We start from the raw sequence: 70720 nt of genomic DNA, 5'->3' as shown, positions 1-70720 counted from the left end.
TTTTTAGTTCTCGGTGGACACAACATCTTTGTTGGTATGTGGTGCTGAGGATCGAACCCGGGCCGCACGCATGCCAGGTGAGCGCGCTACCGCTTGAGCCACATCCCCAGCCCTCTTCCATAGCCTTCTGACATGTTCCAGTCTGGTCTGTTGCAAAGCTCACTGCTTTGGTCACAGCTCTCAAGTCTCTTTTCTAACCCTGTCCCTTTAACCACAAGCACATTATCTGGATAACCTGGAAAAAAGAGAAGACAAGTTGTTCTCTGATGGTGTCTCAGTTATCTTTTGCTCTTGTAACAAATCATTACAAACTTTTTTTTTTTCTTTTGGTGGTGCTGGGGATCGAACCCAGGGCCTCATGCATGATAGGCAAACATTCTACCACTAAGGCACTCATCATAAACTTAGTAGTTTAAAACAACACACATTTTTTCACCTAGAAGCTCCATAGGTTAGAAGTCTGACACAAGTCTCACTGGGCTAAAATTGAGGTGTCGACCTGGCTGTATTCCTCTCTCCTTGAGAGAGTCGAAGCAATGCTGCATGGGAGGCTGTGTCAGTGAATAAGATATTCAACAAGTCCTTGGATGGTGATGCTCCCAGGGAAGCAAATCCACATCCAGAATGTCTCATATGGGGAGAACAAATTACCATATCCCCCATGTTAAAAGGCATCCAATGTAACTAACCTGCCTCAAGTGGCTAATTCCCTTGCCAAGGATTGGCTCCAGGTCAGGATCTCAAAGTTGGCTTGTCAGACTGAAAATCACCAGTGACAATACCTTGAATAACTTTGATAAGGAGAAGTACATATCCATGAACCCATATAATAACCTCTGTTCTTGCCACCCTGGCCACTGTGTTCATGAACCCATGGGGTAAAGCAGAGGTGGCTGAGAAAAGGAGCTCACCAAATCAACAGAACAGCCCATATGATCTACTGATTATTCAGAGTCTTATCTTGGGTTGGGGATATAGCTCAGTTGGTAGAGTGTTTGCCTTACCTACACAAGGCCTTGGGGTCAATCCCCAGCACCACATACACACATGCATGCAAAAAAAAAAAAAAAATGTGGAGAAAAGAGTCTTATCTTTAGTGGAGGCCCTTTGGTGAACATTTGTGTTACAAGCAAATAGTCATATCTTGGCCCAATCTGAGAGGTTAATCTGTATCCCCCCATAGTGAACTCCTTGTCACTAACCCTGAAGTTTTTTCCTTCTAAGTCCTTTACTATCTGGTCAAAATATTAGCCACTGCCCATGAATCAGTATGGATCTTATCTCTGGACATAATAAACAAATAGATGTATCTTTTGAAGTTCTGCCCACTGGAGGGATTTTTTTTCTTTCCATGTTGTTTTTCAGGGCCACTGTGAGTTGAGCAATAATGCTGCAGTCATTATCTCCTGAATGGTGCCAATATGTGTTACAGTACACCATGCTTGGAATGAATTTTTTTCACGATCAGCTATTCACAGGGAACTTCCAAAGAGCACAAAAGGTGGGAGTATGGGAGGAAGCAATGCAGGAGTAGGTTCCAGTAAGTCTGGGCTTCCTGGCTGTGCCAGGTTATACCTTCAGGAAAGGTTTGAAATGGATCTAAATGCACTCCACACACCCAACACGAAGGCTTTAGATAAGGCTAGTTTATTTTGGGTGATTCAAATCACTTAAGTGATATCCTTAGTCAGATGTTCAGTTTTTACCAGGCTACAGGAGGGAACCAGGAGCTATTTATTGAGAGGAATGAGGCCATGTGGCAGAGCTACTTGCACTCCAGATCAGATTAGCTGCAGACCTTTGCATTGGAGTTTATAGTCTCATTGGTTATTTGGCAAATGGGCAGAGCAGTTGTTTACCTTGTCTTGTGCTTATTTCTTAGTGGTAGGGATTATAAGGTGAGCAAGCAACATATTTTTCACTCTGAAGAGGCTGTTGTTCCAACAGTCCCCAGAATGTTGTCTTCCAAAGTCTACTTGTCCTTAGGCCAATCATTTCAGGTAGCCTCAAGTCATAAATTAAGTTACTTGTTTTTTTTTTTTTTTTGTATGAGGGATTGAATTCAGGGGCACTTGACCACTGAGCCACATCCCCAACCATGTTGGGGATAAAATAACTATTTTATTCAGAGACAGAGTCTCACTGAGTTGTTTGGGGCCTCACTTTTACTGAGGCTGCCTTTGAACTCGGGATCCTCCTGCCTCAGCCTCCCAAAATGCTGGGATTACAGGCCAGTTTTTAGGAGGTAACTTGGACCTTGTTGCTTTCAAACTCAGTCAATTAGGATAACCACTGTCAGATCCCTTCCTTGAAGGTCTCATACATAATACTAGTTGTATTTTATTTTTATACAAGTGACACTATATGATATATGCTGTTTTATACCTTCTAGCATCACTTATAAATTCACCATCTGGGCAGGGGATGGATGAAATGGTACAGATTCAAAATGGGACAGGTGACTCTACATCATAACCTTGGGATAGCTAATTTTTTCTTTTGCACCCACTTAGTGCTTGGGGTGCAAAATGAACTGCCCTCAGATGGTCACCTTTACCTGCTGGAGATTTGACCCAGTGGCTTGGGGCTTTGTTTAAAATAGGTTCTGTCTTGACCTGGGTCAGGAAGGAATGCCTTGGTGCTGCCCCTAGGCACAGGTCAAGTCTGGTTCTTGATGTTGGTTGCCTATTGGAATTGCCTAGGGAGCTTTTCAAACATTTCCCCTGAGTCCTCACTTTGGGGAGCCTCACTCCAGAATAACTGAATCAGATTCTCTGGGGAGGAGGCCCCCAGTCCTCAGTATTGTTTGTTCAGCTCCCCAGGTGATTCTAAAGGGCAGCCAGTAAGTTATAGCACACTGAGGAAGGAACTTGGAACTGGGAACCTGCAGATGTGGTTTCCTGCTTTAAGCTTCCAATTCTGTGACCTCAGCCAGGTCACATGATCTCTGTGGCCCTCACTGTCCAACTCTCTGAGCCAGAGCCAATGATATCCACTGCCTTGCATACCTCACAGGATTGTAATGAAAACTAAATGCATAAGTGCCCTGAGAACTGTAAGACATTGTCTAATGGGAAGGATAATCATATCAGGTGCACAGTCTTGGGTTTCTCTGATCAGCTTGACTCAACTGTGAGTACTGCTCAGGCGCTGCCAGGGACTTTCTGTCTTACCTTCAGGCAGGTCCACGTCCTGTAGCTTTGCTGGGGTCAGTCTGTCTTGTGTCTGTCGGCTTCCCATCCCAACTCCTGGCAGCTGGGCCATGTGTCTCTCTCTCCTTTCTAGAAACCCAGGAAAGCTGGGATTCCGTTATAGGAATTAGATTGCCAGCCAGGGTGGCACAAACCTTTAAGGAGGTTCCTGGAACCTCAGAGGCACCTGTGTGGTCTTGAGAAAGTCCTTTTAATGCTATACTTATGTTTTTGGAAGATGGTGGAGAGGGAGGGGGCAAGAAAACCACTTAGAGTGTTTCCCTATCACAAATCTCAGAAAAGTAAAACTCAACTATCTTTCCGCAAATGTTTGTCTCTTGCAGACCCCTTCAAAGATGGGGGAGGTGACTGGGCATGGTCACACACCTATAATCCCAGCAATTTGGGAGGCTGAGGCAGGAGTTCAAAGCCAGCCTCAGCAACTAAGTGAAGCACTTAGCAACTAACTCAGTGAGACCCTGTCTCTAGATTGAAAAAAGAAAACATGGGGGAGCTGGAGACAAAGTGGGGGTTGGGGAGAGAAGGAGAAATAAATGAAGCAAATAATTGCTATATATTTTTTTTTCTTCAGGGAAGGTACATTTAAAAAGGGTGAGAAACATCTCACCAGAGCCCCTTGCTCTGGGATAGGATGTTTTCTTGCATTTTAAGGGTCCTAGCTGGGTACAGTGGTGCATGCCTATAATCCAGTGGCTCAGGAGGCTAGGCAGGAGGTTGGCAAGTTCAAAGCCAGCTTCAGCAACAGCAAGGTGCTAAGCAACTCAGTGAAACCCTGTCTCTAAATAAAATACAAAATAGGGCTGGGGATGGGGCTCAGTGGTTGAGTGCTCCTGAGTTCAATCCCCAGTACCCTTCCATAAATAAATAGATAGATAGATAGTTGAGCCCAGAGGGTAGGGGACCTGACCCGCACAGTTAATCTCTCTTGGAACCTGGCTTAAACCTTGGTCAGGAAGGATGATCCATGTTCCCTTCACTTCCCATCCTCTCCTGACCCTTCTCTCAGGGTTCTGCATGGATGATTTCTATCCTGTCCCTCTGGAGTTGCCCGTTCTGGTGTCCTCTAGGTCTTAGGAGAACAGGCCTCGATGGTGCTGCCTTTAGTTTTCTCCACTAAACACACCCCTATTCTTACTTTGTAAACACACTGCATTTCTTAGGTAAAAACATCTTCTGCTGTAGTTGAAGATTCATAAGGTCATCACACATTGTCTTCCCTCATCAACCAACCTGTTGCCTCCTTCATCCCAGCCTGTAACACTTATCACCTTCTAATATGGTATATAATTTGCCTAGTTATTATCTTTATTGTTTTTTACCTATTTCCCATCACCAAAATATAAGTGCCACCAAGAACGGGGATTTTGTCTGTTATCGGGGATTTTGTCTGTTATCGGCCTCTAGCACTATAAAAACTACATTCCCATCAAATGTAGGAGCAGAGACTAGGGACCACAGGTTTGGGGACAAGAGTGAAGGTTGGGACTGGAGAATTCTGCGTGGGAAGCCCTGGGTGGTGGGCCAAGGATGCAGAGTGGCAGAGTAGGGGAAGGTCAGTTTGGTGCTCTGGCCCTGCCTCCTCCTCGCTCCTGGACCCTCTGTCTTTGGCCCCACTTCCTCCCCTGGCTCAGATTTCTGCTACTGAACAGCTGCCAGTCAGAGGTCCTGTATCATCCTTAGGCCGCTTCAAGGGAAAGATTTCACAAGTGTGTGGTGTTTTCCCCACTACTGAGGGCCATCTGCTCACATCTGCTACTCCCTCTAGGTATTTTCAAGAACCCAGACCCTCTTCTGCCTACTTTTTCATACTCATATAAAACTCCTGGGGTCAGAGGTGGGACTGTAGGATCAAGGCATTTGCCCTGCAAGAAAAAGCCAAGGAAGACTCAAAGTGATGTCTAATGATCTTGGAACTTTTATTGGTCCCTTGCTCCTTGAGGGTCCCCTGCTCCTGCTGCTTCAGCGTCTCAGCACTTTGGTGTCATTGGTCTCAGACACTATTTTGCCATCCACGATCCTGCGGGTGGTGGTCTTTTGGATGGTTTGCATGGAGTTGCTGCTGTCCAGGGCATCATTGAGACTGTAACAGAAGACCAAACCCTGGTCATAAACAGCCCCTAGAGAAGATGGACAAGAAATGGCAGAGAAAAAAGTCTCCTGACCCTTAAATTTATGTCCCAATTTCCCTCAGTCACTGCCTCCAGAAAAGGCAAGGCCAAAAAACCCAAGACCAAACTTCACTTTTACCCAAGGATAGCTAGGGATAATACTTAGCCACCATTCTCTTGTCATGGGAGGAACCTTCTGTAACCACCATTCCCTTGAAGACTCAGGAACACCCCCAGACCAGCCCGTGCTCAGTGGAAACCAATGAACAACTCTTTAGGGTTTCTAAAAACTCTAGATTTGGGGAGAATACCCCTGCTTCTGTAGTGGGGAGACCCCCACTCACTTGAAGTCTTCTCCGTCTTCTAACAGGCGGCGGTAAGTGGCGATCTCAGCCTCCAGCTTGACCTTGATGTTCAGTAGGGCCTCATAGTCCTGGGCCTGGCGCTGCCCCTCTGCTCGTGTCTGGGCCAGTTCTGATTCCAGGTGCAGCAGGACCCCATTGAGCTGTTCCATCTGCATGGAGTAGCGGGCCTCCACTTCCCTCAGACTGTTCTCTAAGCTGGCCTTCTGCAGAGCACAGAAAGGAGGGGTGGGATGCGTTGAGTTCCAGGCTCCTCAGTCTTTACTCTCTGAAACTTTTTTTTCTTTTCCAGTACTAGAGATTGAGCCCAGTGGTGCTACCTACCATTGAGCTACATTCCCAGCCCCTTTTTAAAAAGCATTTTTTTTTTTTTTGAGACAGGGTCTTGCTGGGTTGATGAGGCTGGCTTCCAACTTGTGATTCTCCTGCCTCTGCCTCCTGAATAGTTGGGATGACAGGTGCATGCCACTGCTCCGGGCCCTGAAACTTTTTTTTTTTTTTTTTATATTTATTTTTTAGTTCTCGGTGGACACAACATCTTTGTTGGTATGTAGTGCTGAGGCTCGAACCCGGGCCGCACGCATGCCAGGCGAGTGCGCTACCGCTTGAGCCACATCCCCAGCCCCCCTGAAACTTTTTTGAGGACTTACTGTTTGCTAAGTGCTAGGGTCGAGGGAAGTGGTGGGAAATGCAAAGAAAGATGATGTTGTAAGGAAACTCATGATGGGAAGGTTTGGGATGAGGCAGAGTTGTGCCCAAGGCCAGAGGAGCTGGAACAGGTGATGAGAGGGTGCTCACCAGATTTCTCATGGAGTCCAGGTCAATTTCCAAGGACTGGACTGTGCGTCTCAGCTCAGTGAGTGTTATCTCAGCAGCTCCAATCTCAGCTGTCTGCGAGGTGACCACTGTGGTGCTTTCCTCAATCTGCAGGGGGGTTAGAGTCATCAGGCCCCTCCTTCCCTGGGTGCCTCCCTCTACACCCTAGCAGCCAGCCCTTCCCACTGCATACCTGCTGGGACCAGTACTTGTCCAGCTCCTCTCGGTTCTTCTGAGCCAGCTCATCATACTGAGCCCGGATGTCTGCCATGATCTTGCTGAGGTCCTGAGATTTGGGGGCATCCACCTCCACAGTCAATCCAGAGTTGGCAATCTGGGCTTGAAGGCCTTTGACTTCCTAAATGAGACAGGGCTCAAGATCAGAGTTCTAACCAGGCCCTTCATCTGTGGTGGGCTCTTCTGGACTTCTGCTCCAAAAGGAACACCACCCACTCCCTGCCTGAGCCTGGCACTCACAGGTAGTTTGCTCTGTCTTCACTTCACCAGGTCCTTCCATCTCCCTTCTTCCACAAACCTGCTACTTATACCTCTTCTAGAAAACCCTGTTGGTTCTGCCATCAGCCCTAGATCTCAGTGCTGGGGGCTTCTCTCTGTGTCCTCATCTCCTCTTGCTCACACCAGCTTGGCTTCATTACATTGTAATTCTGGTGAGCCACAGAGCACATGTGTTCTACTGGAACAGGCTAATTATAGCTCAGGATGGTAGGATTTTGCCTGGAGCATTACAGGCAAGTGTTCTGCCACTGAGCTACATCCCCAGCCTGGAAGGCTGGTAGTTCTAAACTTCCCTAAAAGGTTCAAGTCATCAGTGCCGGCAGCTTGCTGTTGGCCTGCCCCATCTATTTCCCCCTCTCCACTGCCTAAGTCCCCCAGGTCCCTGGCCAGAACAGTGGCCCTGCTTGCCTCCTCATGGTTCTTCTTCATGAAGAGCAGCTCTTCCTTGAGAGTCTCAATTTCCGTCTCCAGCTGCAGCCGAGTGATATTGGTGTCATCAATGACCTTGCGGAGCCCATGGATATCACTCTCCACAGACTGGCGCATGGCCAGCTCTGTCTCGTACCTGCAGGTGTAGAGGTATTCAGAAGGGTCCCCGATCTCTGACCCAGAACTCACCTCCTGTGCCCATTGCGAACCAGCAATCAGAGTCAGAAATCAGATGGTAATCCCCTGGCACATGGTGGGGGACAGTATTCAACAGGGTTATATAGGTGAATAGTTAAATGAGTAAACAGACTCTAACTCTCCATTCACACCTGAATAAGATTCCATGGAAAGCTTCAACCTAACTCAGCCCTGGAAACAGATCATTCTTAGCTCCATACCCCACCCCCCACCAAACCCCCAGACTTACTTGACTCTAAAGTCATCAGCAGCAAGACGAGCATTGTCAATCTGCAGAACGATGCGGGCATTGTCCACAGAATTTGCAAAGATCTAAGGGGATTGTGGACAGAGATTGCTCCATGTGGGGAAAGTCAATGATGGGTGGGCTGAGTGTGTGGAATGTTATGTGTTTCAGTGAAACCTTTCCAGTCCCAGGATTAGCTAGAGGCTTGCCCCACTTCCCTCCCTTTCCTGAACTCCCAAATCCCAGTACTCTGCCCCTCCTGCTGGACTGGCTGGCCTGCTAGAGGAAGTTCTCTCCCAGGCTCTCTCCTGGCATTTTTTCTCAGCGCACCTGCTCACCCCCTGCTCTGGGCCCCCCACCCCAGTATCGGCCCCTCCCACAGGTAGGCCTTCTGTTTGCTCCTGGATGACTCAGCCTTAGCCACATCCGCTTAACCCTCCAACTGTCCCCACTTTGCCAGAAGCCAGTGTCTAGGTCCACTTTATAGCCCTTCTCTCATCTTCCCCCACACTGTTCACTCTTGCAAAGCTCATGGCTGTCCCCTTCCCATTATCTCCTGGGGAGGAGGTCTTCATGTCTCCCCACTATCCTTGGGGTTTTAGAGGCTAGTGAGATGGATATTAAAAGGGTGGAAGGAGTCAATGCACCCTACTCCAGTAAAGTCCCTATATCTGGGGAGGGGGGAGTTAAGAAATAATGGATGGCCCGACATGGCCGGGAGTTGGGTCCCCTCCGTCCCTCCACGTCCTTTACCTGAGCGCGCAGCTCCTCGATGGTCTTGAAGTAATGCCCCCAGTCTCTGACCTGGGGTCCCTTCTTTTCCAGATGTTCTCGGATTTTGCTTTCCAGCCTCCGATTATCTGTCTCCAGGCTCCTCACTCTGTCCAGGTAGGAGGCCAGGCGATCGTTCAGGTCTTGCATGGTCTCTTTCTCGTTCTGGATGCCGCCCATTCCCGACAGACCCCCGGCCATCCCCGTCGCCGAGCTCCCGGACCCCCAGCCGCCCCGGAAACTGGAGGAGCGGGACACAGAGATCCGGGAGCCTGAGCCCCCAGCGCCTGCATAGACGCTGGCCGCGCTGCTGGCGGGCCGGACCCGGTGGCTGGGCGACCGGACGGACCCCAGGGACCGGTAGTTGGTGGAGAAGGTGGTGGAGTGGGTGGTGAAGCTCATGCTATCCGGTAAGAAGGCGAGAGACCAGGAGTCAAGGTTCAGGCCGCAGACGGTGGGCAGTCTGCGACCCAAGTTATATCACCGAGGCAGGGGGTGGGGACCTCCCCCAACAGGCCACGCCTCTGCCACCCGAGCCGCCGGTGCAGCCTGAGCCACAGGTGGACCGCGGCAGAGCTGTGCGCCCTAGGTTCCGGCCCTCCAGGGCCACCTCCACCCCCACCCCCTCACCCTTAGCACAGCACTGCGAAGGCCACACTTGCTGGCCAGAAAGGGGTGACTAATCAGGGTCCCAAAGGGCAGCAGGTGTTTTTGGCCTTGAGGCTGTGGTTTCAGTCAGGAAATGACGTTTCTAGTACTCCCCTTCCCCAGATAGAGTAGGGTGCTGATAGATTGAAAATTTGGGGGGTTCTGATGGTATGAGGTGGAGTGGAATGTGGGTCTCACTGTGGATCCTAAAACTGCCTCCCAAGTTCCCTTCCTGCAGCGGGATGTTTGCAGGATCCTGGAATCGTAGGAATTCTGGGGAAGAAAAGCTTGGAGCTGGAGAAGCAGAAGAGAAACAGTCCCGAGCCTCAGATGTCCTGTTTTGCATTCACTGCAGCCTGTGCTTATCCACTTGCCCATAGTCCGCCCGACCACACAAATGTGTATGACCACACAAATGTGTATTCGTAAATACAAGGGACACGTTCCCTCACCCAATAGGTTCAGACTCCTAAACAAACTCTTGTCTCTTAACCCCCTCTTGCATTTTCCCCTCCCCCAATTTACTCCTGGGACCCCTGGCCAGAGTGGAACACTTTGTGATTTAGACAGGGGGCAGGTGACCACTTCCACACCCCAATACCAACATTCTTGAGTAAACATGCTTCAGAAGCACTTACAATTTGGATATTTATTAGGCACCTACTGTGCACCAGGCCCTGTTCTAGGAGCCTCTTATATTCAATGTAAGCATTGAATATAAGAGACCAAAATCCCTCCTGGGAATTGTAATAGGTCCCAAATGGTTTGGGGCCTGAGAGGACAGACAACACCTAGAAACATTCTAGCTGAGACTCTAGCCTGGTCACCAGTCCCCCTCCTTATTAGGACTTTTTTTTTTTTTCTTTTCCTGCCCCTTTTCATAATGCTTTCGGAATTTCAAGCTTGTCCCCACCCCCTGCTAAATGAACTGGGAGAATCTCCAAGGTTCAAGTCATCAGTGCCGGCAGCTCGTTTTTCTGGCAGGACCTGGTTCTACACACTTGGTCTTGATCTTTGCTCTGGAGTGGACCTATTGATTCATATCGAGCTGCCAGATGAACAGAGGCAGTGGGACAGACAGGAGGGTAGGCCTGAGAAGGGAAGGGACCCTGGGAGGAGCCTGGCCAGTGGACCAGGCAAGTGGAGGTACAGGATATGGCTCTGGATTGTTCCAGGCCTGCAGCCTTCTGATGGGGAAAACCCCACAGTACTCCAGGGGAACTGGCCAGGGGAGGGTCAGGGCCTGGAAGACTGGGAGGCAAATGGGATACAAAATAACATACAAACAATGCCCACTGGTTTTGCATGAAGACTTGTGGGATGTTACTGCTTTCACCTGGTTCTAGCCTGCTTTCACCTTTCACTCCCAGAGGGTTCTAGAATTGTCATTTTGTACAAGAATTATGCAATAAAGTGTTTAGATTAAATGTGCCACGGACAGCCTTTTGCTGCTTTTAAAGTCAGCAACTTGGGCACTGTGCTGGCTGTATGACCTTAGAAAAGTCACTTTAACACTGAACTTCAGTTTCTTCACTGAATATAATAAAGTCTGTCCAGTCTGTCTCTTTGTATGGCAATGGATATGAATGTTAATTATCATGCACTCACTCCTCGAACAAATACGAATTACCTACTGCAAAGCAAGTCTCCTATACTCTGAAGAGGCAGAGGTAGAGTGTTGATTTTTTTTTTTTTTTGTACTGGGTATTTATTACCAGGGATTGAACCAGGGACATTTAACCACTGAGCCACATCCCAGGCCTTTTTATATTTTATTTTGAGACAGAGTCTCACTCAGTTGCGTAGAGCCCTCACTAAATTGCTGAGGCTGGCTTTGAATTTGTGATTCTCCTACCTCAACCTCCTGAGCCTCTGGGTTACAGGCATGAGCCACGGCACTATTTTAAAGATGGCTCAAGGGATATGAGTTCTCTAAATCATGTAAGACTCCTGAGGGACTTTGAAGTCTATTAACAATGAAACAGATCCCAGAATTCTTATCCAGGCCCTTTTGCAGATCTCCTTCTAATCCTTGCCCCACCTCAGCTGCTTGGGGCCTTCTGGGGCCTATGGAGGCTCAGGCTGGGGCCTGGGGGTGGAGAGCTGCCAGTTGCACTTTATCTTCCATAGCTAACGTTGATGACCACATTCCTGACCTCTTGCAGCATAGGGGGCAAATACCGACGACCACAGACATCCAGTGCCAGCCTGCCCTTTTCCACCACTTCCAGATTCCTCTGTGGTTCCAGCCCTTCACTTGGTCTGATAGCTTCTGGGGGAGAAGGAGAGAGGGGCATGAGGGGGGAGTTCACTGCTGGGATTCCCAGCACTGGGCTCTGCAGTGGGGGTAGAGGCAAGGTGTAGAGGGGAATAGGGTGGTTGTGAAACCAGCCCTGGGAGAGCAGAGGAGGAGGGCCCCTGGTGAGAAGCTTTCCTAACAAAGATGTGTAAAGAGCCTCAGCAGAGGAGGGTCCTGAAGAAAGGGAAATAGTTCTCCTCCCCCATCTGCCCTGCATTCCTGTGTACTGCCGAGGGGGAGGGGAACCTGCAAGGCCGGTTTAACTCAGAGTAAACTCAGAGATGACTCTGATATGTTGGGTCCCTCCTGCCACCCCCTCCCTGTGTTCTCCCACCATGGGCTGCAGCTGACTCATTGGGAAAATTAGATGGTGGGGGATTAGAGGATTAGGGAACATTATGAGGGTCTGATGTCCTTTAGCTCTGCTTTATCATCCAGGCTGGAAGTTTCTTGTCCAGAGCTGAGGAGGGAGGCGTTTAGAATAGCAACTGAGGCAGGAGGGCGGGGATCTCTAGATGAAATAAGGAGGGACTGATTCCCATCCTCTTCAAGGACTGAGTGACACCAGTGTGTTGGAGAGAGGGGTCCATATTCAGTTGTACAATTAAGTGTGGTAAATAAATAAATAAATAAATAAATAAATAAAAGGAAGGGTGAGCCGGGTGCAGTGGTGCACGCTTGTAATCCAGAGAGGCTCTCTGGCTCTCTGGAGGCTGAGACAGGAAGATTGTGAGTTCAAAGCCAGCCTCAACAATGGCGAGGCGCTGAGCAACTCAGTGAGACCCTGTCTCTAAATGAAATATGAAATAGGGCTGGGGATGTGGCTCAGTGGTCAAGTGCCCCTGTGTTCAATCCCAGGTACAAAAAAAAAAAGGAAGGGGTGGTGTTGTTGAGAGGGTTGGAGGAGTGAAAGCATGAGGGGGTCACCTATGAGGCTTCCCTGAGAGGAGGCCCTGGGAGCCTTGCTAAAGGGCCTCCTGGAAAAGGTGCAGAATGGGCATGTGGGGGGAGCTCCATACATAGTTTAGGTTTAAATAATGAAAGAGATGTGCTAAGAGGTGGGGCAGGAACCAAAAAGTGCAGTTTAGCAGACTGAGGAAAGACAGGGAAGGGGGTAAAGAGGTAGGTAGAACTTTGGAGGCAAAGGGTGAAGGGGTACAGCTGGGGTGTGGTGTGCAGGACCCAGTCTGAATCTTAAACATGGGGAATTTCTCTCAGGCACCCCTGTGCATTTGAAGGCCCTGGCACTATGTGCAGGCTAGAGTTGGAGCTGTGCTCTGAGGGTTTGGGGCAGGCAGGGTTCGAGGATGGATGTGCTGACACATTTTAATTTGCTTCAGTTGGGATTGTACTCAAAAGATTGCTCCCCAAGAATAAAAAGGAAAAGTCAGTGTCCAGAGCGCTTAGCTGCCCAGGATGCTGTAGGTGCTGAAACTTAGAGAGAATTCTAGAAGCTTCCTCATCTCCCAGTCCATCCTTCTCTAGCAAAGCCACCTCTCCCCACTAAGAGATGGCCTTACCTGTTTTCATATCCTCTCTGGTGCTCCTGGTCTCTCCTCAAGTATAATTCCAATACCCCAATGCCATCCCCATTACCGCACTGGACTCTGCCCAGAGAAAGGTGGCACCCAGGGGTGAACATAGCACTTGGTATCAAAAGATCTGGATTCCAACGGCTAGCTGCATGATCTTGAATAACTTGTATTAGCCTTCATCTCCTTGTCTGGAGGGTAAGGATTATAGCAATATCTGCTTCTGAGAAACTGATGTGACTCCATTTTTGAGAAACCAGCTTTTTCCTCAAGGTCTGTCCTAAGGAAGGGGGCATGACCCTTGTCCTGGGAAAAACCTACAGAACCTTTCTAGGCACATACCCACCCTGCTGAGTTGTTTGTCTGCAAATAATAGGAGAGATCTGTGGTGCCAGGTGTCCCTGACTCAGTTAGGCTAGGTGAGGACTCATAGCAACCTTCTAGCAACCTCCAATCAGCATGAAACAGGGAAAATACCTGGGATGCCAGATGACCCCCAGTAGTTTATGGTGGTTGATAACATGTTGGGAAACCATGTAGTTTAGCACGTACCCCCCTCGTGGCTTAAACCTCTTGTACTAACCAATCACCCCTACCCAACTTGTTCCGCCAGTGAATGTGCTAATTAATGTTAAGAGTTGTTGTTTGACTTTCCTGCGGTATGGAATGATTTGCTGTGTGATGTTGTGACGCATAGAGTATCCCCCCAAACCTATAAAATCTCACTGAACAAAGGTCCGGGACTCACTCCCTGGGACCGCTGCGTCGAGACTGGTTGTGAGTCCAGGCTCGAGCTTACAATAAAGACTCTTGTGTGATTGCATCAGATTCAGCTCCTGGAGGTCTATTGGGATCCCACAAATTTGGCATTACACTTCAGGAGTTTCCATAGAGCTAGTAGTGCACGTCTGTAATCCTAGCAATTTGGGAGGCTGAGGCAGGCGGATTTCGAGTTCAAAGCCAGCCTCAGCAATTTAGTGAGGCCCTAAGCAACTCAGTGAGACCCTGTCTCTAAATAAAATATTTTTAAAAAGGGTTGGAGATGTGGCTCAATGGTTAAGTGTCCTGGTTCAATCCCTGGTACCCCCCCCCCAAAAAAAAAAAAAGTTTCCATGGGAATCAAATGAGACAATCTGCTGGAAGACCTTTGGGACAATTGAAAAGTCTCCTCTCTTATCTGGTTTGCCTCTACCTTCTGCTTCTCTTCCTAGCCTCCTGGTTCCTTTTGCTTCCTTCTCATTGCTATTTCTTTCCTTTCAGCTTGGGCCTAGGGCAGTCTCTGGAAAAGGGGGGGAGGGGCGGTGTGTGGAAGAGAAATGGAAGAGTGGCCGGAGAACCAATTTCAAAATCATCTAGGCTATCAGCCATGAGTCACATCTCTCCCTATCTTTGCTTCAGCTGACCTGCCAGAAGTGCCCCAGGGTGAGGGACTATGCTGTGAGCAGCTGGGACAGCAAAGCCTTTAGAGCCTTCAGCAGTAATACAGCCTGGGGAGCCTTTTTACAAATTGGAAAGAAGCAGCTTCTGTGCTGTCTCCTTGGCCAGGGGTCCTGCCAGAATGCCCTGCACAGCTATAGGCAGGAGTCCCCTCTGGAACCACCCATTGAAAGAATATGGGGGCAAACCCCATGTGTGTTGGGGTGGGGAAGGGAAGGACAAGGATCAGAGAATAGAAGTGACAGTCTGCACCAGGGGGTTTGGGGCAAGAGAAAAGGGCCTCAGACCCTGGTCAGCTCCTAGGAAGAGATCAGGAGGGCTAATTGTCACAAAACCCAGGGAGGATGACTTTCATGGAGGGGCAGTCTACAGCGTCCGATGAACAAAGTGATGAAGGACATGGATGATGAGGGCAGGCAGACACTTGAGCAGAAGGATAGAGCCGGGAGGAGGGTGGCAGAGGACTGAGGAGGACGAGGCAGTGAGTGTCCACATAGGGACAGAGTTTGCACTGTGCTTTCAAGAAGTGTGTCAAGAAGGAAAGGAGAAAACAGGAGGACATCTCATTGTAGTGGCGGAGAGGGGATGGCAGTTTCCTTAAGCTAGGAAAGGACCATGTAGTCAGGCCGGTGGCAGTTACCTCAGCAATGATGACAGTGTAGTTGCTGCTATGCTGGACAGAGTCCAGAGAACCAGGGACACCAGTAGCAGTAACCACTATCTAGCCCAAGAATCTTGGGGAAGTGACATTGAAGCTGAATCTTGAAAAGTGATAGTACTAGTAGGTGGCAGAGCGGGATTTGACACGTGGAACCTCTACATGTTCCTGCCTCTCCTCCAATCTCAAGAATAGGCCTGACGCTGGGGTGCCTGTGGCAAGCTGTGTGATCCACCCACAATGCATAAAAGGATGTGTGAATAATTCTGAGATCCCACTGAAGGTTACACAGTATGGCTTTATGATGAGACAACCACATAAGAAATACTCTGTATCCTAAGGGAGGGAGGGGAAATGGTGGGCTTCCCTGAGGTGAGAGAGCAAGAGTCTGAACTTCAAACACTGTTGAAGTGGCTCACACTGGGGCAGGCGGGTGAGGAAATGAAGGAAATTAAAAGATCTCAGTTGAAAAGGAGGAGTACAGGCACTCATGGGGGCTCATGTGACTTTTGTCAGCCAGGGGTAGTTGTGCATGCATCTAGTTCTAGCTACTTGGGAGGCTGAGGCAGGAGGATCTCTTGAGCTAGGAGTTCAAGGCCAGACTGGGCAACATAGCAGATCATCTCCAAACAAACAAATGAACAAACAAAGCAGCTGTGGAATATTAAGGAGGGATTATCAGAGGAATTTGGGGTCAGAACCGTCATTCAAGAGGGGGCTGAGTTGGGCACGGTTGTGCAGACCTGTAATTCCAGTGGCTTGGGGGGCTGAGGCAGGAGGATTCAAAGCCAACCTCAGCAAAAGTGAGGAGCTAAGCAACTCAGTAAAACTGTCTCTAAATAAACTACAAAATAGGGTTGGGGATGTGACTCAATGGTCGAGTGCCTCTGAGTTCAATCCCCAGCCCCCCAAAAAAGAGGGGGCTAAAGGCCCTGAAAACCATGGAGTTAAGGATCTTAAAGAAAAGAGAGGATGGGAAAAAGCATAGACTTTGGAGTCAGACAAAGTTTGAAGCCTAGGTTGAAGCCTAGTTTGTTTATTTGTTGAGTGACCTTGATCAAGTTGGGTACCAAGTTAGTGAGTCTTGTCTGTTTTGCAGGGCACATGATAGGGCCCAGGTACAGCAGGTGCTTTTCAAGGGTACTCCTCTGCCCACTTCTTCTGGAAGAATCACCAACCTGGAGGTTGAAGTCCTTTAATTTGTTTCCATTCCTCGGTGAGCTGGGAATACAAAGACAAATAAAAATAGACAATAATAGCTGGACACAGTTGTACATGCTTGTAATTTCAGGTACTGAGGAGGCTGAGGCAGGAGGATATCAAGTTTGATGCCAGCTTTAGTCACTTAGTAAGACCCCCATCTCAAAATTTTAAAAAGTAAATAATTTTTTTGAGATCCCATTGAAGGTCACATAGTGTGGCTTTATGATGATGAGACAACCTGGTCTGATTCTGGTGGCTGAGGCAAGAGGATTGCAAGTTCAAGTCCTCCCTTGACAACTTAGTGACACCTGTTGCAAAATTAAGACTGACATGGATGGTGCATGTCTGTAATTCCAGGGGTTTGGGAGGTTGAGAAAGAAGGATCACAAGTTCAATGTCAGCCTCAGCAATTTAGTGAGACCCTATCTCAAAATAAAAAAATGAAAAGCACTGGGGGTGTAGCTCAGTGGTAGGTGCCCCTGAGTTCAATCCCCAATGCCAGGGAATGGGAGAGACAATAATAAAGGAGATTATTAGTGGGGAGAGATAATTGCATAAACAAAATACAGTATGATTGGTTCTATGAAAAGATGCAACATACTGTCAGAGGATAGAGTAACTCTTTTAATTTACTATTTGTAAGGCACCTGCTATATGCCAGGTATATTCTAGACTCTGGGGATACAGCAAAGAAAAACCAGGATGGAGTTGCTGCTCTTATGAAGTTTTCATTCCAGGTGCTGAAGAATGGGGGTCACCGAGGTGAACTCATGGAGGAGGAATTCTTGTGCAGGGCTTAAAATAAATGATAGCACCAGGCATGGTGGCACATTCCTGTAATCCCAGTGGCTCCGGAGGCTGAGACTGGAGGATCACAGGTTCAAGGTCAGCTTTAGTAATTCAGTGAGGCCTTAAGCAACTGAGCGAGAACCTTTATCGGTTTTTTTTTTTTTTTTTTGTATGTGGTGCTGAGGATCGAACCCATGCCAGGCGAGCGCACTACCGCTTGAGCCACATCCCCAGCCCCGAGAACCTTTATCAAAATAAAACATAAAAAGGGCTGGGGATGTTGTTAGGTGGTTAAGCTCTGGGTTCAATCCCGGGTACAAAAAAAAAAAAAAAAAGTAGGAACTTTCTGGAGAGACACAAGGATTAAGAGGAATACTTTCCAGATAGAATGATCACCAGCACTGTAACATGATATAGCACCCAACAGCATACGAACTCTTCTGTTTCAGATCTGTATGTCTTACTGGTCACTGGATATTATCCCTAATCTTATTCATATAACTCTTTAACCTATGATCTTCCCACGTCTGTTATTATTTTTTGCTTTCTGCTTTAACAAATTTTAGATTTATTGAGGTGTAATTTGCATGCAGATCATTCACTCTTTTTAGGTATACAGTTCAGTTGGAATTTGACAAATGAATGCAGTTGTGGAACTGCTACTAAGATCAAAACAAAGTTCATTTCATCACCTTGATGTGTTTTGCCACATTCCTTCAGAGTCAGTCTCTCACCCCCTGCCTTCAGCTCTGGCCATTCCTGATCTGTTTGCTGTTCCTGTAGTTTTTCCTTTTCCATATTATCTTATAATTTGAATCATTTGGTGTGTAGCTTTTTTTTTTCTTTGACTCCCTTAGCTTAGCATAATGTTTTGGGGATTCAACCTATGTTGTTGCAGGTATCACTAGTCACCCCCCACCCCTTTAAAAATTGTCCTTTTTGTCCATTTTAGGAAGTTATTCTAGTTTATTCATTTATCACTAGATGGATAATTGTGTTCTTCTAAATTTATAGTTGTCATGAATAAAGCTGTTTGTCTTTGTGTGAATGTATGTTCTCATTTGGATAAAAAGCCCAGGAATAGTTTGCTGGGTTGCACAATAAGGGTATGTTTACAAGAAACTGCCAAACTATTTTTTTTCTTTCTTTCTTTTCTCTTTTGGTACTTGGTATTAAACCCAGAGGCACTTTACCACTGAGCCATATCCCTGGACCTTTTATTTATTTTTTTTTATTTTGAAACAGAGTCTCACTAAATTGCTGAGGCTGGCCTAGAATTTGTGATCCTCCTGCCTCAGTCTCCTGAGTCTGGGATTACAGGTGTGGGCTAGGATCACCCAGGTATTATTTCTTCTCCTCCTCCTCCTCCTCCTCCTCCTCCTCCTCCTCCTCCTCCTCCTCCTCCTTCTTCCTAGGGATTTAACCACTGAGCCATAATCCCCAGCCTTTTTTCTTTTCTTTTTTATTTTAAGACAGGGTCTTGCCAAGCTGCTTAAGGCCTCCCTAAATTACTGAGGCTGACCTTAAATTTGAGATTTTCCTGCTTCAGCTTCCCAAACTGCTGGGATTACAGGTGTGCACCACCACACCTGGCATACTACAGCCTTTTCAATGAATTTTTCCTTGTATCTCAGTTCAAATATTGCTTCCTCAGGAAGTTTATCTAATGCCTTCAAGTTAATGTACTCTCATAGGATCACATTTCACTAAAAGTTATTTATATGGGCTGGGGATGTGGCTCAAGTGGTAGCGTGCTCGCCTGGCATGCGTGCGGCCCAGGTTCGATCCTCAGCACCACATACAAACAAAGATGTTGTGTCTGCCGAAAACTAAAAAATAAATACTAAAAATTCTCTCTCTCTCTCTCTCTTAAAAAAGGTTATTTATAGCAGTTTGTACTTATATTTGCATTAATCAGTTTTTAAATTCTTTCTTTCTTTCTCTCTCTCTCTCTCTCTCTCTCTCTCTCTCTCTCTCTCTCTCTCTCTTTCTTTCTTTCTTTCTTTCGTACTGAAGATTAAACCCGGGGGCACTTGAACCACTGAGATACATCCCCAGCCCTTTTTATATTTTATTTTGAGACAGATATTGCTAAGTTGTTTAGGGACTCGATAAATTGCTGAGGCTGCCCCAGCCTCTTGAGTCACTGGGATTATAGGTGTGTGCCACTGTACCTGCTCTATTTATTTATTTTTATTTTGTTGTACTGGGGATCAAATCCAGGACCTCATGCTAGGCAAATCCTCTACCCCTGATCTACATCTCCAGCCTTTCATTAATGTTTATTATTTAGCCACTTTCTTTTTTTTCACATGGATATAACTTTTTATTTTCATTTTAATATTGTTTTAAAATGCATAGCATTATATTTGTAAGTGAATTCAGTACTTTTATCTTTTTTATTTTTGAGAATAAAATAAAAGAGAATTCTTTTATTCAGTCACTATCTTTCTTGCCAACTATTTCATAAACTCCAGGGGTTGTGTCTATTTTGCTTATCCTTGTTTTCTCAGTACCTGTGCTTATTAGGTGCTCAGTAAATATTTGTTGAATATATGAGGAACCAATAAATAGTGGAGAAAGAGGCAGGGGTTGAAGCAGGAAAGTTTGTGAGCACAAGGTCAAAAAGGGCCTTGTCAACCATGAAGACTTGCAATTCCCTGATTCTCAACTTTTGGTTTTGGGATGCAGGTGCTCAGATGTGAATAACCACCAGTTGTACAAATTAATACTCTCTGGAGTCTGGGCCTATATATCTAATATGTTCCGTAGGAATATACCAAAGGCTGAGGGCCACTGTTTCAGGATCTGTGGAGACACTGAGGTTTAAAGTAAAGAATTGTCATCATTGATGTGGATGCAGTGATGTACACCTGTCATCTCAGTGACTCTGGAGGCTGAAGCAGGAGGATTGCAAGTTTGAGACCAGCCTCAGCAACCTAGCGAGGTCCTAAACAGCATAGTGAGACCCTGTCTCAAAATTAAAAATAAGAAGGGCTGGGGATGTAGCTTAGTGACGAAGTGCCCCTGGGTTCAGTCCCCAGTACCAGACCAAAAAAAAAAAAAAAAAAAAAAAAGAGTTGTCATGATCAGAATTGCATTTTGGGGGCTGGGGTAATGGCTCGGTGGTAGAGCACTCACCTAGAATGTGTGAGGCCCTGGGTTCACAGTGCCCCATAAAAATAAATAAATAAAATAAAGGTATTGTGTCCAACTACAACTTAAAAAAAAAAAAAAGAGAATTGCATTTTGGCAAACTGGTTCTAGCTAGCTTAGATTTGAAGGGATAAGAGTAGAGGTCACTTACAACCCTCTACCATTAATAATAAGCTAATAAGCTAAGAGGGAATCCTTACTACATAGTGGAAAAGGTAAACTTAAGAGAAATTCCGAAGATGGAATTGGCAGAACTTGGTGTCTAAGTGGATGGAAGGGACAACAGTAACTGGCACATACTGGGCAGTGAGGACAGGCCAGGCTTTACCTGTATCACGTTATTTAACCTCATAACTGTTAGCCTGTTAACATAGCTATCGTCTGGTTTAAAAGTTAAATCAAGCTGACCCCATTCTACCCAGATGCCTCCCCCCTGCTCCCCGTTCCTTCCAGCAAGAGCCCACTCCTACAGAGGCTGACACGGGCACTCTGATCACAATGCTCACAGATGTTAGCCTACTTTCCACGTATATGCAGAGGCTGCCAGTGCTGGGAACTTGGCAGCAATGTGCTTGCCCCTCCTGCCCTCTCCCCTTGTGGTTTTTAGGGGTTTGAATCTTGTTTTTCGCCTGCAATAGCAAGGGCTAAGCCTGCCCCTAATGCATAACTTAGATTCTGACTTATAAAAAGTAATGCTCAGAGGAGGTTGCTGCTGTTTCTCTGCACAGAGGTAGCCTGTCAAGTTTCTGACAATAAATCTGCTCTTTGCTTGTCCTTGGTGTGTACGAGTGGTCAGTCCTGGGCCCAGTTTCCTTTCATTGGAAAGCAAGATCTCCTGAGGATCTTGCTCTCTCCTCAGGGGGATCAGAGCTGCTTTGGGACCCTAACCGGGTCCCAGATTTTTGACCCAACTTACTGAGGCCATCACCAAATATACAAATTTAATGTCAGCAGCCCTAATGGCAGGCTCCTTCCACACTTTATCTGTGGATCTGCACCTGATAACCACAAGAAACTCAGACGATTAAAGAAGGGTCTTGAGTCTCCTCAACAGTTACTTTTAGATAAGGTTTTCTTCAACTGGGAGGATAAAACCAAAAAGAAAAGAAGAAAACAACTTAAAATTAAATATCAGCTCTTGGCCTCCACAATTCAGGGCCAAAAACCAGGACCCTGTCTCCTATGTAGACAGCCTGGACACTGGGCAAGAGCCTGCCCTAACCTGAGGCTTCCCACTGAGCCCTGTCCCGAGTGTGAGGAATGGAGACACTGAAAGGTTGACTGTCCTCAAGGAAAACACCCCTCCTCTCAAGTGCAGCCAGTTTCTTAGGTCTCCTAATACATCAAAGAGCCTCAAATTACAGGAATAATAAATAGTCAAACAGCAGATAAATATTCCACTTCTAAAGAGATTTTAAAGACATAAGAAGCCAACAGGCCCCAAAGTATTCAACTCCTCCCAGCCTACAACACAAAAGAATGACTTCAAAACTCTCCCTCCCGCTCTCTCTTTCTCATCCTCTCATGCTGCTAAACTGAAACAATTAACAGAAAAATTCTCTCATGTTGCTGAACTGAAATTATTAGTAGCTATATCATTTTTTCCTGGGATTCTTATTTTTACAATTCTATATTTTGAGTTCATAATTTTCATCCTGTGCACCTAAATTATAATTTCTGATCAGACCTGTTTTATAGAGGCCACTTTACAAAAATTGACTCTTTTTTTTAAAGAGAGAGAGAGTGAGGGCTGGGGATGTGGCTCAAGCGGTAGCGCGCTCGCCTGGCATGCGTGCGGCCCGGGTTCGATCCTCAGCACCACATACCAACAAAGATGTTGTGTCCGCCGAGAACTAAAAAATAAATATTAAAAAAAAAAATTCTCTCTCCTCTCTCGCTTTTTAAAAATAAATAAAGAGAGAGAGAGAGAGAGAGAGAGAAAGAGAGAATTTTTTTAATATTTATTTTTTTCAGTTTTCGGCGGGCACAACATCTTTGTTGGTATGTGGTGCTGAGGATCGAACCCGGGCTGCACGAATGCCAGGCGAGCGCGCTACCGCTTGAGCCACATCCTCAGCCCCCAAAATTGACTCTTAATCTAATAAATTTCAAAAGTTGTAAGGCCTTTACTTGTTGTTCTATGTACTGACTTGTCCATGTGTGTCAGAACGAACATATAGAGAGCTCATAAACTAAAATTAAAAACTGGATCCAAATACCTTTGATTTATATGATTTAAAGGTTCAATGTAAGTTGGGTAGACAAACAAAAATAAAGATATCTTTAAAATTACTTAACCCAAGTCTCTCTAGGTGGTCAACAACTAATGAAATGTTAACATCTATAAGATGACTAATATCTATTGTTTCTAAGACTTCTCTTCAACAAGGGAAAAATTACTAATACTATTTAATACACTTGTCTGATATCTTTTTTTTTTTACAGTAAGTAAGTAAATTAAGCTTAACATGTATTAGATTTGACACCTATGGAAGTACTCATAAATGTGTTTGTTAGAGACATCCGTTAATCTACAAAATTAATATGCTAACTATTAAGTATAACATCAAGTACTCTTAGCTCCTTAAAGTCCATACAGTAACATTATTGGTATTTTCATAGATTGGTAAATGAAAACGGGGATTAAAAAATGCTCTGTGTCATTACTTAAAATAAGATTACTAAAAATTTAAAGTGCCAAACAGGTGTAATTCTATATACTTGAACATTGTGTTTTCATGAAATGGTAAACAGATGTAATTCTATATACAAAGGTTTATAGAAGATTTCTATATACAAAGGTCCAAAAGCTTTCAAGTGTGTTTCAATTAGACTATTATAAATAACAAAATATTCCTTCTCATTAAAATGAAGTAATTTATCTAGATTCAGAAATTTATAAGAATTGTTTCAAAATGTAAACATAAAAAGGGGTTAATAGAAAAGAGAAATTAGAATTTCTAGGTACGAAAACTAAAACAAGAGAGTTTAATTGAGAAAGAACGTCTATGTAAAGAATTGGCAAATTTCAAGAAGCTTAATTATTTTTGTGTGTGGAATAATCAGTCAAAGATATTCAAAGTTTTTCTCTAAGGTCAAAATGTTAATGTAATGATGTAAAACAGAGTTTAATCCAAGTGTTAAAGTAACAAGAATTTCTTGAAACATTAATTTTACTCTTAACATTGTGGCTATTAAGTTTTTTCTTTTTCTTTTTCTTTTTTTTGAAACCAGGGATTGAATTTAGGGGCACTTGACCACTGAGCCACATCCCCAGCCCAATTTTATATTTTATTTAGAGACAGAGTCTCACTGAGTTGCTTAGCCTATTGCTGAGACTGGCTTTGAACTCGAGATTCTTCTCTCAGCCTCCCAAGCCGCTGGGATTACAGGTGAGCGCCACTGCACCTGGCTGCTATTAACGTTTATTCTGTAGAACAACTAATCTTAGAAAGATTAAAGTTTATAGGACTGTGGTTAAACAACAGCTGTTATTTTGGAGTATTATACTATGTTACAAAGTCTAGGTTTTTCTTTAAGAGCTAAACTTGATTAATATAATGACATCAATATGATTATGGTACTAATATATTAAATGTATTCATTTCTTCCAGGTATACAAGTCTTTAAGGTAAAAAGGTTAAAAACAAAAACAAAAGCATTTTATTGAACTGGTATTCTCCAAACTAAGGTTATCTGGTAGACTTATAAGGATAACAATTTTATTGAAGATTTATTTATGTCATTTAATGTTTTATGACTAGATCTGTTATCAATAAGATTTATAAAGTTTGATGTTACCTTTTACATTGGAATAAAATTTAAATGTATTTTTAAGTTAATGAGAGACTAATCTGTTTAAAGGTTAATATTGTAAAACACAGAAACATTTTGCTACTTTTCCACAAAAAAGGTTAACACTCTCTCAACCTTTCTTTAATTCATGTTTTAAATGTAATGTCATATTGTTAGCTGACATTCATGTGGACTCAGGAAACACTATATGTAAACTTTATAAAATGATATTTAAGGAAGAGACAAAAATCACCTTCACAACTAAAACACTTTACCTAAAATTCATCAAGAGCCTCATCCTAAGATAAGGCCCATCTTATTACATGTTAAATGGCTCAAAAACATGTCAAACTTCAACTCATTTAAATTTATGTCCAAAAGAGTAATGTTTAATGTAAAGATTACTGTAATTTGAATCAGTTATAATATATAAGGCAGCCAAAATTAAACATAGCTGTTACATAAACTAGACATTTTTACTCTTGTTAATTTCATTTTGTATTTTCTTTGTAAACTTTATGACTATTGCTTATTAATGTTTTACAGACTGTGGGCCCTTAAGAAGTCCCTACAAATCTCTCCATTCAAATTTATATATGGGCATCCAATGATGCCACCCACTATACGATCCCAGCCCCCAACTATTCCACCATACCTTTTAACCCCACAATCAAAGTCTACCATTCCTCAGCTTTGGGACGGTTCCTCACAATGGCAACCCCACACTTTGTAGAGACCCTCCTAAATGGTGCACTAGATAAATGGATGACTTTAACAGTCATATTATTCAATGTCAGAGACTGTTGCTTAACCACCCTCCATTCACCTTTGTCCTCCCAAGGGCCCTTAACCCCACCTCCCAGAGGCCAGAAGATGATCCCTAAGAGCCCCTCCACAACTGTGAGGGTATACTTGACCAGGTGAGCTCAGGAAGGCCTGACTTGACCGATGTTCCTTTGGCTGAGGCTGAAGCCATCCTGTTTATGGATGGCAGCAGCCAAGTCATAGATGGGGCTCAGAAGGCTGGAGCCATGGTCACAACGGAAACAGAAATCATTTGGGCTCAAATACTCCCCACTGGGAACCTCAACCTGGACACAGCAGGGGAAGCTTATTGGCCTTATACAGGCTTGAAGGTACGGAAGGTAAGAAAGTAAACATTTACACACACAATAGATATGCACATATGAATGGAGCCACCTACAGGAAGGGGGGTTGCTAACTGCTGAGGAAAAGCCCATAAAAATAATAGCACACACCAAACTAGGAAAGCCATTAACTTATTAAACTCAAACAAAAGCTCTCTGGCGACTCTTCCTCTTCCTCTCTCACCAGCCTGTGGAACCCTATCCTTACTTGGGTCTTACTCCTCCTGGGACCCCTCACTGCCATGATTTTTTTGCCTGGATTTTGTTACCATGTGTTTTTAAGTATTAACCATTATGGAAACCATCATGGCAAGGATCAAACCTTCACCAACCGAAGAGTCAATCAGATGCTCCTGGAAAATCAGATGCTCCTGAGAAGACATGTTCCCACCAGAAGAAACGCCCTTCTAGGACCTGCCTCTGCCTCTGTCTTAACCCCCATTTAGCAGGAAGCAGCTACAAGAAGAGTGCCCTTCGCTCACCAGCCCCCCCCCCCCCAAATCCTCTTATCCAAACCAAAAGGGAGGAATGTTAACATCCTCAGAACCTGAGGTGATGCCTGGCTTCTTGCTTTGGAGATGGAGTGATGTTGCCCAGACAGGGAGTGTGAGAGAATGTGAGGCCTGGAGGGTGACATTAGATAATGACTTCAGTTTGGAGCCTGTATTGGTTTAGATGTGTCGTCCCCCAAAAGCTCACATGTGAGACAATGCAAGAAGGTTTGGAGGAGAAATGATTGGGTTATAGCCTTTACCTAATCAGTGAATTAATCCCTGATGGGACTGACTGACTGGTAACTGGAATGAAGATGAAAGGAAGGAAGGAAGGGAAAGGAAAGAAAAGAAAAGAAAAGAAATGGGTCTGTGGTGTCCATGAGAGTTGGATTTTGACCTGGGAGCCATCATCCCTAAGAGTGGATGGGATTGCCTAGAAGAGGAGGTGGAGACAGATTCCAGTACTCAAGGCTGAGACTCCTAATCTGGGCCTTGTGAGTGGATTTCCCTGAGTCCATGTGCCCCTTGAATTGTACAGGAGAAGCTAGGCAGTATGGGGTTGTCTTTAAGAGTCTCAAAGGGATGTATGACCCACCAAGATTAAGGACTATGGATATAAGCACCAGGTATATATAAAAGGATTCAATGAAGAGTAGGAAGGGGTGACCAGAGAAATGGTTAGAAACTCAGGAGATGTCAGGAGACTAAGGTTGGGCAATTTAGCTAGACCCTGACTCAAAATTAGGACTGAGGATATAGCTTGGGAGTAGAGTGACCCTGGGTTCAATCCCTAGTACCAACAACAACAAGGTCTTCCTGAGTTGCTTAGGGCCTTGTCTTTGCCGAGGCTGGCTTTGAACTCTTGATCTTCCTGCCTAAGCCTCCCAAGCTGCTGGAATTACAGGTGTGTGCCAATGAACCCAGCTACCCTTCCTTTGTTTTAAGGAAGAAGTGTTTTGAACATGGGTGTAAGTAGAAGAGAAAAATCCCGCCTGGATGTGGGTGGGAGGAGCACAATAAGAGAGAGAAGACATTGACGGGCAGGCTCTCAGAAGCGGGATTCAGCACAGGTGGAGGGCCTGTGCCTGGGCCGAGGGAGCGCCACCTCCACCCCAAGAAAGAAGCAAGGGCGGCAGTGGAGATGCGTAATAGGCAGAAGACATTATTAAGAATGTGGTGGCAGCAAAGGGGCCCCTCCAGGCACCAGGAGTTTATGACTGTGGTGACTAGCAAAGAGAAGGAGCAAGGTGCCATCAGTTCTCATTCCCATTGTTCTGGGCTCTTCTGTTCTGAAGCTCTTACTGTCTTTCTCTAGCTGGGTCACCCTCATCCAGGAAGCCTTCCCTGACTGATACCGCCACTTGACCCTCTTCCAGAAGCTGGCTCAGTTCCCCACTCCTCCTTTCCTCCAGCCCTGAGGCCAAGAGCTCCCTGGGTTTGTCTGTCTCTGGTCCTGGTTGAGAAGGCACACAGAAGCAAGACGAGAACTCAGGTGTCCATAAAGTGGGTGACTTCACCCTCAGGACTGTCCCTCCCCAGTTCTCAGGTCCGGCTCTGCCCACAAGGGGGTGCTAGGTCAGAACAGGCCTGGCTGGCATGGCCTGGGCAGCAGGCCCAGGTGGCAGGCTGGCAGGGCACTCATGGCTCCGCCCCTGGCCTGGACCTTTGCTCCCAGTCCTAATGGCACTGGCCTTGGTTACCATGGCTGCATTTAGTTTGGGATAAACAAAGCTCTTCCTCCTCCTGTCCAGTTTACTGACACCCAACTGTCTCCCCAGGGAATGGGCTGGAATTTTAAGTGTCTGCTCACTCCCTAGGGGAGGCCCAAGGACGATGAGTCACTGGATTTTGGCCCCTTTCGGCCCCCTCACTGTTCTCTGGCTTTCTCTGCGGTTCCCTCCCGCCCCGCCTCTGTCCAGCAGGAGTCGGGGAGGGGTGGAGGCTGGCCTGGGACTCACCTGGGGTTATCAAATTGTGGCTGGGTGGAAGGGAGGAACCTTCCTGTCCTATTTCCTGAGGCCAACAGCAATCCTCTGGATCTTGGAAGAGAGTAACACGTTTTTTTCTTCCTTTATCTTCTGTATCCTTGGGGTCCAGGGTGAGGGAGAGGAAAAGATAGGAATGCTGGGGAGAAGAGATAGAGATCAGAGTAGAAAAAAGGACTCATCTGATTAGAATTGACTTTGAAAAACTTTTCACTCATTCATTTATTGAATCAAAGAAGTTCTTGAACTTGGGCGCTGAGGGAAGAAGGAACACTGTTAAAGACATGACCCTGCTTTTGAAGAAGCTGCCTTCATGCTGGAGGGCCTTGGACTCAGAGTCTGACGCCCTGCTTTGAATCCTGATCCACACTAGTTACTCCTCTGAGCCTTGGTCTCCTTACCTGTACATAAGGATAATACTACTGAACTCTTAAGGCCATTGTGAGGGTCAAATATGAAAGAATATCTCATTAACAGTCTCCAGGCTCAATATATGGATCAGGTTTACAGAAAGGGAGGGGAGCTCGGACAAGCCCACAGGAAAGTGGAACCCAGCCCAGGGGTGTGACAAAGGCCAGTTCTTAGGGTCTCTGTGGGAGCGGTCACTTACTGCAGAAATGACTGGGGCAGGATTCATGGGGGAGGTGCCTGCTGTGTGACTTTCATTCAGTAAATGTTTGAGGACTGAATGAGGTGTGCTGGAGCCAGGGCCCAAGGGAGGGATAAGGTTTCAGCAGGCACAGGTGAGGAGGAGGTGCCACCGGAGGGAAGGACATAGCTCCAGGGGAAGGGGAGGGCAGCTGGTGCCAGGTGGGGAAGACTCAGCCTCAGCCAACAGATGAGAAATCTGACCTTTATTCAGAAGGGATGGGAAGCTTGTTGCTGGGGAATGACAGGATCAAAGCAGCATTTGTAGAAGATCTGCCTGGCTGGGCATGAGGCAGGAGAGGACATCTTGGAGCAAATGGGGGAGGTGAGGGAGAAAAGGGATACACAGGCCAGGCAGAGGGAGAGTGTGTACGTGTCTGGAAGGTGCAAGGCAGGTGATGATGTCATCCCTGCCCCTGCAGGGGGGCTGCTTCACATTAGCAAGCTCTAGGGTAGGTGCCAGGTTTCACCTGCCTGTGAGGAGGAACAGGCCTCTTGGCAGAGGTGTGGGGAATTTCTCAGGGACACAGAGACCAAGGGAACAGTGCCTTCTTTTTCTTTTTCCTCTCCAGCCAGGGCCCAGCTCAGAGTAAAGGGTAGGTGGAGAGACAGGACCACAGCACTGGGACTAGGACCTAGCCTTCCTTGTCCTCTAAGATAGAATGGATTCAACTGCATTTTTTTGGGGGGGGGTGGAACTGGGGATTGAACCCAGGGGCAGTTAACCACTGAGCCACATCCCTAGCCCTTTTTTATATTTTATTTAGACACAGGGTCTCTCTCAGTTGCTTAGGGCCTTGCAAAACTGCTGAGGCTGGCTTTGAACTTGCAATCCTCCTACCTCAGCCTCCACAGCTGTTGGGATTACAGGTGTGCGCCACCATGCCTGGCTCAACTGCAGTTTTTAAGCTAAAAAGGCATTTAATGTTGGAAGAGAGAGAACCCATTAAGAACTGTGAATAAACTGTAGAACTCAGTGACAAAGGAATAATTGAAGTGACAGTGCTGTCCAGTCACTGTACCTGACTTCTCTAGGAGGGAACATTTCTGGCTTGGGGCTGGCTGATAGCAATCTGAGGCCCTTAGCCTTTGTGTAGATGAATCATTCTGACCCATCTCTTTGTTCCCACCTCTTCCTAAGAGGTCTCCTTTTCTCCTATTTCACTTCTGAATGGAGCACCCATCACGAAGTGACTCAGGTATGCTGAAGTGACTCAGGTATGCTGAAGTGACTCAGGCATGCTGCAGGGCCCACAGTGCCCCGCAACCCCCAGTGTTGACTCAGCTGAATCAATCTCTTGGAACCCAGAGATAGCTATCCTGGCTCTCTGGAGGTGAGTGGGTGGGAGATAAGGTTTATGGTCCCAGAGGATGGCTCATTCTCCGTGAGGCTGTGCATACAAACCTCCTGCCCTGCCGCATTCCTCCCTGGCCTGGCCTGCCTGGCCTGGCTTGGCCTGGTTTGCTCAGACTTTTCTAGGAATTCAGACCGTTGAGAGTTCCATTTCAAAAATCTGCTTAGTGCTTCCTCTACTGGAGGTTATGTCTGGCCTTGACTCATGGAGGTCTACTACCTCCAATCTCATGTTTCTTGGCTTCTGGGCAGACCTGACACTATGTAGGTCTCAGGGAGGAGAGTCCTAGCTGGATCCTTTATCTTCTCAGGTCCCTCATTTTTGCTCCCATTACTCCTTGGGTTAGTAAGTCCTTCCTTCAGTCTAGCCTTTTGGTCTTTGGAGGAAAGGATGCTGCAATGGTCACTGGCTGTTACTGCAGTAGGAGGGAACTAGCGAACATGGAGCTGAGCCCCTGCTTCATCTCAGGAGCCTTTGAACTGGGTGGTAGGGAGGAGGGGCAGGTAGGAAGGACAGCAGAAGGAAGGGGGAGATTTTGGAAAAGAGTGTAAAGAACATCTTTTTTTTTAGTTGTCAATGGACCTTTATTTTATTTATTTATATGTGGTCCTGAGAATTGAACTCAGTGCCTTACACATGCTAGGCAAGCGCTCTACCACTGAGTCACAATCCCAGCCCAAAACATCTTTCATCATGTAATTAACTTCATCTAGGGGAGAACATAAGCTGAGAGGCACATCAAACTTGGTGTCAAGTTGAATGCTTTTCTCACTACATTGCAAAGACTTTAAAAGTTCTAAAACCAAATTAATTCAAACTTAAGTAATAATAAAAATCATTTCAATAATTTCAAAACATAATAATACATAATTTTAGGAGCAAATGGTCCCTCCCCTTCATTAAACAGATAAGGCAGTTGTAGGTCAGAGAAGTGACCAGCAATTGAGAGATTGAGACTAGAATATGCAAAGGGATATTTTCCTGCTATTCTCAATTAACATGGAAATTGTTTAGGACAATTCTCAAACCAAAAAATATATTTATCTTTTTTTGAATTATACATCTTAGAAAACTTTTTGGTTCTAATCACAGATCCCAGAGGACTTTTGGGGGTGCTGGGAGGCATTTGCAGAAGTGAAAGAATTTGAGGGTGTGTCAACTCAGGGATGAGTGGGGAGGGTGCTGGGCCTGGCTCACCTCTCCTGGGGCTTCTGGGCCTCCCCAGATCAGCCAGGCGGCTCCTGCAGGCCCATGGAAGGCATGTCCGTTTATCAGAGCTGCTGGCTGATCAGTCAAAGTCTGTGCCCGACTGTGCTGGGCTGGAGAATCTGCATTCCTGTCTCCTGAATTGCTCAGCCTGTTTCTGGGTATACCCAGGGGGTGGGAAACTTGACTTTTTTCACCTAGAGCCAGAGAGCTGGGTTCACTTCTGATCTCCGCACTTAGGTGCTCTGTGACCTTAAGAAATGTACAGAAAGTTTCTGAGCTTCCATATCCTCATCTGTAAAATGAGGCTAGTTTGTACTTCCCTCATAGTTTTGTGAGGATTTAATGGGGGTTATAAAGAGCAGAGGGTGCAGGGTGTGTCTTGCATGTGGTGCCAGCTCTGAAGGACAGGGAAAGGGAGGTGTAAGGAAGGGCAGGCGACGTCCAGTTCTAGCTCTCTCATTTGCTACTGATCTAGCACAAGCTAGTTTTATTTATTTTATTTTGGTTGAGTTTTTGCCATACTGGGGATCCAACCCAGGGCCTTGTGTCTGCGAGCAAGCACTCTACTGCTGAGCTACACCCCCAGCCCTACAAGCTATGTTTTTAAGTGCCAGGCTCAGGTTCCTTAGCTCTAAAATGCAGATAATACTTATTTCATTGTTTCTGTAAGGATTAAAAGCTGCAGTTACCTCCTTAAGGAAACTCCTAGGCCATGGGGGTAAGTGGACCCACATTCAGATCTGGGAGATCCTGCCAGAGTTGGGGATGCTCAATTGGAGGCTCCAGAATGAGTGCTAGAGGAGAAGGCTGGGAGAGCAGTCTGGGAGGGTTTCCTGAAGGAGGAAAGCCAGGCTGGAGGGGTAGAGAGAAGGAGGGTCTCTGGGCCAATTAATTACATAGGTGGAGAATTTGTAGAGGAGCTGGTGGCCAAATACAATAGGGTCAGGTTATGGGGGCGCAGCAGGTGGGGGTTACTGTGGGTAGATGTGGGAGACATGGGTACCCTGGGCCCAGGTGTCTAAGAGGAGCTTGACTGCTAAAGCTTTGAGTAAGGAACACTGGTCCTGGAGGGGAAGGGCCCTCTCCCTGGTGGGGCTTTCCCTCTTCTGCTGTTCCAGCTTCTCTTAGTGTTCTCTGGATGGTCACCTGGGAAACCAGACAGGCCAGGAGGGAAAGGGTAGGGTGTGGCCTTGAGGAACGGATGGCCACAGTCCACAGTTCTGTCCGGAATGTAGAAACTATGTATGGTGAGTTGAGTTGCCATGGGAACATGCCTAACAGGTCCCTGAGGCTACACTGGCCTGGACTGGCCTAAGCCCAGCCCAATCCCATCATTCAAGTCAACAGATTTCCCCTAAAATCTGGGAATGCGTCACAGCTCTAGGTTTGGTGTTATCTCAGTCCTTTGATAGCAGGGAATCTGGGATGGAGGTTGGTTAATGGGTAGCAACTGTCCTTACTTGAGCTGTGCTCTGTTTGTCTCTCTGAGTGTCTTGTTATCTCTTTTAGACACAAACACGATGGAGCAGGCCCAGCCAGTCATTTGTGAATTCATTGACCATGCATTTGTGGAGTGCCGCTAGGTGCTTTTCTAATGCTATAGTTATGTAGTCAACAAGATAGTCAAGGCCAGGGCTTCAAGGAGATTTCCACTGTGGCTTTCAGGAGTCCCCCAAGTCTGCCCGGATGCCTAATAAAGGAGAGGTGATTTAGAGGCTCAAAAGATATTAAAAAATATATAGATTATATAATTATATATAAATATATATAATCTATATTTTTTTAATTGCTAAATAAAATAAAATTAGTCGGCCTCTGGGGCTGGCATCCACTTTACTGCCAGTTCTGGGAATCTCTAGTGCACCCCAGTCCCAGGGCAGCCCGTGTAGACCTTCCCAGTGCCAGCCCACCTTGTCCACCAGAGGCGCAGCCACAGCTGTGTCCTGCCAGGCGGCACAGAGCTCCTGCTGCACATTCCTTTTAAGCATTTATTTTCCTCTGCAAAGCCATAGCCTCTGCTGCTCCTGCTGTTTTCCCCTGGATCTGCCTTTTTTTGTTTGTTTTTTAAAATTGATTTTATAGCATTTCAGTCAGTTGTACATACTTAACCTGAGTCTAGTCATAAAGAAATATCAGTCAATTGTACCTTGAGGTACAGACTCTCGTAATCCCAGTAGACTCTCTAAATAAGCTAATGTTATGAGCAATTTTTGAAAATATATAAAAAAATAAGAAAATGTTTTTGGATCAATTTCTCTCAGGTTATCAGTAGTATTGCTTCTCATAATGGATATAATTGGACACTGAATCTGTAAGACAGTATAATTGAAATGAGCATACTCAGGCTTTGGAATTAAACCCAGGTTTGGGTTTAAGTCCTGACTCTGTCACACTAGCTAAAGGACTTGGAGTTTTAGTTTCCTGATCTGAAAAATGGGAATAATGTTACCTTCCTTATGGGTTATTTTAGTATTATAAATGTTATATTGTAAGAGACATGACACTTTGAGGCTTGAAGCAGTGGCTCACATCTGTGATCTCAGCCACTTGGGAGGCTGAAGCAGGATTGTATGTTGAAGGCCAGCCTCAGCATTTTAAGCAACACCCTGTCTTAAATTAAAATTTTTTGAGAAAGGGCTGTGTATGTAGCTTAGTGGTAAGTGGTAGAGTGCCTCCAGGTTCAATCCCTAGTACCACAGGGGAGAAAATAAATAAGAAAGAGATATGACATTTTGATAGTAGTGCTGGAAGAAATGAGAGATAGGTAGAAAGGAGACAAAAGGAAGTAAGACTATAACTTTTATCTGAAAGCCCTGTGCTGAGCCTGGGTATAGATCAGTGGTAGTACACTTGCTTAGCATGTAATAAGGCCCTGGGGTTGATCCCCAGCACAAAAAAAAAAAAAAAAAAAAAAAAATCTTGTGCTAAGTTCCTTATGTCTTTCCTCCCAAATCTATTCTCTCTTCCAGGCCTGTTACTCCCAAATTTCTGAGAAATCTACAAATTTTCACTCACAACCTTAAAGTTACTGAAAATTTACTCACTTATAAAAATTGCCCTGTATGTTATTAATGAGCTCACAAGTACATGTATTTTTAAAGTTGATTGAGCAAAGGAAGATAAAAAACTATAATATAGGGTATTTTCCCAACATTTTCTACTGATCAGATAATGGAGAAGACGTCAATGGGAGAAGGATCCTGAGAACTCCCAGATCATCATACACTGTCTTGTGATCAGTAGGCTGAGGTCATCCCTACATACCTTCCCATGTCCACCTCTCACCAAGTGCCCAAAAGTATATCTCATTCTCTCTAGAATGTGTATTCCTTGTTTTCCTAAATAAATCTCTGTGCCTCAATATCTGATGTGTGCTGAAATTCTGTTATGTCAAGGATCTTGTCATCCTGAGTTGAGGCCCTTCTCTTTAGGTCCTCCTCAGACCCTCAAAGCTCCTCCTCCCCAACCTCTGCCACTCAGTGACAGTAGGAACCCAATAAATGAGAACCACTATTATCACCACCATGATTCCCATCCTTGTCACTACCACTATTACTACCACTAGCATCACTAGCAGAGAAAGGTACCCTGGGCTGTCAGTTGGGGAAGGGACTCGGTGTCAGTAGGTAGGGCAATGTTTGCATTACTGGTTCCCTGGGAATTGAATTTGCAAGCATCTGTTTTGCATGGTGGCAGAGGTTTGTATATTATCTGTCCTATAGACTCCTCCTGATGGTCCCCAGCCCCACTTCCTTCTACTTTTCTCAATCCTCTGAGCCAGTGCTTTCTCCTCCCTGACCACCTGCAATAGGCTGGGCAGGCACTGCAGAAGACACCAAGACGATGCCTGGCACACTGGTCAGTCCTGCCAGGAGGCCGTCTCATGTAGGGGAACACAAAGTCTTAAGATCCTCACAAAGAAAATGTGTCAAAGCAGGTGTGGGGTGGGGGCTGTGGCTCAGCGGTAGAGCGCTTGCCTAGCATGTGCGAGGCCCTGGGTTCAATCCTCAGCACCACATAAAAATAAATAAATAAAATAAAGGTATTGTGTCCAACTTAAAAAAAAAAAAGCAGGTGTGAACACAGGTTGAGAGGGGGTGGTCCTGAGATGGTGCCCGGATGGGGAAGCTGCACAGAAGGCTGCAGCACAGGAGGGGACAAGCAGAGAAGGGTAGTGAGAACAGAGTGGAGAGAACTGAAACCCACTATCAGGGACCATTCCCTCATCTCATGTGGTTACCCACATTTCAGCTGATAAGAATCTCAGAGAGGTTAAGTAACTTGCTGGACTTTATACTGTTAGGAAGTGGCCCCCAAATTCTTCAGATTGCAGACAGGCATGGTGGTGATAGTGCACACCTGTAATCCCCTTGACTCCAGAGGCTGAGGCAGGAGAATCGCAAGTTGGAGGCCAACCTCAGCAACTTAGTGAGACCCTAAGCAACTTAGTGAGATCCTGTTTTAAAAAAAACAAGACCAAACCAACTAGCCAACAAAACAAAAACCAAAAACCAATAAACAAAAAACCACACACACACACACACACACACACACACACAATTCAGTTCTTCAGATTGCACTCACTGCCCTCTGGGTTTCCGTCCCACAGAGCTGCAGAGCAGGAGACATAGGAGAGCAGGCTTGGGCAATTCCCCAGTGAGGAGTCGGCCAGGCCCAGCTCCCAGTCCTTCCCTTCACAGTGTGTGAACTGACACTGTCCATCTTCCCTGGCAGGTCTTTATGAGCTTAATTCAAGCAGAAGTTCAGTGCACATGGCAGGCCCTGAGGAAATGGCTCTGACAACCCTGCTGAGACTGAGCCCTCTTGACCTTCTGCCTGAGCGCTTCTTCAAGGCTTCCCGGTGGATGAGGACCCACTTTCAATGAGTTCCCTTTTGGGAAGTCTTGCTTACAGTGAGCAGAAGTCTCTCTTTGGGGGAGTCCTTCCTGTTGCTTCTAGTTGTATCTTTTGGCCACTCAGGTCCCTTCTTCCCAGGGGCAGTCCTCAGCTTCCACACATGGCAGGAACCTGAGTTCCCAGCTCCTACCACTATGTCTTGCTGGAATACGGTTTCCATTCTCCTCTATGTCCTACATATCCCCTTGTCTCAGTTCTCAATTGTCCTGGTCAGTCCCAAGAATTAGACAGGAGCCCAGGGGCTGGGGTGTGCCTCATAAGTGAGGTCCTGAGTTTGACAATCCCCAGCACCTGAGGAAAAATCAAAAGCCAAACACTGCTCTCCAGTATGGTGAGATCCACAGGGGAGAAAATGGGCTGGCCCATACTGCCGCCCGCCTGGGGCCACTCACGCCCACTGTGATGTGGCTGGAGAACAGTGAGAGGTGGCACGAGTGGAACAAAATTAAGGAGGCCAGAATAGACTGTGGGTTCAGGGGAAGGTGCACACAATTACTCTTCAGCATCTGTTCTTGGCTTGTGCCCTGCTAGACAGGCTGGCCCAGAGAGAGGAACAGTCAGTCACTGGAGGAAACTGCCCTGTCCTGTCCCCAGGGAGCTGTGGTCTGAAAATGCTAGGATGAACGTGATGGTGGGGGTGAGCCCAGTGGCTCATGGCAAGTTCATGCATCAGCCTGGCCGAGGCAGAAGGTGCTAGGGTTTAGCAGGAAGCACTCCTGGACTCAAGCCTGTGCAGTCAATGGCCACGCCTATTGGTTTTAGTGGGATTCCCTCCCTTTCTTCCCAGGTTCTTGCTCTACCATACCACAGCCCCGCCCCCTGCATTCTCTAAGAAAACTCTTCTATTCTGCTTCCAGATTTTTTCCCCCCTTTGATATTGAGGATTGAATACTAAATTGCATACTAAACAATGTGGTCTGCCATTGAGCTACATCCCTGGCCCTTTTTATTTTATTTTGATATAGGGTCTCACTAAATTGCCCAGGCTGGCCTCAAACTTGTGGTCTTCCTCCCCAGTAGCTGGAATTACAGGCATACACCATGGGGCCTGACTTCCTGCTTTCCAATTTTTAGCCCACCTTAGTGTTCCTACAGTTCTGCTTTAGTCATGTCACCCCCTGCCCCACACCTCTGGCCCCTGCGACCTACAGAATAAACTATCTGGCCTTAGAAACCCCCAATCCCACTTTCCTCTCCATCAACCTTTCCACTCTTCCCTGGTAATCCTGAGCTGGTCCAGAGGCTCATCACATTTCCAGATCTTTCCATTCATACCTTACTTTTCTTAGCTTATCTTTCTCCAGGGCTCTCCCTTTCTTCAAAGTCCTGTAGCTTATGTCTTAATCCTTTATTTATCTGAAATCAATATTGTGTTTGGTAAGGCACAGAAGGTAGACTTATGCCAGCTACTATTTATATTTATACAAGGGTTCATTGTGTACACCAATATCTTTATGCCCCTGCAACTCTCTGGGTTTCCATGTCTTTATTTGTGTACATTTGGGTTAGTGCATATAGTGGACAGCTGTTGTTTTTGCCCATCCTGTGCAGCATCTCTTCCCCTCTTGTGGTGAATCACCTTTTTGCCTTCCTTTTATATAGTCTGGGTGGGGCTGAGCACCACTCCTCAGGGGCCTGGCACAGGACCTAGTCTAGTTAAAATGACAGTAGTCTGTGAGCCCCCTGGTAAAGGGTTGGTTCAGAGATGAGTATGTGACATGTCAGCCCAAGGACAGGGGCCTTGGAACTTCAGCTGGAAGCAGAAGGAATGAGGGCCTCCTTTGGTAGGCACCCTCCCTGCAGCATGGATGTGGCCGGCCTGAAAAGGAGGTCAACATGGAGGAAAACAGCTAGGTTGAGTAAGACAGGATCCTGATGACCAGCCTCTTATCTGGTTAGGGTGCAAGTCACACACATCCCTGATGCTCCCAGTTGTGAGAGCAAATAAATAACCTTTTATGCTGCAGCCTCATTGACTGGGTGTCAGTCACCTGTGATCAAGTCCAGAGCCACGGGGTGGATCTGTGTCTGGACATGTGTGTTATACATGACTGTGTGTGCTTGTGCATGTGTGATGGCATGGGAAGATGGTGTGTATCAGGCTGGGGTGGGAAGGCCAGGGGAGGGGTGTGGTATGTATCCCTGCTCCTGTGTGTCATGGGCATTGAAGGTGGCAGGGCACCTTGGAGTGTGTGTGTGGGCAGCGTGTGTGAGAAGGGAAGTGAGGGCATGTGTGCACCTGTAGAGTGAGAGGGGGGGCGAGGGGATGTGTGGCATAGGCCAAGGTTGCATGGCACAAGGTGGGGGGTGGCATGTGAAGGTCTCTTTGTCCCACATGTCCTTTGTGTTCATATATCTATGTACATACAAAAGCACCTGCTCAAAAAACACCTGCTTGTCACGGGAAGCTTTCACCCCTCCTGAAAAATTGTTTTCAGATGACCAAAGTCAAATTCCCTGGAATCTCTGAATGCTCCACAAACTCATAAATCCTGTGTTGATGTTGGTGGTGGAGTGGGAATATTGGAGGCTGTTTGGACCCACCCTCTAATGATATCAGAGAAGGAAACTGACAGGTGGGACTTGTTGGGGTGCAGCCAGACTTCAGACAGATAGGAGTCACTGCTTCCCTCTGCTCCAGCAGGTGGAGGCAGGGCTGGGCAGGGCTGGCCTTGGGGCAGCTCCCTTTTGAGGAGACTCCCCTCAGCCCCTCCTCTGTGGCTGCAGTTGCCTTTATGGTGGGTGATTAACCTGGGGCTGAACCTCCTTTGAAACCTGGGTATTTATGGCTTCCAGCTCATGGGTGCCCTTGATCCCTGAGCCTTGCCTTGGAGGCAGGCTGGGCTTCAGCTCTTTGAGGTTCCCTGTTGCTTCTTCTCCCCTCAGCTCCTCACTTCACACAACCAGATTGTTTTCCTGAGGCCAGAGCTTCCCAGCCAGGACACCTGACCATGTGACCGTTTGGAGTGGTCTATATCCATGTGGCATGTTGGCCATCTGCCCTCTGAGTGTCCACAGTCCCTGACCTGACCACCTCAAGACCAGCTTGCCATCCACACACGATCATTTCACTTAGGCTGTGACTGTGGGAATGGTCGGCAACGGCCTCATCTGTGGTTGGTGAGACACGAGGCTGGAACACCCCTCAGAAGGCCACCCCTGCCCATGAATCTTCACTAGTGCTCCATGACCTTCTCTCTGTTCTGGGTATGGAAGGGTCACTGATCCTGTGGATCGGGAAAGCAAGAAAGGGACCCTTATCTTCACCTAAGGCAGGGTCCGGTGCCTGGGTGACAGTGGGTCAGTGTGGGCTCTACGTGGGGTACTATGGCAAGTTATGCGATATCATGGCATTCAAAGGCTCTTGACCAATCCCATGAGTTATGGGCTTTTAGGGAACATTTGGAGGATGTTCTTCAGACCACAAGATTCTGCTTCACAAATAGAGAAACCAAAAAGTTCTTTTCTCCAGTTTTTAAACTAGTGCCTGATAAGCAAATGGGTGGACAAGTTAATGAATGAATTAAAAGAGGAAGGAATAAAGGGCTCTGTCCTTGCCCTCTTCCTCCTCAGGTTGACCAATAGGATATTCTGGACAAGGCTCCATTGCTGAACTGCTCTCTGCCATTCTGCCATGAAGAGGGACCCTCTAGCTGTCCTTGCTTAGCATCTGGATGGCCATCTTAAGTGACAGCTGCCATTTTAAGAAAAATTTTGCTTTCCTGCCCAAGGGCATTTCTGAGAAAGGCTCACCACTCCCCCATACCAACCCAACCCTTAACCAACCCCGTTAGGTCTCTCCCGGCTCTAATCCCTGAGCCTGCCCCATAAAAGTCCTGAACCCCAAGCCTTACAGAGAGATGGCCTTTATTTGCCAGCTCTGACAAATAAGCTCTCATGTGGATCTCTGCCTGGTCTCCGTCTTTCATTTCTCGCTCACCTATCTCCTGGTTCCTCGTTTTCCTTTCAGTCTCAATGGTAGAATGTCAGGCTCAGGGGACTGAATGGCTCTGTTTTCCTCCCTGAGGAACAGGGTATCAATCCTCCTTTCCTTTTTTTAAAAAAAGTTTGTGTGTGTATGTGTGTTGGGGGAGGGTACTGGGGATGGAACCCAGTGGCGCTTTACCACTGAGCTACATCTCTACCCCTTTTTCATTTTTTATTTTAAGACAGGGTCTCGCTACATTTCTGAGGCTGGTCTTGAACTTGTGATCGTCCTGTGTCAACCTCAGGAGCTACTGGGATTACAGGCATCCTTCCTAAGCAGGAACTCTAGTGATCTGGCCTTAGACTCTGGTATGTTTCCCCTGGGGACAGAAGGGTGTGTTCATAGAGAATCTGATGGTGGGACTGTAGCTAAGGTGTGGTGCACAACCCCAGCCAGGGCATGTGTGGGTGTACTGACCGCTTTCCTCCAGGTCACTTTGACATGCTGCAAATAGAGGACCAGAGCTAAGGGGAAGGGCACCAGAGACACTGAACCATAATCGGATCCCCTCTGCAGGGATTTCACTGCCCGGCCAACGGCGGTCTTTCCTGGTGTGGTATCAGTACAGATGAGGGTGTTGAATTAGGTGCAAGACTTCTTGTCATCTCCAGGCTGTTGGGCTGGGTCTGCCTCCTCCACGATAAGGCTTTCCTTGCCATCCTCTCCCATAACCTGTTCTAATAATTTCTAATCACATCTCTTATCAAAAACCAAAATTTCAATTCAGAGGTGTTTCACCTCCTATGTGCAAAGATCTATGGTGATAAGACATGAACCAAAGGCTCTCAGGATTGGGATGACTGGATGTTCTCATCCAAAGAAAGCTCTTCCTGAGAGGAAAGCTCTTCCTGAGAGGAACGCTCCTCCAGGGAGCCCAGAGGATGGCTGGTGAGCAAGCCTTGGTCTCAGAACTCCCAGGGAATGGAGCTTGCTACCTCCCTAGGCAGTTGGTTTATTCCCGTCCTGCTGCCTTTAATCATCAGAGCTGACACTTATGAAGAAATAAGTCACCATTTGCTAAACATTGACTATGAACAGCTTTGGCCTTGAGGCATAGAGCACAAAATCAACAATCAGACCTATTTTATTATTCATGATGTGACTTACTGAGGGTGTACTCACCATCTGTGACTTCCTATTTAAACTAATTGTTCTGCTGTCTCAAGGCTAAACCCAACTATTTCTATGACAACAATAGTTTTTTATTTTATTTTTAAAATTTATTTATTTATTCACTGTGGTACAGAGGATTGAACTCAGGGGCACTTTACCATTGAACTACATCCTCATTCCTTTTATTTTTTGAGATGACAGTCTTGCTAAATTCTTGAGGCTCATCTTGAATTTGTAATCCTCCTGCTTTAGCCTCCAGAGTCACTGAGATTATAGATGTGTGCCACCAACCTGGGCTAATGATAGCATTTTAAATAGAACCTTCCTTTTTTTTTTTTTTTTTGGTACTGGGGATTAATCCAGGGGCACTGAACTACATCCCCTGAGCATATTTTTTTTTTTTTTTTTTTTTTGGAGACAAGGTCTCGCTAAGATCCTGAGCCTGGTTTCAAACTTGCGATCCTCCTGACTCAGCCTCCTGAGTTACTGGGGTTACAAGTGTATACCACTGACCTGGCTACTTTGCCCTATCTTTGACAGTAATTTTGGTACTTTTGGGGTGTTGCCCTAACCCAGGGGTTTCCCTTTAGCATGGAAAAAACTCTTATATCGCCCTTCCAACCTTTTGCTGACCTACAAATTCCCTGCTTTTTTTCATGTAACTGGATTGTGTTTTTGTTTAAAATTATTATCCTTATTATTATTTTGTGGTACAGTGATTGAATCCAGGGGCACTCCACCACTGAGCTACATACAGCCCTATCCTTTTTTATTTTGAGACACGGTCTGACTAGTTTCCCAGGCTGGCTTTGAACTTGTGATCCTCCTGCCTTAGCTTCCCAAATTGCTGGGATTATAGGTGTATGCTACAGCTACTGAATGATACACACACACACACACACACACACACACACACACACACACAGTTACATTCCTTACAAATTGACCATTTAGCATGTACAATTTAACATTTTTTAGTATATTTGCACACTTGAGCATCTTCACTATCACATGTAGAAACTCTGTAACCTTTGCATCTACCTCCATTCTCCCCAGTCCTGGGCAACCACTAATTTATTCCAGACATTTCAAATAAATGGACTCATATAATACATGGGCTTTTGTGGCTGGCTCCCTTCACTCAGCATAAACGTTTGCAAGGCTCCTCTGCATTGGGGCATGCATCAGTACTTCATTCCTTTTCGTTGTGAGTAACAATCCTTTGTATGCTGCTACCACATTAGGTTTACCCATTCCTCAGTGGGTGGACATTTGGATTGCTCCCACTCTGGCTGTTATGACAATGCTGCTGTGATGTGAGATCAGTGGATTGATTGGTCCTCATCATTGAGAACTTGTTGGGGCCACCTGTTCCTGTGACTGTAAGAATAACAACTACCTGCCCACCCAACCTTGGTCCCCAGCCTTTACTGGAGCCCAGGGCTTCAGGGCCCTCCTCAGAGGAGGAGTAGAGGGCTGGGCCTTAACAGGAACACGTGTCTGCTCCTTCCCCCTTCCACTCTCCAGGAAAGGCGGTTTAGGGCAAAGTCATCCAGGCAAAGCAGTCACCTTACTGCAAACACGGTCCCTTTTGTTGAGCAGGCAGCAGTGGCCAGGGACAGCCCTACAAGGAGCTGAAACCTGTGACTGCCCTAGTCCTGTTCTCTCCCTTACCTCATCACTTGGCCCTAGTCCCCAGGACCTAACCCTTCTGCCTCCACCGGAGGTCCTAAGTGGAGACCATCAGAGGGCAGTTGTGGTCTCTTCTCTGGCACTGAGACTGGGTGTGGATCTCTAGGACACGTTGGCTAGATGACATGCAAATGCTTCTGGCCCTGGACTGCTCTGGGCTGCCCCAGGAAAAAGGAGCTCCCTGTGGGTGAGATCTGGAGCTGTGTTGTAGCGTGCACACCAAAGGGGTCCTTACAGCCCCCTTTGCCCTCACTTTAAGAGGACCTAGAACAAAAAAACCCCAGGTCATTGGGGTGGAGGGGGCTGAGAGTTCAGGAAGGGGTCTGTGTGGCTGTTTTGTGTTCCTCCAGCCGCCTAAATCAGGATCTCTGGCATAACGCTGCTCTCAGTCAGCACCCCTCCCGATCCCTGTAGAGTGGGGTAGGGGAAGGAAGGGAGCTGCCTGGTCCCTCCCTGGGGCGGCCTGCCATACCTGTCTGACCAGGTCCTCCCTCTTTCCTTCTGCCTTTTCAGTCCCAGGTTTGGCACTGGGCCCTCCTCCCTCCCTTTGGTCTTCTGGAAGAAGTCCCTCTGGGTGTGGGTGTTTGTTGGAGAGGGGGTGGCATGCATTCAAATCAGACTTCCCAAAATGAAACATTGTTTAAAGGGGCTGGGAGAGGACCTGGTGTAAATAAGTTCTAATTAGATTTCCCTCTGCCCAGCAGGAGGCCATGGGTGGAGAAAAGCTAGGAGGGGAGGAAAAGCCGCCATTGTGACCCCTCTCTGGATCTGTGGATTTGTCTTTCTAGAGGGGACTTCGAAGTATGTCCTGTCTGTGCCTGTCTGTCTTTTTTGATTTATTTATGTCCACAGGAGGGCCCTTCTGAGTCTCTGTGGGGTGGGGGTCCTAGATGCCTGTCCTGGGATCCTGAGTATCTCTCTTGGAGGAGGATGCAGAGGAATACACATATCAGTATATCTGTCCTCCCAGTAGGTGGTCACCCCTTCCTGGGTTGGGGGCTGTATGCCACCTGTCCCTCTCCCCCAGGGGATCTGGGTACCTGACACCTGTTGGTCTCCCCACTTAAGATCCATCCAGACCACATATCATGCCCTGTAGTACCTTGTAGAGAACCTAGCCAGCAACCAGGTAATTGCAGGTGAAATCTTTGCCTTGGGGACCCAAACCTCCTGCCTTCCACCCACATCCTGCCCCGCCTGCCACACCCAGGCCTGGAGTGCCTTGATCAGCTTTCCAGTCTCCTGCCCCACACAGGTGCACACTGTGCCCCAACCTGCTCTCCTGACTCACTCCCATAATGGGCTCAGAGAGACAGGTGCAGGAACTCTTCCCTCATCTCCTCTGGCCATTAGGGGCCTGGTAAGAGAAAGAGGGTCCAGGTGGCTGCAGAATGACTCACCACTTGTGCCAATCAATTCCCGCCCCCCTCCCCCAACCACCCTGTCTTACTGTGCATGATTCACTCACAGGCAGCAATGGGAATGACTCCTCCAAAGAGCAATGAGAACAACGGAGACCCTCAGTGCAGCTCTCCTCTTCCTGTCCTCCATCCTCCTTTTCTAGGTTCTCTGTGGCCCTCAGGGAGGCCTCCAGTGTTCAGCCTAGCTTGGGGAGCCCTGGGATCTTGAGAGTACTGGGTTGTGTTCAGGAAAAGTGCCGTGCTAGATCTCTTTATCTTGCACCTACAGACCTAGAGGGAAGGCAGCCAGTGTGTGTGAATGCTTGTGTTCATTCATTCATTCCACAAATATCTACCCAGCCCCTTCTGGCATTGTACCAGCTGCTAGGGGTACTGCAGTAACTTGGAGAGAGGAAGCAAATGGTTGACCTCAGATCCCAGGCTTGGAAATCCAGGACCCAGTTGGCCAGTCTGGGCAGACCCTCATACAGGAAGGTCTTTGTCTTTGGGGAAACAGCTACTTAAAAGAGATCCAATTGCTAGAGAACCCTTTCCTGCCAGGAGAGGAGGAGACCCAGCAGTCAGGATTCCACCGGCTGGGTGACCCCAGGCCAGTCTCCTTGTTACCTGGCTTGGCGGCTGGGTGGATTCCTTCCTCCCAGTCTCACACAGACTGAACTGCTCTTTGCTGTGTTTGGGGTGGTGCTGGAGTGGGCTCCCGAGTGGGAGAAGCTCTCTGCTGCCCTCGCCTGAGTCCTTCCTGGAGGTGGCAGGTGTCGGGTTAGGCCCGGCCCCCCTCCAGGCCTAGCCACTCAGGTACGAGGTCTTTTCCCCTCCCCTTTGGCTTGGCTTTCTTTTATAAGGGGCCTTTCCTGGGCGCTGTCCCACTACTTAGAAGCAGCTGCTTGGCTCCTTCTTGAGTCTCTTGTCTTTGGCCCTTCTGCCTTCACTCCAGCCTCAACCATGTCCATCAGGGTGACCCAGAAGTCCTACAAGATGTCCACCTCTGGCCCCCGGGCCTTCAGCAGCCGCTCATATACGAGTGGGCCCGGTGCCCGCATCAGTTCCTCCAGCTTCTCCCGGGTGGGCAGCGGCAGCAGCTTCCGGGGGAGCCTGGGCTCCAGCATGGGCTTGAGCGGCAGCTATGGCGGGGCTGGTGGTGTGGGGGGCATCACAGCAGTCACCGTAAACCAGAGCCTGCTGAGCCCCCTCAAGTTGGAGGTGGACCCCAACATCCAGGCTGTGCGTACTCAAGAGAAGGAGCAGATCAAGACCCTCAACAATAAATTTGCCACCTTTATCGACAAGGTAAGAGTCCTCCGGGTCTGCATAGCCGCCTGCTGTGCCCAGAGGGTCCACGCCCTTTCTCCTGGTCACCCTCATTGGCAGCACATCTCCAGCCCCCCACCGGCTCCTGCCGGGCCCCACCATCCTGGCAACGGGTCTCTTCCAGCCTAGGGCTGGCTCCTCCCATGCATTTTGATTTGGGCTGGGTCAGGGACCTGGGAGAGGGTCTGCACGGCTTAGGACTATAAATCCTGGGCCTTCCACATCTACCTCAGCCCCAACCGAGTTCCGACCTGCCAGTAAATCTCTCAGCCTGCAGCCCTTCCAGCTGTTCCACTGCTGGGTGGGAGGGGAGTCCCTCCAGATTCACTCCTTTCCCCTAGCACTGTCCCAAAGGTTCCACAACGGTGACCTCAAGTTTTTTTTCTTTCTTCCTTTTTGTTAAAAAAGGGTGGGGGGAGGGTTTGATTAGGGTTCTAGGAGATTAAGAGAGGGAAGGAGGTGTCTTGGTTCAAACGGGCAAGTATCGATCGAGGCCTTTGGCGCCTGCGGGCTTGAGTGTGGGGGCACCAGGCTGAGTCACGACTTGCCCCGGGCTGCCCACCGCAGTGGGGGCGGGGCCGGGCTGCCGCGGGACCTGGCGCCCAGGTCGCGCACTCTACCTGGCCGAGCTCTCCACGTCCGGGGGAGATGCGGGGCCTGGCCTCGGGGAAGCTCGTCCAGGATTCAAAGTCTGAGGGCGTTGGACACCCCGCCCTGGTGTCACGTCCTGTTGAATCCGGAGTTTATGGGGCGGCCGTCCGCCAACGCCCCTCTCCCCACTTGGCCCTTGTCCCCTTTCACTCTTCCTACCCGGCTCCGCCCCAGCGGTCTGGCTCCACTTTCCCAAGGAGGGAGCCAGGCCGGGTTTTGCAGCCTGGGAGCTCTGCGGCCCCAGGGGCCCCGGGGGATTGGCCCTTCCCTGCTGACTGGCTCCTGGGAGGCATTGTGGGAACGGGGGGAGGGAAATCCTGGGGCAGACGGTTCCCTTCGGAATTGACCTCCCCCAGGAGCGCCTCTTCTTTGCTCAGGGCTTGCTGGTTACTTTCCAAGACCCTTTCACTTCTCGGCTGCGTTTGGACGGCCTTGGGCTCCTTACAGAGGACAGTCAGGCGCAGTTTAGGAGTCCGAATTTTGTTTCACACGGCTTGAGGAGGTTTTCTTTGGGTTACCTTTCGCGTCTCACTTCCTCATCTGTGAAATGGGCGTGGTAATCCCTAAATCAGAGATTTGGCCTATTCACACAAGCGATTATGGAAAGACTGTGACCCACATCAAGCATTCCATTAGGATTAAATATGATAGTCACTAGTATTTTTTTTAAATGATTTTTTTGGGGAGCAGAATGGACTGAGGAAGAAAGGGTTTTACAGAGGGGGCTGTGGAGAGATAACTGGACTGTACTTTCAGAAGATTCTTCTTTTCAAAGTCTCTCCAGTTTAAAAAGAGGTCCTTCCTGTCCGTTGACTGTGCCCACCAGGCACAATTTTGGATTAATTAAAAAAAAAATCGATTCCTTGTTTCGGAACAAGTCTATTATTCCTCCTCCTTCTTTTTTTTTTTTTCTATTATTTCCTTCCTTAAAAAGATTTCCCCACTAAAATTTCTGAATTTTAATCTAAGAGGATTCCATGAGCCCAAGGAACCCAGGGCCTATGTGTTTGGGGCAGGAGTTGAGTGGGGAGAATCTTCTCCGTGCAGAAGAATCTCTAAAGAAGTGCTGTGAGAGGGAGGGAGGCACCTCCACTCTGCAGATGACCCTTGCTCTAAGTGACTTCTATGCAGAGATGGGGCTCCTGAAAGGGCCCACCTGAGTTTCTTGAGGCCCTTGCAGGGTTGGGGAGACCCAGACTCTGAGTGGAGCAGCAAGTCAACTTAAGCTGCACAGGTTAGTGTGAATGTTGGCTAGAATCTAGAGCTGTTGGCCAGTGCGCTCTGGGTGTCAGGGCTAAAGTTTCCCTTGTCTGCCTGAATCCTTCCTTCAAAGTCATTCCAAATAATAATGATGAGGATAAGATTTGATATACATAATTTATTTTCCTTTTCAGTCTTAAATAAAATATAAATCAAAGCATTTTTAGAAAGCTTGGCTGTTGCTGGGTGTGGTGTCACACACCTGTAATCCCAACAAATTGGGAGGCTGAGGCAGGAGAATTGTGAGTTCAAAGCCACCCTAAGCAATTTAGTGAGACCCTGTCTCAAAATAAAATATAAAAAAGGCTGGGGATGTGGCTCAGAGGTTAAGTGCTCCTGGGATTAATTCCCATTACCAAAAAAAAACACAAAAAAGCAAGCTTGGGTATTTTTATTGATCTATGACATGCAGCCTAGGTAAATGAGTCCTGTTCTGCAGCTTCAGCCCAACCCTGCTAGCAGTCTTCTTCCAACCATGCCCCTCCCACCCCAACTCCAACTCCATTGCCCATCTCACCACTCATTGTTTCATTGTTCTTATCCCCTCCCCCATCATAGGTGGTCCCCCCAGAACAGCTAAGCAGATCCCTGAGTTCTGAGGACCTCATTGCTTGGGGAGTGGACTGAAGGAAAAGATAGTGCTTGCTTCCTTCAGCATCTGACCCTGGGCTGATGTGGACCTTTTCGGTCTCTCCTCCTCGTGTAGGTACGGTTCTTGGAGCAGCAGAACAAAATGCTGGAGACCAAATGGAGCCTCCTGCAACAGCAGAAGACTGCTCGCAGCAACATGGACAACATGTTTGAGAACTACATCAACAACCTTCGACGGCAGCTGGAGTCTCTGGGCCAGGAGAAGCTGAAGCTGGAGGCTGAGCTCGGCAACATGCAGGGGCTGGTGGAGGACTTCAAGAATAAGTGAGTTCCCAAACCCCCTGTTCCCCCTGAAGTCATCCTGACTGACCCCACCCCCCAGATCAGAGGCCCAAGTCTCTGTGGTCCTCTGCTTGTGGCCACGTAGCACTGTATACTTAGGGTCATCATCTGATTGGGCTTTCTTGGGATAGTCTCTGTTTGTGCCCATTGTCCTGGATTAATTATTCATAACATCCACCTCTTCAATCTCAGGATGGTCCATATCTGGACAAGTTACATGTAATGCTTAAGTAGTACACCTAGATAGGCAGCCAACAGGCTTCACTTTCACATTTACAGTCGCTGGTGACCTATTTATGTCACCATAAAGGTCTCATGTCAGGCCCTGTTGTGGATCCTCCCAGTATGCCCAGAGCAATGTGTATTCATGAAATTGGAAAGGGATTTCTTGTTCTAGACCTTCCAATTGACAGAGGATGGGGTGTGTGGGCAAGGGGAGAAGGGAATGGATGGGGAGGGCCAAAGAACCACCCCACTCATATCCTGCATTTCTGTGAACTGAATTTGCTAGATATTCCTGTCCCCTTTAAAAGATCCAGGGCAGGGCTGGGGGTGTAGCCCAGTGGTAGAGTGTGTGCTCAGCATGCCCAATACCCTGGCTTCAATCCCTAGCATCACCACCATCAGCAACAAAAGACACAGGGCTACCTCCCCTTTGCTTTCATGCTCTGATCCTAAACCTTTCCCCACTAGGTATGAGGATGAGATCAATAAGCGTACAGAGATGGAGAATGAATTTGTCCTCATCAAAAAGGTGAGGGGTCCTCCTATCTCTTTTCAGATGTTGGAGGCTGGGGCTTAGAGACTTGGAATAAGAATTTCCTAGAATCTTATTGAGTTCATTCAGATGTATAATTTGGAAAAATACAGACAGGTAGCTAAATACATTTGGACAGAACTCTGGACATCAATGTTGGAACATGGTTTAAAAAAATGGAAACCTGCACCAGAGTCTCCATGCAAAGGACCCAGGCTCCAACTATGGCTCCAATAGAGGGATTTTATACAAGAGAAAGTGAATAAAACCTGTTTAAAAAAAAAAAGGAGAAGAAAGGGAAAAAATTATGGAGCATAATTGGAGGTGTGGCTATAGAGGGCTTCCTGGAGTGGGCAGATGGGGAGTGGCTACTGCAGGAAGCAGAGTCAAGGTATATGGGATGGGGATGCAGACGGGCCGACAGAACATGGGCTGGAGGATCAGCCACAAAGTGGGGGGAGGGGAGGCGATTAGTTAGAAGGTCCCAAGTCCAGGTCATGGAGTAGACGTTGGGGAGCCCTTAGGTTGGGGTTAGAGGTGGGCCCTCAGCTCAGAGCCCTCTCTCTTCACCCCCAGGATGTGGATGAAGCTTACATGAACAAGGTGGAGCTGGAGTCTCGCCTGGAAGGGCTGACTGATGAGATCAACTTCCTCAGGCAGCTGTATGAAGAGGTATGCTCTTGGGGGCTTGCAGAGGAGGGTACCCATCCTGTAGTGCTCCACCCTGGGACCTGGCCAAAGGCTCCCTCCAGCCCCTAGTACACCAACTGACAAGAAATATTAGCCCACAATGTTATTCTAGTGGCACTGTCCCCTTGCATAAGGGAGGGTTTATTATTGCATTTCAGAGATGAGAAAACAGTTTCAGAGAAGTGAAATAACCTGTCCAAGGCTGTCACAGAGTGTTGACCTAGGAGCTACTCAGGCCTGCTCCATCCCCAAAGCCCTTGTTCCTGGTCCTTGGGGGCTGTATTGGCTGCCTCTGGGGGCTTAGTATTGGTGCCGAGAGCAGGGAAGGGGTCTTCTCCCTTGGTTATTTACCGAAAGCCAGGTTTCCTTTTGTCCTTCCCTTAATGTTCCAGGTCCTTGATCTGTCGTCCTTCTGTAGGAACTTGGCCCTCTCCCAGCCCTAACTTCCTCCTGTGCCTCTCCTGTTGTCTTATCCTCTATAGAAGGCTCCTTTTGTGCAGGGACAGACCCTCACCACCTGCCCTTCTGTCCCTCTAGGAAATCCGTGAGCTGCAGTCCCAGATCTCCGACACATCTGTGGTGCTGTCCATGGACAATAGCCGCTCTTTGGACATGGATGGCATCATCGCTGAAGTGAAGGCCCAGTACGAGGATATTGCCAACCGCAGCCGGGCTGAGGCCGAGAGCATGTACCAGATCAAGGTGAAGAGCAGGACCACTGGGCTGGGCCTTCCCTTCTGGCTTGTTCTGTGTCCTAGCCCATGAGAAGGGAGCAGGATTTCAACTCTGCCTGCTGTGAGCTGGGCCTGCAGAATGGGTGCCTGGTGGCCTGAAAAGAGGCCTCTCGTGGTTGTGTGTGTGTGTGTGTGTGTGTGTGTGTGTGTGTGTGTGAGATTTTGTGAGAGTGTGTAGGAACTTGACGGGAGGTTGAGATGACTGAGTCTTTCTGACCTAGCTGAGAGGGCACTGTCCCTTGTGGGAAGGGCCCCTGAGGGTCCAGGGGTCCCCTCTTGAGTCTCATTCCTGTCCCATGTCTGCAGTATGAGGAGCTGCAGACTTTAGCTGGGAAGCACGGGGATGACCTGCGCCGCACCAAGACGGAGATCTCTGAGATGAACCGCAGCATCAGTCGCCTCCAGGCGGAGATTGAGGCCCTCAAAGGCCAGGTATCCAGGGGGCTGGGAGCGGGGCAGGATCCTTGGACAGCTTTGGGTGAGAGAAGGTCATGTAGGAAGGAGGGAGGAGTCTGGGACCCGAGCTGGAGGGGCGACTTTCTCAAACTGCTCCTGGGAGGCTGAGGGACACTGAGCAGTCTCTGGGACTAGGACAAGGTGACGGGGGCTGTCAGGTAGGATGGGGTCCAGGATCCATGCCCTGATTTATTTAATTGGTCCTATCTATCAGGGCAAGGTTGGGTTTTGCTCCTTTATGGAGAGAGGAGAACCCAGAGCTCTGGTTGTGTTAAGGTGGGGACTTAAAGTGCCCCAGGTGGAGCGTGGGAAGGGAAGTGCCTGGAAGCTGCTCTTTCTGCATTCTGCTTCCTCCTTCTCACGGTTGGCATCTTCTTTGCCTCTACCTTGAAGAGGGACAGAGGGTGGGTATACTGACACTGCCAGCTTACTGCTCTGCTCCCCCGCAGAGGGCATCCCTGGAGGCCGCCATCGCTGATGCTGAGCAGCGTGGGGAGATGGCCATTAAGGACGCCAATGCCAAGGTGGCCGAGCTGGAGGCTGCCCTGCAGCGGGCCAAGCAGGACATGGCACGGCAGCTGCGCGAGTACCAGGAGCTGATGAACGTCAAGCTGGCCCTGGACATTGAGATCGCCACCTACCGCAAGCTGCTGGAGGGCGAGGAGAGCCGGTGGGTGTGGGACTCTCTCACTGGGACTCTCTCCTGGAGCCCCATTCCTGGAACCTGGGGTGGGGAGGGATGGGGGCTGCCTGGATCCCCTTTGGGGCTTGGGTCCTGTTCTGGGACAAGATGGGCCAGGAGTTGGCCCTGACATCCTATGTATCTGGGTATAGGCTGGAGTCTGGGATGCAGAACATGAGTATCCATACGAAGACCACCAGTGGCTACTCAGGTGAGTGTCCTGGGAACTGGGGATGGGGGCCAGGGTTCAGGCGACCTCTGGGAGGGGCTGTACTTAGCAGCAGTTGAGGAGACAGAGGAAGAGCAGGATTCCTGTTCTTGGGAGAAAACCAGGGTGACAGGTGACATACCCAGGATCCAAATAATATAAGAACTAGTAGAAAGCCCCCTAAATAAATGATAGCTGGGCACCAGGCATGGTGCTCAGTGCTTTATATGCTTTATTGTGCTCATTTTTTAAATTTTTTTTAATAATTATTGTACATTTCCCTCATACACAGGGAGAAAGCTGGGGCCCAGTTAAGTGCCTTGTCCAAGGACAAGCAGCTAATATGGCAGCCCCCTCCCACCCTCTTCCTGGTTCCCTGGCAGTCCTGAGTAGAGAAGGATGCTGTGACTGGTCAGGCAGACTTAGGCTGGAATCTGGGCTCATGTGCTGCTTCTGTTTCCCCCCAGGAGGGTTGAACACATCCTATGGAGGCCTCTCCAGCCCTGGCCTCAACTACGGCCTGAGCTCTTTCCAGCCCAACTTCAGCTCTGCCGGGGGCTCCAGCTCCTTCAGCCGCACCAAGGCTGTGGTTGTGAAGAAGATTGAGACTCGTGATGGGAAGCTGGTGTCTGAGTCCTCTGATGTCCTGCCCAAGTGAACAGTCTCTGTGGCTTGTCCCAGCCTCCTGCCTCCTGCTGCTGCCCCTGGAGCCTGTGGGGGGAGCAGCTGTAAGGGGAGCTTGGGGAACAAGAAACCCACCGAGGCTTAACCCTAGCCCTCACCCACCCCTGGGGGCCCCCTCTTTTGCCTGGAGTATCCCCTCTTACCCATGCCCTCAACCCCAAACCAATTCATTTTTTTTTTTTTTCCAAAATAAAGCCTCAGGCGGCCCTGCCAACCAACCCTGCTTTGTGTGTACCTCATGTCCACAGGGGTGGGAGGGAGGGCTCAGGAGGCCTCTTCCTGGGCTCAGAAGCTGGGAGGGGCCCAGGAAGCAGAGGGTGCTGGGCAGGAAAGTCTGGCCTCCTCCAGGCTGTTCCCAAAGAGACTCTTTTGTTGAAACCTGGTTGATACTTGGTCATGATTGGGGACATCTCTACCTGTATAACAATCTGTCACCTGTGCATAGTGCCCTATGGTTACAGCCTGCTCTCAAATACCCAGGTTCATTTGGCCTATGAAAAAAGTAGGTGGAGCAGGTTTTAGATGGCCTTATTAGGGGGCAGTTTAGTCTCCTTCCCCATGTACCTCAGCATTAGGACTACTTGCAGATAAAGAAAGGCAGGTTCAGAGAGCTCCAGTAATTGGCTCACCTAGAATGTGACCCATCCTGGGCCAATCAGAAGCCAGGACTCCAGTTCTCAAAGCTGTACTTTTCAGCCAGGCACATGGCTTCCTTGTGGCCACAGATGTCTTTTTTACCACCTTTGTTCCTTTGTACCCAGAGACTGCGGAGTCCTAGTCTTCCCATCTCTTTGGAGGTCCAGAGTTTATTCTCGGCCATTGGGTGTGTCATGCCGGAGATTTCTAGAAGGCAAGATAGTACCCTACAGGACTTGGCAATAATAAATGGGCTTTCCCTGCTGCACTCACAGTTGCTCCACCCGCCCTCCCTGGTGGCTTCTCACCACCCCTTCCTACCCCTCCACATGCTGCGTTTATGATACACAGGGTGTGTGCGCAGCCTGTGTTTGCATGTGGAGGGCGTACTGTGTGCACATGGGTGTGTACAGGTTCTGTGAAGTGTGTGAAGGGGTTGGCCTTTCTGACAGGACCATCTCCAAGGCTTTAGGGCAAGAGGGGGTTTAGGACACAGTTGGGTGGCACACTGTATCCCCAACACTCTGCCACTTCTGTCACCAAAGAGTTCCAGGCAGACACACTCTGGACTAAGTGCACAAGACTTCAGCTACCACTGATATGGGATCTGTTCTGATTTTCTGAAACACCAGTGGAGAATAAACAGACACCAGGTGGGGACAGGCTCATGCCTGGCCCTATTGTGGGTTCCCAGTGCAGGGCTCCTGTCCTGGACCCTTGGCTCCCCAGTCCCTGAGGGCCCCATCTTGCTACTTCCCTAGTTACCCACCTCCATGGAGCTGGGCTTCCAGACAAACTGGGCTCTCTTCCTCCTCACCCCTGCCCACCCAGTACAGGGTCCAGGGTTCTGCACACTGTCACCCTAAGGGAGTTCACTCATCAGTGATAAGGCTAACAACACCATTATCTAGGGCAGTGGCTTTCTAACTATTTTGGCAAAGGCCCATGTTAAATTCATTTTTATTATGACCTACACACACACACACACACACACACTCAGAAATAAACTTTTTTTCCTTTCTCTTTCCTCATTTTAAAAATTGGTGCATTATATTTATACATAATGATGAGATTTGTTGTTACATATTTGTATTTGCACACAACAAAACAATATTATTTGGCCAATATCACTCCCCAGTACTTCCCTGCTCCCCTCCCCCGCCCCCTGATCCCTTTCCTCTGCTGATCTCCCTTTGATTTTCTTGAGATCCCTGCCCTCCTACTTTTCTTTTCTATTTTCCTCTCTAGCTTCCACATATGAGAGAAAACATGACCCTTTACTATCTGAGTTTGGCTTATTTTGCTTCGCATAATGGGTTCTAGTTCTATCCATTTTCCTGCAAATGACATACTTTCATTTTTATTTACAGAAACAAAAATTTTTATTAAAAATACCAACTTGCTCCCTGTGCATGTGATCCAGACTGCTCAATGGGTCCCAGGAGTCAGGGAGTCTCAGCACATAGTGAGAGGGACCTTTTGCACTCTGTGGCCCCCAAGGTCAATATTTTCAATTGTGCCCCACCCAATCCTTGAAGCCAGCCACCTGTCTTATCAGGCCCCACCCCAGGCAGTGGGCCAGCAGGAGGCAGACAAGCCCCCCTCCTGGGCCCCATTCTTCAGTCTCCTGGGAATTTCCACACCCTGGGTGTTTATTGAGCGAAAGGCAGGAAGGCCCCAGAATTCCCTTCCCCTCCCACCGGCTTGCTCCTTCCAGATTCTTGTGTATTCCCAGTGGGATAAAGTCACTCAGCAACTCAGGGGACAACATCCCAATTACCTGTCAACTTTTTAACAAATGCAAGAGCTGTAAATCCAGATCTCATTGAGAGGAAGAAAACTCAGGAAGGATGGAAGCTAATATTTCCAAAATCTAATCTGTCCTGCAGGTTTGTGGCTTCTGCCTCTGAGGATTCATTCAGTCAACCACTGGTAAAAAATATTCCAGAAAAGAATTGTGTCTCTACTGAACACATATTGACATTTTTTTTTCTATCATTAATCTCTAAACAATACAGTTGAACCCCATTTACATCGCATTTACATATACCTTGCATTAGGTATTATAAGTAATCTAGAGCCAAGCATGGTGGTGCATGCCTGTAATCCCAGGGATTAGGGAGGCTGAGGCAGACGGATCACAAGTCCAACGCCAGTCTCAGCAATTTAGCAAGACCCTAAACAAAACTTGGCAAGAACCTGTCTCAAAATGAAAATAAAAAGGGCTAGGGATGTAGCTCAGTGGTTGAACACCCCTGGGTTCAATATCATGGGGAAAATAAAAGTCATCTAGAGATGATTAAAAGTATATAGGGAAATATAGTTATGTTCTATACAAATATGACACCATTTTATTTAAAAGGCTTGAACATCTGGGATGTCGGTATGTGTTGAGTCCTGAGTCACTGGGTTAAATTTTGATAGACATTAAAAAAATCTTGGGCTCAGGATGTGGCTCAAGTGGTAGCACGCTCTCCTGGCATGCGAGAGGCACTGGGTTTGATCCTCAGCACAATATAAAAATAAAATAAAGGTATTGTGTCCATCTAAAAATCTTGATTTCACAAGGTGTAGCTGTGCGTTCCTATAATCTCAGTGGCTTGAGAGGCTTAAGCAGGAGGATTGCAAGTTCAAAGTCAGCCTCAGCAATTTAGCAAGGCCCTAAGCAATTTAGCAAGACCCTGTCTCAAACTGAAAAATAAAAAAGAACTGGGGATGTGGCTTAGTGCTAAAGTGTCTCTGGGTTCAATCCCTGATTTAAAAAAAAAACTTGATTTTTTTTATGAGACTTTAATTTTTTTTAGAAATACACAGGTATAGATAAAGAGAGGTCCCTGTTTGACCATTCCAGACGAGTCAAGCATTATTCCCTACTGACAGCACCCAACCTTGCCACCCTAAATAACATGAGTCTTCTAAGCCTTTGTGGTCCATGCTCGTCACACATTGTCATTCCAAGGTTTTGTTCTTCCTGCCCAGTGAGCTGGTTGAAAGTAATCTGTGATCACCCCTGCAGGATGGGGACGATAACGTGGGCTACAGATGAGGGGACACAGACTAGAATGAAAAGGGGCAGAATAGAGGAAGAAGGGAAGGGGGCCAGTATGGTGTGACCCTAGGGACAGTCACTGGGCTGCCTCTTCAAGCATGGTGGTGGGCACCGTTGCTTTGTCTCCTGCACCCCTTTCCCCTTCTAGAAGTAGAACACTCTCGTCTCCCCCTCTTCTCATGCCTTCTTTTTTTCAGGACCTATTTTCCCCCAGCTTGCTCCCACCATCTTGGGAGCCTGCCAGTCTCAGGACTTCTCTTCTAGGTTGTATGGGCCAGTCTCGGCCAATTCCAAGTGCCTTGGCTCTTTTCTTGCTGAGGAATATCATACATATACGATAAAATGCCAGCAGTGATTCAACATTAAATGTATAGTCCGAAGAGTTTCACTTCTGCTCATGCCCATGACATGAAACATTTCCTGTATTATGGAAGATTCCCTGGGCTCCTTGCTGGAGTGCACTTTTTTTTGGAGGGATACTGAGTATTGAACCCAGGGGTGCTTAACCACTAAGCCACATCCCCAACCCTTTTTTTATCTTTTTTATTTAGAGACAGAGTTTTGTTGAGTTGCTAAATGCCTTGCTAAGTTGCTGAGGCTGACTTTGAACTTGCAATCCTCCTGTCTCAGCCTCCCCAGCTTGGGATTACAAGAGTGTGCCACTGTGCCTGGCAAGGAGTGCACTTTTTTAAACTTTATTTTTTAGAACAGTTTTAGGACAACAGCAAAATTGAGTGAAAGAAACGGAGGGTTCTTATATACCTCTTGCCTGTACACGTGTACAGCTCCCCCAGATCAACACCCCACCAGAGTGGTTCATTTGTTATAGGGGATGAACCTACACTGACATATCTTTGACATATCACCCAGAGTTTGAAGTTGACATTAGGGTTTACTCTTTGTGTTGGACATTCTAAGGTGTAGACCAATGTATAATGACATAGATCCACCATTATAGTATCATAGAGAATTAGGACTTGGGGTTAGATGTCAACATCAAAAAGTTTTACATAGGCTGGGCACAGTAGCACACACCTGTAATCCCAGCAGTTCAGGAGGCTGAGACAGGAGGATCACGAGTTCAAAGCCAGCTTAGCAATGGTGAGGCGCTAAGCAACTCAGTGAGATCCTGTTTCTAAATAAAATACAAAATAAGGCTGGGGATATGGCTCAGTGATAAACTTTCCAGGTGCCTAGAATTTTCTCCTTGTGCGTTAGTCATTCATTTATCTATAGTGGTTTTTCATTAATTACCCCATAGGCTTTGTGGGTACAGGGGTCACTTCATACTTGCCTGTTTTCTCACTGATTCTTCAGTGCCTAGCAGAGTGCCTACAAGGCACATAGTAAGTGGTCAATAAAATTATTATCATTATTTGGTACTGGGAATTGAACCCAGGGGGCACTTAACCATTGAGCCACATCCCCAGGCCCTTTTTATATTTTGGGGACAGGGACTTGCTAAGTTGCTGAGGGTCTTGCTAAATTTCTGAGGCTGGCTTTGAACTCATGATCCTTCTGCCTCAGTCTCCCAAGTTGCTGGGATTACAAGCGTGTGCCACCATGCCCAGAGGTCAATAAAAAATTATTAAATAAGAGAAGGAAAGAACCATTTCTATGTTGATGGTCATTTATCTATTTTTCTACATTTTAATCCCTTTAAACTTTTTCTGCTGGGAAGAGAGTAATTTGCTCAGATCTCATCCAGAAACAGTTGGCATATGGATATTTTAAAATATAGGTGGCCCCAAGATGGTTTGACTTCATGATTTTTCTACTTTACAGTTGAAGTGGCACCCCCTTTCTCAACTGAAAAATCTTAACTGGGCCTCTCCAGAAATCTTTAACATGGCTGATTTTAGGACTGTCAGCAAAAAGAGTCTCTGCAAGAGTTCAATGTAGATAAACTTCCTATTTTCGTGTTACCCTGTTTACTTGGCCACTGGCCGAGAAGATACCAGCACTCCAGGTGCTGGGCACCCCCTTACTAGTTTTCACAAACATATCCAGTATAGTACTTTGAAGAAATGTGCAAACAAGGCCTCTGGCCTTGAGGTGGGGCTTCACAGAGATGTCTACATCTTTAAGATAAGTTACAAATGGGCTCCATGGTAACAGCGGGCAGGGGGAGGATAGAAAGAAGAGAAGAAGCTCTCCCCTTCTCAGCTGTTGTCCTTGAAGAGTTAACATGCCCAGAACAGTGAAAGAAAAAGCTGCTTTTATGTGAACTTCTGCAGACTGTGAACTTCTGAGCCCCTCCCCTTACATGCTGGGTATAAAACTCTGAAACTCCCTGAACTCGGGGTTCAGGGGGATTGATTGATTACAGCAAAGGCTGTGCCCTCTGAACCTGGCTGCAGCCAAATAAAACTGTTTCCTGCTATCTTCGGTGCCTTGCCTCATTTGTCCCTACAACACAATGTGAAGCCATAAGTGTTCAGTAGAAACAACACTGGGCGGATGGGTTTGGTAGTGCAGGCCTGTGATCCCAGCAGTTTAGGAGGCTGAGGCAGGAGGATCACAAGTTCAAAGCCAGCCTCAGCAACTTAGTGAGGCCCTAAGCAACTCAGCGAGACCCTGTCTCGAACTGAAACATAAAAAAAGGGGGGTTGGGGATGTGGCTCAGTGATTAAGTGCCCCTGGATTCAATCCCTAGTATCAAAAAACAAAACAAAAAGCCCCACACTGGGGATGCAGGGCAGCAGCAGAAGCCTCAGTTCCCAGTCAGCCAGACGGACAGGAGGGGGAAGCCATCCATGCTCTCCAGTGCATTGTGTGGTGAAGCCAGGGGTATTAAATGTATTCTTGACTTCATGAGATGTTCGACTTACGATGGGTTTATCAGGATGTAACCTGGTCATGAGCCCAGGAGTACCTGATCAGCATCTCCCCATGAAGTGGCTGGAGAGAGATCAGGGCCATGTCTGACCAAGACAGCCACAGGCAGGCCTTCTTTCGGTGCCTGAGGAGGGGGTGGGAGGAGCTTGGCCTGCAACAGGCTAGCAGCCTGTGCCTGGTGCTTGGTTGGTGGGAGGAAGATTGCACAGGTGAATCCACAGACATACATAACAGGGTCCTTGAGCTCAGACTCCTTCCAGACTAACTGGACAAACAATGGGTCTCAGAAGAGTCGACCTTGTTTGTTCAGTTGTGCAGCAAACATTGGGCCTCTGGGGTGAACTAGACCCTCTCTGGGCTCAGGATGGGTGATGTTCCCTGCGCATCTGGCCCATGATCAGGTGAGCAGTGTATGGGGGACACTGGTGATTTAGGGCTTCATTGAATGCTAATGGTCCCCCAACTCCTGTTGGCTCTCCCCTTTCCTCAGTAATCAGAATTCCATTTTATGGTTGAGCACATGACTATCTGGAAAAAAGACTACATTTCCTTGCTTTCTTTGTAGTTATCTGTTGCTCTGTGTCAAAGGGATAGAAATGGAAGTGGGGAGTGCAACTTTTAGGTAGTGTCCTCATAGGGAGGGAAGGTGAGCTGCTTCTTTAACCCCCCCTTTTTGCTGGTGGGAGTTCAGCAGCCATCTTGGATTATGAGGTGGCCTGGGGAACAGAAGCCTGGGGAATGGAGCCCTTTGCACAATAAAAGAAGATGGGACCTTCAAACGAACACTTCAATCTGAAGAACGAAATTTGGGAGACCAAGTGCAAATGGAGTACCGATCATTCCCTCCAAGTATCAACAAGATCGGGTGAAAAAATACTTGCTGAGATTCCAGTAAACTCAGAGTTCTATGGAAGCTCTGCAAACGCTTCCAAATGAAAGTGTATTTTCCTTGCCTCTGCTTAGGGCTACTTCAACAGGGAACAAAACATAGAGAGTGCACTGAGAACTAATTGAGTGAGTCAAGTTTCAAGCAGCTAGCACAAACCGTGTTTGATTTAGAGTTCCAAATGCATGTATCCCTATGGGGAAAAAGAAGTGAAACCTAAAAATTCAAAGTGTTGCTGCAAATGAATGCTTCAATCTAGAAGAATGAAATTTGGGGGACCAAGTGCAAATGGAGTACCGATCATTCAGTCCAAGTATCAACAAGATCATGGGGTACTATACTGGATTTGACAGATATTTCCTGGAAATTGAGAGAGAAATAATCTTGTCTGGGTAAAGTCACTGTTATTTTGATTTTTTTCCTGTTATCCCAGATAAAGTTTTTTGTGCTCCTATTATAAGGAGCACATTAGCCTGTTTCTGAGGGTGGCCTGAGGGGTGAGTAGAGAGGACACTGACAAGGATCAGAAAAGTGACTTCCAAATTCTTGGTTGACTCTGGGATAGTTGGAGAATTCTTCCCCTCTCTGGGCTTTGGTTCCTTTTTCTTGAACAAGGAGGGATTATTTATTTGTTTATTTATTCATTTTTGGTACTGAGGATTGAACCTCAGTACCAAACCATATACCCAGCCCTTTTTAATATTTTGTTTAGAGACAGGTTCTTGCTAAGTTGCTTAGGGCCTTGCTTAGTTGCTAAGGCTGGCTTTGAACCTGTGATCCTCCTGCGTCAGCTTCCTTAGCTGCTGGGATCACAGGTATGTGCCACCATACCCTGCTTTTGAACAATGTTTAAAGAAATACCTTCTAGCTTATCCACTTTATTCTCTGGACATTCTGGAGGCCCAGAATGCTGAACTGAGAAATTTGACTTTGACCTCAGAAGTGGTGGGCACCCACTGGAGGTTTTTTTTTTTTTTTTCCCCTTTCTCAACGAGGAGCTAGAAAGAGAATCGGTGGAGGCAATGTTTTAGGAAGATGGAATCTGTAATCTTCTGGTAGGGACACATGCACTTCAAGTCAGCACAGTGGACTGAGCTTTGGGCAGGAGGCAGAAGACCTGGGTGGACAGCCTCTGTCTGCTGCTCATGGGATCTGTGACCCTGGGCCTTCTTCCTCCCCTGTGCGCTTGGGTTTGCAGCTGGAGAGCAGGGCATCTCTAGGGTGGCTGTGCGGATTAGATGCGGTGATGTGTGTAAAACACATGTTCTTCCTCTCAGGAGCCCCGTCAGGAGGAATTCTCTCCGTGTCCGTGTCTTCCGTTCTATGATTCCCACTAGGCATCAGAGTCACTTCTACAAAACCTGGGCTCCTCAAAAAATAGGAAGGCAGAAGGGCTGGAGAGTGCATCTGCCTACTCCCTGCCCACCTCCCCACCTGTCCACCTCCCCACCTGTCCACCTCCCCACCTGTCCACCTCCCCACCTCCCCACCTGTCCACCTCCCACCTGTCCACCTCCCACCTTCCACCTCCCACCTCCCCACCTCCCATCTCCCACCTCCCACCTCCCACCTCCCACCTCCCCACCTCCCCAACCGCATCAGACTTTCTTCCTCAAGTCTGTACTGGATTCTGTCTCCAATATGCTTAGGAAGGCTTCACCTCCTTTGGTTCTCACCCTCTGTGAGGCGAGTTTAATTTTTGTTTTGCATCCACAAGTATGGCTGCACTAGGACCTAACCCTGAGCTTTGGACGGATTACTTTAACTGTCGTGTCTCCTCTGGGGGAAACTTGTGGGACTAGAGGAGAGGGCTGAGCCATGGGTCACTCTGTATGCTGTAGGGTGGGGGACAGGAAAGCAGGAGAGCTGGTCACACATTTGCGCCAGTGAGTCTTCACCTGGGCTCCTGGCGCCCCCTGGGGGGCATTGTTGGGAGTGGCCAGCAAAATGTGGCCAGAAGGGAGCCGGCTTCAGAGCCTCTCCTTCCAGCTACTTCTCCCTTTAGGTTTGATTGGAACAGTAAGAATATAGGTACCTTGGGGATAATTTTTATTTAGGGGGTCAAGATTTCAAATGACAACAGAGATCAGGCAGCTAAGGTAAGAGTAAAGTATATCTGTGGTAGAAAAATGTGCACAGATACTTGTTATCTGAACATTAACAAATTTGAAATATTCTTCGTGTTCACAGAGAATTATATTTGTTCTATTTTTTTGAAGCACGTGGGCCTTTCATCCTCCCACTATAGAGTGAACTGTAGGTGCAGGAATGTTTAATTTTCTTTTACTTTTCTAGGATGATGTAAGCATACTGAGAAATGGCATCTGATATGTGCTTTGTTGCTGAATCAGTAAAAGGGAATGGTGAGGACTGTGGCAAACTAGAGTTGCTCTTCCATGTAAGAGCAGTCAGTGCCACTCCTAGAATTGGGCCAGGCACCTTTGCTTTAGCGAGCTCCACTATTTCTCTAGCTCTGACCTTCTGCCTCTCCTTGGTGAGAAACCTCAGGGGCCAGAGGAGTGCACCCACCTAGACAGAGTCCATATTTCCAAAGCCCTTTCCAAGTGGCCTAAGCCCACTGCTGGGCACTGCTTGGCCTCCTGGTTACTATTAGTTCTGAGGTGGTGGAGGAAGGGTTGGGGCTTCTTGTGGCTAGCTTCTAATAAGCTAGCCACTAGTCACAACCAGCTATTGAGTGCTTAAAGTGCAGCTAGTCGGAATTGAGATGGGTTGAAAGTGCTAAATTACACACCAAGACTTAAGACTTAGCATGAGACAGAAAGAATGTAAAATATCTTGTGAATAATTTTAAGGTTGATCATATGTTGAAATAATATTTGGCATATGCATAAAACATTATTAAAATCAATTATACCCATTTCTTTTTTCTTTTTAAATGTGGTCACTAGAAAATTCCATCGGAAGCTCATATTTATGGTTATATTGTATTTCTATTGAACAGACAGCACTCAGAAGGCCAGTTGGGGTGTCTGCTGGCTTGTGTGTGAGGCCTCTCAACTGCAGGAGGAAGCTGGGGTCAGAAGAGCAGGGAGTGTGGTCCTCCTTTTGCACTTTTCCCTGGTTGCCCAGATGTTGGGGTCAGGTCTGGGGCAGACTCTTTCTTCAACCCCTGCCAGTGGCCAGAATTTTCAACTTGGCAACAGAAATTAAAAATCCAAAATTTTACATGAAATCTGATTTTTAAATGTTGTCAACTATCCAAATGTTTAGAAAAATTGTCTTGGCCAAGATCACACAAACCACTGGAAACTTGTCTTTGGGCTCCAGTTGCAAGTAGGAGGACTGAGTTCAAGAGACAGGGCTTGCTTGGCGTGGTTCCTGAAGCATAGCAGTCTAAGCCAGGAGAGATAGAGCAGGGAATCTGACTAAGGGAGAAAAATCGCCAGTTCCAGCTCCTGTTTTCACTGGTTAGACTTTGAGAGTCAATTTTGGCATTGGGAAACAATGCTGCGGTGCGGACTGAAAGGACACAGAGAAGAGTAGCAGCGTGGAGAGTCCTGGATGTTCATCCTTTCCTGCAGCCCGTGCTCGGTCTGGATCCCTGAATAATTGGCATCCCCATTGGGCTAGAGTTGAGGGAAGCCAGATGCGTTTGCGCAAACAGGAGATTCCTCAGGCGTCCACAAGGGGGCAGTAGAGGAAAAGAGAGGAAACAGCGCTACAGGCTCCCCAGAGCAGAGTTTGCGGGACCCTATAGCAGATTCTCCATTCCTGGAGCTGGACCTGGGAGTCTTCTGGGTTACAGGTCACCACTAATCCACAGGGTGGCTTTGTGTAAACCAGAGGAAGCTCCTCATCCTCCTGGGGATACAGTCTTGTACCAGGGTATGATTTTGGAGTGGATTTTAGGCCCTATCTACCTATGCCCAGCACTGGTGGCATTATTGCAGGGTGTGGGGTGGGGGAGTTGAGGCGAGAGTGCTCGGCGCAGCAGGGTGGGTTAGCCCTGTTTCTGAAGGTGTGTCCTTGGCTTGTGTGTCACTCAAAGTTTGAGTACCAGGTGAGCATAACAGGGGCTCCTCAAGAGGGCGCCACGCTGCTTGTGCTAACCTGCTGATTCCCATAATTTCCAGCAGGTGGAGCTCTTGGCTCCAGCCTCCATCAGTAGAGCCGGCTGCAGTCAGGATGGGAGGTTTCGTCCCCCGAACAGGGCTGGCAAGTGGCGCTGAGGGGAAGGGATAGGTGAGGGACCTCCGAGGGTAGCATGATAGGCATGTCCCATCCGAACACAGCTGGCCTCATGAGTCAGCCGCTCGGAGGTTCAGGATCCTGTTGTTTTGGAGGCTCAGAGGTGGAATGGCAGGAACCATGAGTCAGGAGGTGGAGGTGGGGACAGTCCTTGCTCCCAGTCTAGTGCGTTGTCCCCAACAGCACTCTGGTTGACGTTATTCTTGTCATAGCCCAGACCAAAAGCCTTCCTCGAGGATACTCAAGGGTGCTTGCTCAGGGCTGGCTCACCCGGGGAGGACCACCTCTGCAATCACTGCTTTCTGTTCCCCTACGACCCCTCCTGGGTCTCCTTGAGGAAGCACCACACCATCTTTGTGTAAGCCCCACCCCCACTGCACTTCAAATGTCTGACCCATCCATTTGATGATTTTTTTTTTTTTGTGGGGGTTGAACTCAGGGCCTTGTGCATGCCAGACAAGCACTCTACCAACTGAGCTACATCCCCAGCCCTTGAAGGACATTTAATCTGCCTGCCTTAAGTTTTACCTCCTCTGTAAGTACTTCCCTGACTCCTCTGAGTCTGAGCTCTTCGCTACCTGGACCCTATCCCATGGTGCTTTCCACTGCATTGCCGTCTCCCCAGACAACAGTGAATCTGGCTTGGGCCAAGCGTGGCTGGAACGTAGCCTGTGTTCCCTGTGCCTGGCACAGTTGTCTAAATGAGAGGAAGGCCTGGCTGCATTCTCTTCTGCCCTGTGCAGCTGCTGGCCTTCCCAGCTCAGGAGCTGGTGTGTGTGCTTGCAAGCATGTGTGTGCATGTGTGTGCGGGAGGTGCACACACAGAGGGCCTCAGGCACCAGAGATAAGGAATAATTCATGTGGGCAGTTTTATGTGCACAGGTGCAGGCAGGCACAGACAGGCATCGACAGATGTGCTCATATTAATCCAGAAGACATGGAGCTCTGGATGCAATGAAGGATTGATTGATTTTTAAAAAAATTTTCATTGAAGTGTAGCATGCATGGAGAGAGGTATTGTGTCGTGAGCATGTAGCTAATGAATTTTCACAAACTGAACGCACGATGCTACTAATATCAGGATCCAAAAACAGAGCAGGGCTGGCCCTAGAAGCCCCAGTGGACTTATAAACACTGGCCTCCCAACTCCAGGCCACAAGATGGAGGAGAGAGATGTCTGAGGGGGAGAGACGTCTTGAACCTCTGCCTACCTTCCTCCAAGGGCCTGGGCCTCTCTCTAAGGCTTTTACTGCCTTTTTGTTTGTTTGTTTTGTTTTTGGTACCAGGGATTGAACCCAGGGGTGTTTAATCACTGAGCCACATCCCCAGCCCTATTTTGTATTTTTATTTAGAGACAGGGTCTCACTGAGTTGCTTAGCGCCTCACTTTGCTGAGGATGGCTTTGAGCTTAGGAGTAGGAGTACCTCAACCCCCAATCGGCTGGGATTGTGGGTGTGTGCCACTGTGCCTGGCTGCTTTTAAAATGCAGGCCCTATTCCCAGTGCCTCTTCTGCCATTTTGTCATTTCTCCAGAGGAGGCCCTTGCACAGCTTCCTCCTGGGTCGGCAGTCATAAGGCCTCCTCCTCTTCCTGGGCCCACCACAGTGCCTTAGGGTCCCTATGGCTGTGCACTTAAAGCAGCCTTTGGCCTAATTCTGCTCTTCTCTTGCATGCTCAGGGATTGGTCTGTGGGAGGTCCTGGCTTCTGGGGTGACATCTCCCAACTTCCATGCTTATCTTAGATCCAGGATTTAGACAGAGGAGGGACAAAATAAAGCCTACTCTAATGTCCTGGAACTGCAAGCACAATGGAGAGGGGACGCGCACAAAGACTTGCCTCCAGACCCCCCAGCTCTCCCAGGGCAGGGCTGGCACGGCTGCAGTGGGAACAGTGACAAGCACCTCATGACATGTGCAAATCTGTGTGCTTGGGCATGCACAGGGACATTGTGTCCAGCTGTGCATATTTTATGGAGACTGCATGAAACTATTTTTGGGATGGGACTTTCATGTGGCTGTATAAGGTGGTGCTGGACATTGCGTGTGGCATGCTGGGAGTGTGTGAGGAATGGTGGTGTGCAGGGCCTGTGCTAAGCAGCTGTGGGAGAGTGCTGGCTGTATGTTTGCTCCAGGGGTGGGGTGTGTGCTTGGAAGCTTGTGTGTAAGGACTTATGTCCGTGGATGGAGGGGACAGGGACAGTATGGATGGAATGCCTGTGTACAGTGGAGTTATGGCTCCAGGTGTGTTTGCTCCGTGCTAGCTGGAAGTTACCTGTGATTGTGAGGGCCCAGTGTTGGCAAGGAGGGATCCATCTGAAAAGAGAGAAAGGACTTGGGGGAGGTGGAAGACTCTGAGCTGAGCTGCCCCTTCTCCTACAGCCTGGCCATCAGGTCCCCACTGCTGGCCCCCACTCTGGGATAAGCTGCTCCACCCACCCTCTGGCCTGCAGAAATGGGCTAGGTGGGGCTCAGGCTGCGGCCCAGATGCTGAGGTGGCAGGCCTAGGAGGAGCGGTGGGCTGGGCAACGTGCTGGAGCAGTGGGCAGCCTGCCCGTTGCTGAGCTGGCAGCTGGCGCTGGGGGCAGGCAGGGCCCCACCCTGAGCAGGCCAGGGCAGGCAGGGCAGGGCATGTCTCAGGCAGGGAGTGGAAGGAGCTGATGGGCAAGCCTGGGCCTTGTTTTCGCCAAGATGGGAGGTGGAGGGGCAGTGGTGTGTGCTGTGGGGATTCCTTCTGTGGTGGAGTGAGGTGGGCTGAGCTGTGTAAACTTTTCCTTGTTATCATCTGTGCATTTGATCTGTGTGTGCATTTGTGTTACTCCTGTGTTATATGCATGTATCCACGAGTCTGTGTGAGGGCGCAGGTGACTGTGCAAGTGTGATGTGCCCCCAGGCACGTATGAGTGAGGGTCTTACATGGATGTATGTCTGGAGAAAGTCTGGGTGATTGAATGACTGTCCCGTGTGCACGCTTGCTGGAAAGGCCTCTGTGGCTTTTGTGTGTCATGTTTAGGGAAGACATTCATGTGAGTTAGTGCTCAGATAGACTTTTCTGGAAGGCCTGTCTATCCTTTTTGTGTGCACGAATGGTCCAGGTATTAGTCCTAGAGGGCAGAGGGCAATGATTGTCAGTGACCTTCTAGGGAACAGGTGTGGGGGTGGAGTGGTCTGGATTTTGGGATTGAAAATTGAATCAGTTTGGTCAGGTCCTTGGACTGGTTTGCTTCTGCACTTTCACAGTTTTGCTTCCTAGTCACTTTTTTTTTTTTGGAGGTTCTGAGTGTGTGTATGTAAAATGACCATAAATCATTGTGTGTCTGTGTGTAACAATTCTACTAACTCCTTTGTGGTATTTGTAACAATTCTTTTTTTTTTTTTTTTTTCAGATGGGGTCTTCCTATGTTGCCCAGGCTGCTCTCAAACTCTTGGGCACATGTAATCTTCCTGCCTCAGCCTTCCCAATAGCTGGGGCCATAGACATGTGCCACTGTGCTGGGCTTAAAACAATTCTTAAACCAGGTGTGTGTGTGTCACATGAAACATGCACTTGTTTGTGAGTCTGTGTGTGACCCGCCCCCCCCCTTGCTTGATCTGCACATTAACTGTGTCCAGCATTAGCTGTGTGTGTGTGTGTGTGTGTGTGTGTGTGTGTGTGTGTTCCCTACAAAGTATGTGGAACAAGCAGTGTCCTTCCTCAGCCAGCTCCCTGCTAGGAATCTGGCACACCTGTTGCCTCCTTCAAATCCCACATGTGTTGTCACTTGGTGTTCTTCTCCCACCCTACTTCCTCTCACAGGCACCAGGGATCCTCCCTTGGGACAGGAAGGCCTGAGTGAAGTTGAAAACAGGGCCTCCCTGTGGAGTTGGCAGTTCCTCCCAAATATGCTGTAGTATAATGGGGCCAATTGGAGGCGACCACTGGCAAAGATGTTCAGGAGACATCTAGAGTCAGTGGAGAGTATATGTCTTAAAACCAAACCAAAACAAAAAAGCTTGTCTTAGAGCTAGGCAGTCCTGGGTTCAAATCCAGAGTCTCTTATATACAGTTCCAGTGTGACTTTGGACAGGGAACCTTCTATGCCTCAGTTTCACTTCTGTAAAATGGAGATGGTGTTTGTTTTTGGAGTTGCTATGAGAAGCATTGGAAGAGGATCACAAAGCTCCTAGCACAGGACTTGGCACCTGGTAGTCTTTGGATAATTCGGTAACCCCCAATCTTCTCAAGGATCCTTTTGAGGTCTTGCTTTGAGATCACTTTAAGATCACTTTGAGATCTTGCAAGAAAGGCAGTAGGGGTTGGAGGAGACTTCTCGACCTACAAGTTAGCATTTGGACTAGGACCCTCAGAAGCCCTGACCACGTGCAGGTGGTCAGAACCAGAGCTGGAGAATTTCTCACACGAAGCTCCTGATCTGTCTTGGTCTCTTTGAGAACACCACAAAGCTAATGCTTCGGGTTGGAAGGACGCAAAGATGATCTTGAAATGATATAGGTGAAGTAATGACACAGGGACCAACATGGAGACTCTAAAAGGCCACAGTCTATCAGCCGGACCCACAAAGTCGGCTGAGAGCGGAGACAGAGCTCCCCCCGCCCCAAAGGAAAGACACACAACCTCCCATTTCAAAGGGTCAGAAGTCTCCACCACCCCATGGACCGACACACAGATCCTCCAGAAGCACAGACACCAGATTGCGCTCCCCTATAACCCGCCAGATTCCTCCAGAGAGCTGGACCCCCCTCCCCCGCGCTCCCACCCCCGCCCCCAGGACGCGCACGGGCGGCGCCCCCGCTCCCCTGCTGACTCAGGCAGTCCCGGCTTAGCGGGCGGGGCTTGGGTGGGAAGCGGCTGGGCGCGCGTCCAGCTCCGGGGTGGAGTGGAGGGTGAGTCACCGTCGAAGGGCGCAGGCAGCCGGCGCCGCCTTGGGCCCCGCGGGCCGTGGGAGCGCTCGCGCCAGCCAATGGGCGTCTGCCACCCGGCCCAGCGCGCTGGCCCCGCCCCCGCCGCTGGCCGCCGCGGCCAGTTCCCAGGACCCAGTGCAGCCCTGGGAGACCCCTGACCCGCGACCTGCCAGGCCCGGTGGTCTATCCCTCTGCAGGGAGCATCGGGTCTCAGGGCGCTGAGCCGAGGGTCCCAGCTCCTCTCCCAGGGGCCCCCTTCGTGCCACTCTTATCTACTGGTTAGGGATTGGCCGGGCCGTGCAGCTGACGGGTCCTCTGCTCTGGTTCCTTCTTGCCCCTCTCTATACTCTTCCCAGATTGTGTCTTGTGGGTACTCGGCTCCTTCTCGAAAAGGGGTCAGACTGCTAGGCTAAGTGACTGTGCTGGCCCAACAGTGGCATTTCCGTTGTCCTGATGGCAAAAGGTCTCCGTCTGTCCGGAGTCAGCCACAACACCTGCTCTGTTTTCTTTAGAAAATATAGCAGACACTGCACCTAGGAAGGTCATTGTTCTTGACTCTGGTAACCCTAGCTGCTGGTGGGCTGACCTGTATCTGGGCCTTGACAGCACACTAACACACACACACAACACACACAGATTCACCACAGCAGTTTAGACTGTGCAGATACGCAGGTACAGACAGATATGCAGATGTTAGGCCCAGATGCTCACATATGTGTATGTAAGCGCGAGCACACACACACACGTTAAGCAGGAGAAGGAAGCATTTCAGCTCTATCCTTTCCTAATTTTCTGATTTTTGTTCAATTACTGAATCTTTCCAGTCCTGTTTCTCTACCTATAAAATAGGGATATCTAGAATTCCCTTCTTATAAGGATTGTTGCAAGGGTTACAGGACTATACATGGTACATGGAAAAAAAACCCAAATAAAGTGGGAGCTATGATTTTTTTCCCACTTAGATATATCCTCACACACCTGCACACACACAGCTTCAGACATCAACATGTGTACAGGTACATATCAACACAGGCGTATGTGCACAAAGATACACAGACACAAACAGTCCCCCACTTTCCCCAAGGAAAGCAGCAACCCCCACGACAATCATAAAAGCAGTTTTACTGCCCAGGGTGTGATGGGAACTGGAGGCCCAACTGGGCGGGGGCTGGAGGCCTCCGCGTCGGGCGTGCCTGCTCTGCCCTGGCTCCCACTCAGCCCCAGGGTCAGGACGCCTTCATTCCGCAACACACCCCTCTCTGTCCCCAAGAGCAGTCACCCCATCCTTTCTCCACTGTTGCCTAAAATCAGGCCCCACCTTCTCCAAACAGTCTGAACTCCAGGGTGGGGCCCCCCCAAGGGTTGGTACCCTGTGTGGCTAGTGGCAGGGGCATGGTGACCTGGCTTTCTGGGGGAAGGTTTTGGGGTTGGCAGGGGGTAGTCCTGTCTCCCCGCTCCTATCCCCCAATCCTCTGGGCTGGAGGGTTCTGGTTCTCAGAATTTGGTTGCTCAGCCCCAGAAGCAGCCAGAGGAGGGTCCCTTTTGGCCCTGGGTAGGTCTCAGGCTGTCACTTTCCACTTTGCCTCATGCACCCTGTTTTTAGCTCTTGCCTGACATTCACCCTTCCCCAGAGCTGGGGAAGTTTGAAAATGGTTCTGGAGAGCTGGGGAGACTAAAGGTAATCCCTGCACCCAGCCCTGGGTGCGAGATTCCTT

The 70720-nt window shown here is 48.1% G+C and overlaps 2 protein-coding genes across 2 annotated transcripts; one reads left to right on the top strand and one right to left on the bottom strand.

Moving 5' to 3' along the window:
• Nucleotides 1-5171: 5171 nt before the first annotated feature.
• On the bottom strand, nucleotides 5172-9153 carry KRT18 (keratin 18; the record flags this gene model as incomplete). Its single annotated transcript, XM_081310918.1, has 7 exons — nucleotides 8621-9153; nucleotides 7871-7953; nucleotides 7423-7579; nucleotides 6692-6856; nucleotides 6481-6606; nucleotides 5665-5888; nucleotides 5172-5292 (listed from the first exon to the last, which is right to left on the bottom strand). Exons 1-7 carry the CDS (start codon nucleotides 9038-9040, stop codon nucleotides 5172-5174), a joined length of 1296 nt encoding a protein of 431 aa, XP_081167044.1. The 5' UTR covers nucleotides 9041-9153.
• Nucleotides 9154-44270: 35117 nt separating this feature from the next.
• On the top strand, nucleotides 44271-52683 carry KRT8 (keratin 8). The gene is made up of 10 exons (XM_081309116.1): nucleotides 44271-44920; nucleotides 45060-45412; nucleotides 48051-48259; nucleotides 48971-49031; nucleotides 49611-49706; nucleotides 50262-50426; nucleotides 50765-50890; nucleotides 51364-51584; nucleotides 51749-51807; nucleotides 52272-52683. The coding sequence occupies exons 2-10, from the start codon at nucleotides 45068-45070 to the stop codon at nucleotides 52460-52462; spliced, it is 1473 nt and encodes a 490-aa protein (XP_081165242.1). The 5' UTR covers nucleotides 44271-44920; nucleotides 45060-45067; the 3' UTR covers nucleotides 52463-52683.
• Nucleotides 52684-70720: the final 18037 nt, after the last annotated feature.

The sequence above is a fragment of the Spermophilus citellus genome (assembly GCF_964194105.1).
Source record: "Spermophilus citellus genome assembly, chromosome: 10".
NCBI classification, from domain to species: Eukaryota; Metazoa; Chordata; class Mammalia; order Rodentia; family Sciuridae; genus Spermophilus; species Spermophilus citellus.
This window is presented reverse-complemented; position numbering and strand designations above follow the sequence as displayed.

What these genes read in the sequence shown, in the direction of transcription:
- KRT8 (XM_081309116.1), top strand. Translation starts at nt 45,068, where the DNA reads ATGTCCATCAGGGTGACCCAGAAGTCCTACAAGATGTCCACCTCTGGC. An exon ending in TTGCCACCTTTATCGACAAG is followed by an intron (nt 45,413 to 48,050) that starts GTAAGAGTCCTC and finishes CTCCTCGTGTAG; the next exon opens with GTACGGTTCTTGGAGCAGCA. An exon ending in AGAGCATGTACCAGATCAAG is followed by an intron (nt 50,427 to 50,764) that starts GTGAAGAGCAGG and finishes CCATGTCTGCAG; the next exon opens with TATGAGGAGCTGCAGACTTT.